This window comes from Apaloderma vittatum, unplaced genomic scaffold, assembly GCF_000703405.1.
Source record: "Apaloderma vittatum isolate BGI_N311 unplaced genomic scaffold, ASM70340v1 scaffold13135, whole genome shotgun sequence".
In the NCBI taxonomy this organism is placed as follows: domain Eukaryota; kingdom Metazoa; phylum Chordata; class Aves; order Trogoniformes; family Trogonidae; genus Apaloderma; species Apaloderma vittatum.
The window spans coordinates 1-63,273 of record NW_009718856.1 but is presented as its reverse complement, the minus strand read 5'-3'; the positions used below and the strand labels follow the sequence as shown (position 1 = coordinate 63,273).

General features: G+C 47.5%; 3 protein-coding genes across 3 annotated transcripts; all 3 read left to right on the top strand.

Annotated features, from left to right (window-relative positions):
* Positions 1-3,736: 3,736 nt before the first annotated feature.
* On the top strand, positions 3,737-33,942 carry RIMBP3C (RIMS binding protein 3C). Its single transcript, XM_009870408.1, has 26 exons — positions 3,737-3,841; positions 4,159-4,242; positions 4,618-4,707; positions 5,202-5,324; positions 5,914-6,018; positions 6,358-6,408; positions 10,727-10,910; positions 11,221-11,441; positions 12,382-12,491; positions 14,045-14,154; positions 15,604-16,419; positions 16,946-17,097; positions 17,800-18,387; positions 19,166-19,468; positions 19,852-20,031; positions 21,599-22,726; positions 23,336-23,465; positions 23,613-23,764; positions 23,947-24,115; positions 25,494-25,565; positions 25,943-25,978; positions 26,738-26,841; positions 27,786-27,857; positions 28,248-28,376; positions 31,156-31,219; positions 32,582-33,942. Exons 5-25 carry the CDS (start codon positions 5,917-5,919, stop codon positions 31,180-31,182), a joined length of 4,836 nt encoding a protein of 1,611 aa, XP_009868710.1. The 5' UTR covers positions 3,737-3,841; positions 4,159-4,242; positions 4,618-4,707; positions 5,202-5,324; positions 5,914-5,916; the 3' UTR covers positions 31,183-31,219; positions 32,582-33,942.
* A 4,474-nt stretch (positions 33,943-38,416) lies between these two features.
* LOC104268383 (myeloperoxidase-like) lies at positions 38,417-52,736 on the top strand. Its single transcript, XM_009870409.1, has 12 exons — positions 38,417-38,489; positions 40,031-40,124; positions 41,021-41,196; positions 42,624-42,747; positions 43,112-43,241; positions 44,357-44,563; positions 45,669-45,984; positions 47,968-48,128; positions 49,260-49,506; positions 49,903-50,073; positions 51,762-51,999; positions 52,418-52,736. The coding sequence occupies exons 1-12, from the start codon at positions 38,417-38,419 to the stop codon at positions 52,734-52,736; spliced, it is 2,256 nt and encodes a 751-aa protein (XP_009868711.1).
* A 3,997-nt stretch (positions 52,737-56,733) lies between these two features.
* Positions 56,734-60,652, top strand: LOC104268420 (1-acyl-sn-glycerol-3-phosphate acyltransferase alpha-like). Its single transcript, XM_009870407.1, has 6 exons — positions 56,734-56,918; positions 57,736-57,869; positions 58,463-58,638; positions 58,906-59,001; positions 59,531-59,603; positions 60,507-60,652. Exons 1-6 carry the CDS (start codon positions 56,734-56,736, stop codon positions 60,650-60,652), a joined length of 810 nt encoding a protein of 269 aa, XP_009868709.1.
* The last annotated feature ends 2,621 nt before the right edge of the window (positions 60,653-63,273 follow it).

Here is a 63,273-nt window from a genome sequence, read left to right as displayed (position 1 = left end):
CCAGGGCCAGCCCGGCTCCTGGAGGGTTTGTCTGGTGCGGGGGGTTCACCCGGTTCCTCAGCGAAGGGTTCGGTTCCTGCAGTGCGGGTCTTCCCTTGGGGCTCCCACCAGCTGCTCATCCACGGCTCCCCAGCTCTTAGCGTTGTCTGTTAATTACTTGTTTGTCTTTTCCAAGTCACTCGTGAGTTTGTAGGCCATGGGTTTTTTGGTTTCTTTCTAGCCTCTTCCATTATTCAGTGTTCATCAGGTTGCTGTCCTTCCCGTGGACATTTTTCTCTGTCATTTTGTGTGTTGGGGGAGCAGCAGTGCTGCACAGCGTCCCGGACACTGTGTCGTTGATGTATGCGGTGGCATAATGAAGTTTTTCTCTCCCTTCCCCAGTAGATCTGTTTGCCTTTTTATCTAAGCGCTGGGTTAGATCAAAACATCGTTTGTCCGAAGGCTCTCTGTAATCGCTCGGTGTCATGAGGCTCTCTTCACCATTTGTCGCTTTGCTGTATCAGTACTTGGGGAGCGTGGTTCCTGCTGCCTCTCTTTCAGTCCTCGGTTTTACTAGATATTTACTCGAGATAAAACCTTTCCTCTCATCCCGTGGTGGCCCAGTGTCAGCAGAAGCCTTTCAGCTGTAGCTGATTGTGTTCAGAGCATCCAGGCAGATTGTACCTACTGGATCTCCCTCACCTGTTTGCTTGCTGACACCTTAGAAAAGCTATTTGTAGGTATGTGAGCGTGTTTGGTCCCTCCCTTCTCCCCCAATATACATATGATTTGGTTTCTTTAGGTATCTGCTTAATCTTTGTTGCAATTTCTGTCAGCTTTCTCTGAACAGGTGTCAAATGTGCTGGCTGGTCTGTGCTTCCACAGATCTCCACTGGAATACTCTTACAGCTTGTCATTTGTCACCTTCCAGTTACTTCATATTAAGCTGGTGCCAGAGAGGTAACGCACTACACGTCTTGATTCATTTTAGTGCTGGAGTGAGAGATACAGTTCATGCTGAAGGGGATTTTTGAACCCTTTGGTGAACATTTTCTGATCTTGGTGATTTATTAGTGTTTATTTTGCTGGCTTCCACAATTGTTTCGTATGGACAGTTCAGTCTGAGAGAGATCCTCAGCTCTATTCCTCATCATTTGAGATTTCTGCCCTGGTGGCTCCACAATCCCTCAGATTCCACCATAATGAAGAGGGATGCGTTATTTTATTTTTTCCCCCTGCCTCTGCTCTGCCCTTGTCTTCCTTGAGCAGCCCTTCCATACCTTGGTTTTCAGCTGGCCCTGCAGATTGTCAGACAAGAAAGCGTGTTACGGTCCATCTCGTGTATTCTACTTATTTCTCTGGTTCAGGAGAGTCTGTCCTCATTATCAGAAGATTTTCTGGCTGATGAGCAAGACAAAGCCTCACAGCAGCAGTGGAGGGGAGCAAGGAGGCTGTTGCCAGTCTCTTAGCCAAAACCTGTAGCACAGAACACCCCAGGCTCGACAAGCTTTATTCACGCGAGTTCAAGTGGTGCCGTGCTGACGACGAAGTCAGCTCTTGGGGCAGTAACCAGGGTTATTTTAATTAAATTGCTTTTTTATCCTGCTCCCCAGCGCAATGTATCAGGGTAGTATTCCCCAGCTGTCAGAGAACTTCCTCAGAGTATAAATGGCAAGCTTTTCCTCTGAGTGTCCTTGGAAAATACCATTTCTCTGTTCTCCTTCTGATTTTTTGACTTCTTTATTTAGGGTTTTGAGGTGATGCTTATTTCTGTGATGACAAATGATAATTTAGCAGGGGTTTCTTTCGGTGGCGGTGCTGGTGTAAACATCCTCCTGTTCACCGCTCCTTGTTCCCATTGCCCCTTCACTTGCATCGGTGCAACTCGTGTTGAGCAGTGACACCTGACGCATCTGAGTTAAAACAACCTAGTAAATCCAGCCTTCTTCTCCCCTGCTCCTGAAACCCACATCTCTTTTCTGGTCCAGCTCTGCCTGACGCTGCACGGAGCTGCCCTGGCGCAGCTGAAGGAATGGCCTGTGCTTAGGCAGAAAAAACCAAAGCAATTATATTTGGTGCAGGATTGTGTTGGTGCTTTCTAGATGCCAAGGGCAGAGCTTTCTAGAAATTCTACAATGTTGTTTATTTACTCTGTTGTGTGCCTTAAGCTTTTAGGTTTTTTTCCATGGTACAGGTGCTGCTGTGCCTGTTGTCAGTTTGAGTTTAGTACAGCCTAGGGGTATTGAGCACTTGTACAGCTTTGCACGCCAGGTGGATGGTGCTGGGGGTGGAAAGCAGCTGATCCGCGGTGATTTTTAACTGTGTGGTCGAACAGATTCCTTGCAGCTGGCTTATTCATTGAGCATCTTCCAGTCCCTGCTGTGAGCGAGGTGGAACAGCTCCAGGTCACAGCTCTCTTCGTGCTGTGTGCCAGTCTCGTTTAGCAGTGGTTCAATACAGTGATGAGTCTGGGTTCTGTGTAAAAATAACAGTGTGTGGCTTGGGGCAGTCTGCTCTTGGGTGGAAATCAGATCCACATAGGCAAATCTAGAATTTTATGATTTTTCTAAGTTGTCTGTAATTAGGAATGTCATAGTTTTGTGTAGCTTTTTGCTGGGAAACAATCACAAACGAGCTGATATGTCTTGTGTATCTATTTGCAGGAGAGCGTGTTTTGTGTCTTGTGCAGCAAGTGTCTTGCCTTAGCTGGCATCCACTGGCATTCCTTCGAACCTAATGTCATTAAAGTTTACTGAAATACAACATTTTCAGTTTGCGAGGAAGCGTAATTTTGAAGGGGAAGTGTGAAGTACAGATTTGAAATGCGCCAGGTGGTTAAAAAAAGAAAAAAAGTCTTATTGACGTTTACACATGGATATTCCGGAGTTAAATACCAGTTTCACAGCACATCTGAAAGCTCCCAAGGGCTGGAGCTTGTAAGGTACAGTGGCTTGGGTGGAGGATCTCAAGGTTTCCAGTGCTGGTATGTCTCAGATTGCCAGACTTCCATGTGAACCTTATTCCACAGGCGATAGGGAATCATCGAACCGCGCTGCGGGATGGCACCTTCAGGATTTTCCTCATAGCAGAAAATCTGAATACCTTGATAGCCTGGATTTGAGTGCAATCTCTTCGAGTTTTCTGGCTTTCAGCAGTGGAGCCATGAATATAAATGTAGTTAAAGTCAGGGTCTAAAATAGGAAAAAGAAATGTTCTTTTAAGGACAATGCTTAGACACTGTCCTACTGGCTGGGACTTAGTAAGGTAGCCCCTTCAGTGCTGTAGGTGTTCCAAGTGAAATGAGAAATTCCTCTTCTGATGAGAGGTCAACAGAAGGATAAAGTCTGACATGGAGTCACAGAATGCTGCTGGTTGCTCGTGGTACAGGTTGGCTTTGATGATCCCAAAGATCTCCTGACCCTGAAATGTATTTATGAAAAAATAGCTTAAAATTTGCTGTTTAAAACATCATAAAACCCCCCTTTCTTCAGTTTACCTCAGACCTTACCCTGCTGTCAGGAGTTACTCTAGGAGGACAATGTCAGGTCAAGTATCAGAGTGAAAATTCAGAGCATCAAAGGTGTGTTTGTAGCCTAAATGAAAAGGCGTTTTGTTGGAAACTTGTGTACGAACTCGTACAGAAGAGTGTCTCCCAGGTGGTGCTGCCAGGAGAGCCCCTTCTCCCTCGGTGTGCGGGGTGTGCTCTGTAGTTGTGGCTCTCCCTGAGCTCTCTGGCATCTCACTTGCTTTCCAGGTAGAACCAGGTGTGCAGCCGCTGGGACCTGCCTCTGAAGGACATGAAAATTTCCCTCCCAAAAATGCAATAACAGACCAACATAGCAGCCAACAGATACAGCAGCTGGTGAGTTGTCAGCCTAGTTTTGAATGAAGGAGAGCTATACTTTTGTGTGGCGTTTTCACCTATACACTCAAGGAAGAGATTTTTGGGGACTTGAAGTCTTTCTAAGTGCAGCTGCTCTGCAAACATTTTTTAGTTTTACTATCTTTGAAAAAAAAAATCTCCTTTAGTTTCTATGTTGTTGGTGTTTGTCACAAAGAGATTTTCTTGAAGAAAATAAAAATAACCAGTACAGCCTTGAATGTGAGAAGCTGGGCTTGAATTTCTTATGTGTTGTAAGAAAGTGTATTTGCTGATCTACTTATGCTTGTTTAATGCAGGAATTTGAGCTCAAGAAGAAGCGCAAAAAATGTGAAAACCTTGAGCATGAAGTGAGGAAAAAGCATAAGAGATGCAAAGAATTGGTAAGTGTTTGTGTTGCCTACTGTTGTGAGCATAATGGTAGAAGAGGAGCTACATCGTTGCATGCCTCCTTTGGATTCTCTTCAGTTTATCTTAACAAGCAATCACCAGCCTTTCTCAAGCAAAGACATGGAAATATCTTGTCTCTTTCTGGGCTTTGAGGCTACATAAATGGGAAAAAAAAGTAAGAAATCTCCTGACGTGAGGCTAGTATGTACTTGAGCAGTGCTGCACGCTATTGCCTTCTACCCCTCAGGCAGCATCGCATTGGCATCCTGCTGCTTCAGCCAAGAAAAGCAGTGAAGCTGCTCCGCAGAATAGTTTGGGGCAGTTAGTCTGAGGGCCTTGGTGTAGTAACGCCTGCTCTGTCTGGACAGGAGATCCAGCTGCAGGAGGTACAAAGTGAAAATGCACGACTGGCCGAAGAGAACTCACAGCTGAACGAGAAGGCCGGATGGGCAGGACAGGTAAAAAGCAATATCCTTGTTTGTCTGGTGGAGCATTAGCTTCTGTCAAGATGGGCTGAGAAGAACTCGCTAGCATGCTGGGTTTTCAAGTTGCCAGCTGAGTAATGGTTGTGTGCCCACCTGAGTTCCTCTCCATCTCCTGTATCCCGTAGCAAGCAGCACAGTTAGCTGCCATGTTCTTATTACAGAATTTGCCAAGACTTGAGTGAGATGCTTTGTCCTTACATAAGTTCATGCTTGGGTTGCCCTGGGTAACCTGTTGATGAGTTTGTAACCCAAAACAGATTGTGGTTCATCACACTGAGGGCTGAGAAAAATGCTAGTGTATTTGTTTCAAAAGCCAGAGGGAGAGGAGCTTCATGATTTTAGTATCACTACAAGTAGAAAGCGGGTCTACAAAACCGCCTATTGAGATACGGAAATAAATTGTCATCCGTTATTTATACAAGGAGTACTGTGACTACCTGTGTTAATTGAAAATCCTTTATCTTCAGGTTGAATCTGAGAATGCTGACCTGAAATTGCAGGTTGTTTTGGTTACTAAGGAACGGGATTCAGTAATTCAGACGAATCAAGGACTCCAAACCAAGCTGGAGAATCTAGAGCAGGTGCTGAAGGTCAGTAGGATCCACATGACTGGTAGGACTGTCCAGACACTTAGAGCTGATTTTGGATGACACATATCCTATCTTGGTTTCCTTTATCTTCAGGTTGAATCTGAGAATGCTGACCTGAAATTGCAGGTTGTTTTGGTTACTAAGGAACGGGATTCAGTAATTCAGACGAATCAAGGACTCCAAACCAAGCTGGAGAATCTAGAGCAGGTGCTGAAGGTCGGTAGGATCCACATGACTGGTAGGATTTTGGATGACACATATCCTGTCTTGGTTTTATTTTTTTTCGTCCATTCTTTTGTCTCTGTGCTTGGAAATTCTGCTTCTGCGGGATCCTGGAACATGGCCTTCCAAAGTGGGCAGAGGTGCTTTAGAAAGGCTATTTCAGGGAGGGGGAATAAGGTGCCCATCACAGATTTTAGGATTTTTCTTTGACTGTGTTGTTCTGGCTTGTGGTAAGAGTTTCTTCCTTTCTCCTCTGTTTAATGATGACATGAAATACAGGCCATGTCTTGATATCATGGCCCGTGGTAGGGCACAGGATGGTATTTCAGTAGTGTCGCCCTTCAGCTGTGTGTGAATTTTTCCACAGCACATGAGAAATGTGGCTGAGCGAAGGCAGCAGCTGGAAGTCGAGCACAAGGAAGCGCTGCTAGTCCTGCAGGAGAAGCAAGAGGAAGTCAGGCGGTTGCAGCAGGTAGGCAGTGTGCGAGAGAAGCGACACTTTACTCTCTAAGTTCTTGGAAAGCGATGGGACTCCTTGCACCTCGTTTCCTTGGAAGTGTGACACGGAGGAGGTGTATGTGAGTTTACAGGATAAAGAGTTTCTGCATTTAAGCAAACTCTGGTACCTGAGTGAAGGACTTTTCTCACGAATGGCAGATCTGATCTCTCACTGCTGTTTGTCCAAACACCAAACACGCCTTCAGTCTGTACAGTGTTTTAAATCTCTAATGGTCTGTCAAGTGGTGATGGCAGTAGAAGTGAACTTAGGTATGCTGCTTCCTTATTTACTCCCTTTCTTTTTTCTTCTTAGGCTCAGGCAGAGGCAAAAAGAGAACATGAAGGAGCAGTACAGCTTCTAGAGGTAAGACAGACGAAAAGATGGATTTGTGGCTGCAGATTTAGTATCTTATATTCTTGATACCAGCTTTCTTGATGCCCTGGGTTTTGTTGGTTCTTTGGCAAAATACTTGAACATCTCCATAGGATGTGACATGTTTCTGCCATGAACAAGTCCAGTGTGGCTTTCTAGAGATGTTTTACAAGTCAGTGACACCAGATGGACCAAAGAGAGATAGTCCTTAAAAACTAGTGTAATGTCATTTCAACAACTGTAATCATAGTCATTCCAGAACAATGATGTAGGGCACAACTAGGGCTTTTAGGGTGCCTGCACTCCATATTGTAATCTTTACATGTGTCTGGATTGCTTTTTGATGTGATATTAATGAAGAATGAGTGTTGTCCATTTCCCCTTGGAAGAGTTCAGTCACGTGGTTGTCATAAGTGGAGTCTCCTTCCTTGGTGATCTTCAAACCTCAGTGACACAGAGCTCTTAGCGATCTGCTTTGAGCTGTGGGAGTTGAACTAGATGGTCTCCAGAGCTGCCTTCCAGCCTCAGCTGTTCTGTAGTTTGGGGATAAGGCAGTGATGGGGGTGAGCAGAGGTGTGGAGTGGTTTCTGTGTGCAGAAATGCTGAGACAGAAGAACCTTGGGGGTTGTCGTCACTGGAATGAAGGAGTTTAGTTGTGGTTCCAAAGTACCCGAGACAAGATTCTTAACTGTGTTTTGCGTTGACTAGATGCAAAAGATGACAGTGACCTGAAATCACGTCAAATCCAGGTTCTGAGCTTGGCCTTGGTCTCGGTTCCCAGTACTCACTGGTCTCAAACCTGGGGGAAGGTTGATTTTATGGGTGGTTGCAATGTGCTGGGAAAAGAGAACTTGAAATTTAACACAGACACTCAAAGCGTGTTGTGATTTGGAGGCCCTCAAGGAGCGCATCGTTCTCTTATTCATGGATTTGGCGTATGGGATTTGGCTTTTGTTTAACAAGCAGATGCTTCTGGGAATGAGACAGGAATCTCGGTGTGGAGCAGGGCAGACACTGTAAGTCGGTGAGAAAACAATTTCATTCAAACTGAAGATTGGATTGGTTTTGGCAGATTGTTGATTTTTTGGCTAGTGTAACTGCTGATGTGGTTTTATTTCTTTTTGCTTTTCTTCGTGCTACCAGAGTACTTTGGATTGCATGCAGGTACTGCTATAATCCTGTCAAACAGGACATTTTTCTCCTCTGTCCTGACTTTGACAGTTGCTTGATGCTGTTGTTTTAACTATACTCTGGAAAAGATTGCAAGAGTGTCACCTCCAAGAAATAAATGTAATTAAAGGAGCTACCACTATGAGTTTGATGGAACAGCTGCTTTTCTGTTTAAACGCTTTGCTTTCTCAGCCAATTAGAATTAGGAGCTTTATTTTATTTTTTTTGGCATTTCCAGATTTTTAGAATTGTCTAGCTGTGCACCTTCTCCATGTGTCACATACATTTAAAGGTCTTTTTAGAACTACCTGTAGTCTAAGAGTGAAGTGTGTCCTTCAAAATCTGAAAGCGGTGATGGTATCATTGCAAATGAAAGTGTCATGGAGAAAAAAGCAGGTCCTGCTGGCTTTGTAGTTGGTTAGAAGATGGGAAGCAGAGATTGTGAATAATATTTTTCACAGAAGAGATAGTAACTAATGTAGTTATATTCTGGAAGCTGTGCTAGCTGGCCTATTCACAAATGATTTGGAGAGAAGGCTTGTATGGAAGTGGTAGGGTTTGTAGCTGATAGAAAACTGCTTTCGAGAGTCACCTTTGGATCTGACTGCAAAAAGCTGTGAGAAGATCTCATGAGTAATGAGGAGATTAAATGACAAGTAACACTGATGGTGCAAAGGAGAAGTAGCCAGGACTAAACGTGTGCAGTGGTGGGCTCTGAATCACCTGTTGTGGCAGGAAATCCAGTGCTTGACGTAGGGTGATTTTTCTTTTTAAATATGTCAACCTAATTCACAGATCTGGTCAAAAAGGCAAGTACAGTGTCAGGAACTTTTAGGCAAGGAATTGGGAACAGCCCAAGGACATCTATTGGTGTATTCCCATGTCCTGTAGAAGTGGCCTGCACACCTGTGTGGAGTTATTGGCTGTTCCTTTATTCCCTTTGGCACTAGCCCTGCTTTGAGCAGGAGTTGTACTGCAGACCTGCAGAGTTCCCTGCTAGCAAAATCATGGTTCTCTGATCCAAAAAAAAACCCCATATAGCAGAAGATACAGAGAAAGGTCACAAGGGCCATCTGGATGTGGAATGCCATCTGTGGGAGAAGGGTAAATAGAGCAGCCAGAAAGGAGAGTGTCTAAGAGGACAAGGCTGAGCCAGTGGGAGTTGAGTCTAGCTTGGTGTGGAAAATCAGAGTAAGTTCCCACAGTGGTGGTTAAACTGACCTCGCCAAGCTCTGCTCCCTGCTCTTGCAGCCTCTTCCGGTAATCACACACTCAGTTGATGTGAGGCTCCTCTTTCTCCCCTTTTTGGATTGAGTGCAGACACAAAAGTCTCCTGTCTCTTCTGTGTCTGAGGCTGGAGTGCTGCTGGTTCCCTAAAGCTCCTCGCTGTGTCCTTCGGCTCCTCTTCCTTATCCCCGTCTCCTACCACTGCCCTGGAAACTTGCTCCTTGCCCAGCTGCTGTGAACCTCTGCAAACAGTCCGCGTTGCGTGTGGTGTGACGGTAGTACTGCAGCACCTTTGTATGTTGTTTTGAATAACACGAGATCGAACAAGACACGTGACGAATTAGGTATCTCAGGATTAAATTGTGGAATATCCAGGCTATTGGCTTGGCCACCAGTATATATGCATTAACCTGTGATCAATAAATTTACAGAACCAAGGTACCGTTATGGTGCTAGTAAACACAATCTCCAGGTGCATCTGCTGGCTCCGGTCTTCATACAAGACAGGAAAACCCTCCTTGGCCCTGCAGGCATTCTGTACCCATCTGTTTTCGTGGGCTGTGGCCCAAGGTGGGATTGGGGACAGATGTTGGTCTGGAGGAAGCCCTACTTTGATCATGTGCAACTGTTCTTACTGTTCATGGTTTCTTTTCTCTCAAATTGTAAGGCGTAGGGGAGAAGCATTTTGTGGAAAATCTTAACTGTAAGTAAATTCAAACACTCACGGTTGCAGAGTAATCCCCTACAATGTGACTTAGTGAACGAGGGGTTAACTCTGAGCAAGTGGAGAATACAGATCCTTCTGGAAGTTGCTCATGGCACCTGATATTTTCTTTCAGTTCAGAGACAGTTACTTCTTGCCAGGCTTCAGAGACTTTACCAGGTTTCCTTTTAGAGAATGAGGGTGCCTATCTAGTTATGAAGGAAGCAAGTGATAAAATGATGTTTATAATAAATACATCACAAATAAAATTGTGTGTACTCTCATCAGTTGGTGGGGAGTGGGCTAGAGAGACCTTGTGCTACTCTGAGACCAAAAAGCTTTTTTCCAGGTCAGATGTGTTATTTTTAGAGCTGCCTAACAACGAGACTTTCAGTCTCATGTAATATTTCAAGGCACGATTTATTTTTTTAAGTTGAAAGGAGAAAAGGACACTTCAAAATTATTTTGTAGAATGGAAAATTTTGAAGTGCACGACGCACTCGTCTATTTTGATGCATCTTACCTATGCAAAATGATGAGTGACTTCAGAGCTTGGAGTGATCTCAGCCCAAAGAGAAAAAAGGGAACAAATGTCATCTCTTGCAGGGCGGAGCCGACACCTCAGCCAGATGCACTAGTGCCAAGTTAAATCTTGTCTACGTTGACTCAGTTGAAAAACTGCTGATTAGATGATCTGTTCCCATCCAGCACTAATACTTTTTGTTTATTTGTTACCTGAAGTGCATGACCGAGGTCTACATTGGGTGTCTGTCTAGGAAGCCCAGAGTAAGCTGTTGCATGGTGGAAAGAGTTGAGAAGAGGGAAAGAAGCAGTTGTGTTCTCCTGGGATTTGATGTGCCTACAACTAGGGAGCATGTGGGGATGTGTAAGGACAGCCAGGACTCACCAGGAAGATCTAGAGATGGTAGAAAGAGAATACCAGAAAACACAAATGGTTTCCTAGCGGGAATGTGCTGTTCCCTCTCTGTAGTATTTCCCCAAGGCTTCCCCGTATCTCATGTTGCTGAGATGTAGCTTTCTTGTAGTCAAAGATACTGTGGGTGCAGAGTTGCCGGTTCCTATCGACCATTCCTGGGCAGCCCACACCATTCCTGGAGTCTGAGACCCACTGCAAAGGTGCAACGAAGGCAAATGGTGTCTGGAGCCTCACTGGTGGGTTTGTGCCTCATCTTGTGTCTCTCCTGCCAGGCCCGAGTGAAAGATCTAGAAGACCAATGTCGCAGTCAAACAGAGCAGTTCAGCCTCCTGTCTCAGGAACTCAAACAATTCCGGCTTCAAACAGGAAAAATTGACCTTCTGACCTCTACGCTGGTGACTTCTGAGCTTCCTCTTGCTCTTTGCAGCTCTACCCCACAGCCCCACTGGGAGAAGGGTAATTGCTGGAGATGCCTGCGAGTGTTTTGACAAATGAATTGTTATTTGTGTAAATGGAAAGCTGTAAAGGAAATAATGCAAATGTTTAGTTAATTTTTGGGATCTCTGCCTCCCTGTCTCTCGTAAATGCCTTTGATTCGTTTTGTAGTCATAAAGAGGCGTTTCACTGACCAAAGAGAGCCCAAGGTGTCGAGTCTGTTGCTACGTTAGATGAGTCACATTTTTTAGAGAACTAAAGGGTAGTTGCTCACTGCTGATCTTGTATTCTGCCTGTGGCTAAAAGTAACAGACAGATTATTTTATTGCAGAATCAACTGTTCCTGGATTGTTCACTCACCAGAATGCAAAGAAGATTCACAATGAAGCGACTGATGAGTTGGAGTCATCACAGCAGGTGCCTGATGCCACTGCTGGCTCCTCAGTTGCTGCTGCCACTTTTCAGAAACAAGCCAAGAAAGTGGAATCTCAGTCAAGCTCTTCAAAATCAGAGTCCATGCAGAACAGTCCAAAATCCTGCCCAACTCCAGAGGTCAGTGTGGGAGTCCCCTCTGCAGCCTATGCTTTCTAGCCACAAGGGAGTAAATGCCTTACCGAGAGCACCAGGAATGTTGTGTTCATTTCCTCTTGGCTGCCTGAGAAAACGAGAAAAACAAGAGAAAAGGTGTGGGAAGAAATTGAAAAGGCCTTGGCTGCCCATGTCTGTGGTGCACCTTTGAACATAGTGCTGTGCTGCAGGAAGGAAATAATCGGCTGGACAGAGTGCTGGGAACTTGGGGGAGCGGGGTGTGGGGATTGCCTGGGGGGAAGTGTGGGAAAGCTCTTGCTAAGCTTCCTTGTGACATCTCAGCTACTGTTAAAACACACAAAGACTACAAACTGTTATTTTTAATATGCTGAGAAACTGTGTCCAGATTATTTTTCGCCTTGAGCTGTGGATGAGTGGCTCAAACTTCTTTGCTGGTGCTTTTAGGTGTTAGAATTTTACTTGGTGAAAGAAACCGTGACAAGATGCTGAGTTTGTGCTTGCAGAGGGATGAAATTAATAAGCTCTGCTGCTTTGTGTCACCAAGATCTCATGGACGGTTGTTGCTTCTCCTCCCCAGGAGCTCTTCCATAGCATTGTAGGGTTCACTTAAGCAGTGTGTCATACTTTCTGTTGTACGTCTATTGATGTGACTATTTAGGGTACAGTAGTGCTGTGAGTGGGGCTGGGTGTGATGGCATGAGAGGCAGCTTTTACTCTTTTGATCCACTGATGTTTCCTGAGTGCTAAAACCTGTGAGGCCAGGTGGAATGCCTCACGGTGCCTTTGGAGGACACTGAAGTCTTGAGCTGTGCCTGAAGTCTAGAGCTACCAAGGCCAGGGTGCTAACGGAGCGATGCTGCTTGTTCACTGATGTTTGAGCCCTTTGAGTGTTTCTTTACTCTGATTCGGGCCATATCATATCCTGCATCTTTTCTATTTTTAGGTGGACACTGCAAGTGAAATGGAAGAGCTGGATGTTGACAGCGTCTCCCTAATGCCAGAGCCAGGCAGCCAAGGCCCTGCGAAGCTCCAGGTGTTCCTAGCTCGATACAGGTACTGGGTCATTTCTTGTGGTCTGTGAAAGGAAACAATTTATCTTATAGTTGCCTACTTTGTACTCTTCTCTAGAATTCACTCCTGCTAGGGGTGGATATCAAGTTAGACCATGTAACTTATTCCTCCATGGTATTTTTGGAGACCTGTTATTTCCTGCAGAAGCAAATGCAGTGTGCTCAGCTTAACAGAAATGTAGTAAGCTCATTGGTTGCTCAGTAAGCAGCACTGTGTGAAACTTTATTTTTTTTAAATATGATATTGGATGGAAAATTGAGTTTGAATTGACACATTCCTTGAAATGTCTGGTTTTTTCAGAATAGTCCAAGAAATTTTCTCCAAGAAATCTTATTCTAACAATTAAGAAAATTTCAGTCCAGATTTTCTGAAGTTTTAGGCCAAAATCTTTCTGGCTGTAATTTTAAAAGGACGATAAACTGCACAGAATAAACCCAGATTTTTCTTAAAACTGTTGCTGTCCACTGAGCAACCATGGTCAACCCCAAATCTCTGTTTACAGTTCAAAGAGTGTTGACATGTCCTTCAGCCTTTATGCTGTGGGTTGGGAGGAAGAGAACAGGGAGGATTCTGTACTTGTGAGGAGCAGATCAAATGTTATCTGTGCCTTCACGTCAGAGTCTTGGATCCATGAGGTCTCACTCAGCTCACAGAGGATAACGTTGCCTTGACGTGTTGAAATCCCTTTAATCTTTAAAAGAGCAAGAATTGGCAGTAGATGCTTGCAAAGATAAAGGATTTTCATGAGGCATTTTCCTGTGATAGGCCTGATTAGGTCGAAGGTCCCTGGGCTGGCAGGTTTTAACTGCCTAGATGCTGAATCCTGTCACCAATGTATTTCTCGTTTTTGGACTGCTGTTTAAAAGATGGAGTTAGAGCACTGAGAGTCTGGATCCCAAGGGCTGGGTGATTATGAAGAAAAAGACTAGAAACCTTTTTTTTATTTGTGTAATGTTCGTGCACAGATCAACTGCTCTTAAGGTCTTAACCATGGGAATTTTGAGATTCTGTGCTGTGCTTGTCCCTGGCAGTTGTATTGCAAGTAAAGCGTACCTTACAAGTTTTGGGCATTTTCGATAGTTTTCTTTTTCTGGTGAAAACTATTAAATGTTTAAAATGTTGAGAGACATCTATATGAAATAGTTAAGGGTGCAAGTGAATTTAAGGGTGTCTATTTTAGAAATGCGGAGTCCTGCAGCTTATCTGCTTGGTACACTCAGAAACACAGCAGGCACTCAGGTAATTCAAATCTTTTCTTAAACACTTTGAGTCACTCTGATCTGTTCCTTCAGACGTCACAAGACATCTGTTTTCCTACTCTGAAAATTAATCCTAGCTGCCATTTGAACATTGAGCAACATGTTATTAGTTATATAAACCCTAAACTAGAGTCTTGATCTTTGTCTGTGGGATTTGCTGCTTGCAAAGAGAGGATGCAGTCCCAGGGAATTGTAAGCTCATCTGACATCACAGCTTGAATGTGTTGGCGGAGAAGTTCCTATACAAAGTAAGTCTTCGTATTGTAAATATTTCAGCTACAATCCTTTTGATGGACCTAATGAAAATCCAGAGGCAGAGCTTCCGCTTACTGCTGGAGAATATATTTACATCTATGGAGACATGGATGAAGATGGCTTCTTTGAAGGTGTGTTTTAGTAGAATGAAATGTGACCAAGCTCTGAGGAGAGTTGATCTCTCTTAAAAAAAAAAAGACGAGAGAAATTTAGTGAATCTCAAAACCTCAAGATAAAGGTTTTCTGCCCAAAGTTAGTTTGTCAAAGGAAACAGCAGATTCTAATGGGAATAGGTTTGTTTATGTCATCATTAAATTAAGTCTAAAACATGAAATCCTGGTCTAGTGATTTCAGTGGGAATTTTGCCATTGCTTTCAGCAGAGCTCCAGGTTCCATCCCCGTATGGTTCCTCCCTAGCTATGGAGGGGAACATGTTCAGCCCCGGGCATCTTCTGCAGATGGTCTGTTTCCCTCTTTCCAGTGACAGCGTAGTGAGCCAGAGACTGTCGACAGTTGATGGTCTCGATTACCTCTTCCTCTTTTGGCAGAATAGGAACAAGATAAGCAGTCCAAACTTGCCCTGTTTGGTGTCCTAGGGTGTGCTTCTCTTTTGGCATCTTTGAAAACACGATCCTGATTGACTAATAGACAGTTGGAATTGAAACCAAGAATTGTGAACTGTAAATTTGTGATGAAGTTTCTGTGTGGAGCTGGCTTACTTAATGGGGTGAAGGATCCTGGTTTACTGAGGTGCTTTGCAAGAGCTGAGGCAAATGCATGCCATGTTGCACTGCTTGCTCTTTGACTGTTCTGGCTCGCTCTTTCTTTCTATTTCTGAGCTTCTCATGTATTAATTTATTTGTTTGTTTGTTTATTGTTTAAAGAATAAAAAAGGTTATTCTTTACTAACATTTTCTGCTTTCCCTGCTTTCAGTTGGTTTGCTGTAGGTAGAGTTTGAAAGGGGAAAGTAAGTGCAATCCCTACGTGCTGCTCGTTTGACTGTGATTTGACGGTTCTTACGTGTACCAAGCGTGTGGTGGTATCAGTCATCCCCGTGGGTCCTTGTGGGACATCTTTTATTACAGAAGCTAGCGTAACAAAGGAGGGAACTAAAAAGAAGGCCAGAGCTGAATACAGAGCTGGAAAGATGGACTTTCTTGAGGAAGTACTACAAAACCCAAATCTGTATGGCTGGGAGAAGACATAAAATCATCAATCTGCCTAGTTTGGGAAGGCTAGAAAAAGGCACAAGTTAGTGAAAGAGCTGTGAGGAGCAACAATGTGATAATGAAGAAAGAAAAGCCCTTAACCTAATTGCACAAAACAACCTTCTAGTTAGTTGGGTCTGGAGCGTATGGAGCAGTGAGTCTCCTCACTGTGGCCGTTAGGATCTAACTAGGGGAGCCCTAGGAAATGCAGGAAGCTTTGCCAGAAATAACCTCCCGGAGCGTTTTTTTTTTTGTTTTTCTCATTCCTGACTGCAGCGCAGTTTTGACCTAGCGTAGGTGTTGTCTTCGCAGATGGGTTGCAAGGCTGAACGGTAGGTGCAGTGGTAACAGGTTTCCTGTTTTTTGTTTAGGGGAGCTGATGGATGGCCGGCGAGGGCTGGTCCCCTCCAATTTTGTTGAGCGAGTTTCAGATGATGACCTCATGACGTTTCTGCCTTCGGAGCTCAATGATCTCACCCATAGTTCTTACCAGGAGAAAAGTTTTGTCAGTGCAAGCACCAGCAGTGGAGATAAGAGTGATTTCTCCATTGAAGAGAGTAGCATCAGTCCGTTGGCTAGTAGAGCAGAAGGAGACCAGGAGCAACCTGTTAGTCACACAGCAGTGCCTTACCCAAGAAAACTGACTTTGATCAAGCAGCTTGCCAGAAGCATAGTTGTAGGCTGGGAACCACCACTTTTGCCAGCTGGCTGCCCAGACATCCAAAGCTACAACATCTATGTGGATGAAGAGCTTCGTCAAAACGTGAAGAGTGGCTTTCAGACGAAAGCGGTGATCGAAAAGCTGGATTTAAAGGCCAAGGCGTACCGCGTGTCTGTGCAGACTGTGACAGAGCGAGGCAGTTCTGACAAATTGCGATGCACTTTCTTTGTGGGGCAAGATTTTTGCGTGGCGCCGACGATGCTGAAAGTCAGGAGCGTCACTGCCACGTCAGCGGAGGTCGTGTGGCTTCCCTGCAACAGCAATTACAACCACGTGGTGTATCTTAATGGGGAGGAGTGTGACATAACAAAACCCGGGGTCTACTGGTACAACTTCCGCAACCTGCAGCCAAGCACTCAGTATGTTGCCAAGCTGGAGGCCCGGCCCTCGAAAACACCTTGGGAAGAGGTCCCAGAGGGGCAGGAGCAGAACTCAGCTGTGATACACTTCACTACCCCGCTAGCAGGTATCCGAGCAGTCGTGCCCATCGCCACGGTGTGCTTGGAGCGGTGCACTCTGTTGTTACTTTGCTATGAAGCCTTGGGGTGAAGGGAAGCAAGGTTTATTAGGTCCTGAAGGCTGAGGTGCTGTACTGTTTTGTCTTAATGTTTTTCTTCCTTTATTTTAAAAATTTACTCTCTCTTTTGGTTTTGTTTGCTCTGGGAAGACATCCCCTTGCTGATCTGAGCAGCATGCCACTCAGGGCATGGAAAATCTGGTTTGCCATGACCTTGCTCTCAGGGTTGCTGCATCTTGGCCTCAGCTACTTTTGCAAAGTTCTGGTTTCTGTGCATTAAAGCTTTCACAGAACAAGAGAACCGTATTTTCTCTGGTTCTGTCTGTCATTTCCCAAGACTAGCCAGGCTATTGTAGTATGGTTCTCAGTGGCAAGTCTGGTGTGGGAGTTTTCTCTTTTCTTCTAACCAGGATTTAGTTTAGCTTTATGCTATGTAGTCAGCTAAGCAAGAGGAAAATCTGTTGGTCTCACACAGGGACACCTGATGCTCCTTTGGATGTCCAGGTGGAAGCTGGTCCCTCGCCGGGTATCCTCGTTATAAGCTGGTTACCTGTCACCATCGATGCTGAAGGATCTTCCAATGGAGTTCGAGTCACCGGTTACGCTGTGTATGCGGATGGACAGAAGGTATCGTGCTGACGTCGGGCAAGGCTGATGTTTGTGCAGGTGGGTGGCTGGTGCAGGGGTAGCAGGCGGTTGCGAAGCCTCAAGATGTGGAAAGCCTAATACATAAACATGCCACGAGGAGGCAGTGACAATTTTGGGCCTGGAAAGGAGTGATACCAGAGACGGGACAATGCTTAGGTTGTTTTGACTGATGCACACCAGAAAAGGACGTCTGTCCAGATTTTTTATGTGTTTTTGGCACAACTAAGCTGGGAAAGTTTCTGTGGCAGGACCCTTCACTAGCAAAACAGAACAATTAGTGTCAGCCTCCTCTGTCTCACCTGAGGCACTGGCTTGAACCTTGGGGAAGCAATGAGCTTGCTGAGCACTGAGTCCACAGGGCATGGACAGAGCACAAGTGCACAACCTTGCCGCCACTTCGGGCCTGTCTCTGGACTATGAAGAGTGAGGTGTAGTTCTCCAGCCCTTTCTTCAGTTAGGGAAAGGTGAAGGGAGATGGGTACAAACACCTCAGGGTCCAGTATGGATACCGATAAGGAACCTGCAAGGATATTCTGTATTAAAAGTGGCCTGTGGTCTTCTGCACACGGGATGTTGTGCCATTGGCCATGGGAGAGGCAAGCCACAGCCGTGTAAAGGAGCATTGCTCTTCGATCATGAGCTGCACACAAGAAATAATTACTCTGTCTTTTTTGCTTGCAGGCAATAGAAGTTACTTCTCCAACAGCTGGGAGTGTCCTGGTGGACTTGTCCCAGCTACAGATGTTCCAGGTGTGCCGGGAGGTCTCTGTGAGAACAATGTCTCTGTATGGGGAGTCGGTGGATTCGGTTCCAGCCCAGATTTCCTCGGTCTTGCTGCGAGCCTCTCGCCCCTCTTCAGATTCTGCTGTTTCTGCCACTTTTACCTCTAGACTGCCCCATGGAGAACCCAGGGGCTCTCTGCCTGCACGCAGCCCCCCCACGCAGCAGACAGCTGCGCTTCTGCTTCGACAAAAAGTTCCTGGTGATAGCTCAGATGCCAAATTGACTGATCTCTCCTCCAGCCACGACGGCTCAGCGCGATCTCTGCCAGAGAAAACCGCTTCACCACCGCACCTCTCCTCTCCCAGTGCTTCCTTGGTACAGGGTTTAGGCACCTCCCAGCAGGGATCTGACGCTGCCCAAGACAAAAAATGCCTGACTGTGCCTCCTCACCAACCTGGCAGCATGGTGCTCCCTGGTGAGGGCACAGAGCCTGTCCCTTTGAAGGAAGCAGAATTGCAAGACGTGGGCGAAGGGACGGAGGTACAGGTAAGTGCTTACATCTCCTGCCCAGTACCACGTGTGCTGGGAAGGAGAATGGATGATTTTGGGAGATGGAACAAAATGCCACCAAGCATCTTTCTCTGGGATGCACTGTTGCCCATAAGCCATCGTCCAGTGGTTGAACGCAGGGAAGTGCTTCAAACTTTTCAATTCAGCCTGACTTTGTTAGTTGTGAGCTTGCAAAGGCTCAGAGTTAGGCAAAAGCAGGGAAGGCTTCTGATGGATGCTGGAACGTCAGCAGCTATGTGGGTCCAAGACCAAAGGCCAGGTAAATCCACAGGGCAACTGAGGTGTTGAGTCCAAAATTTGAAATGACCAGGGGTTGAAGAATGGTGATTGATGTTCAGGTTAATTGTTGTGACTCATTTGCTCACATTTAGATGTCTAGTGGAGATGGCTACACGTGGGTGGGTTGTTTTCATCTCCTTTGTAGTCAGTGGAGCGAAATGAGTGCTTCTAGGATGCAAATCATCCTTCTTGCTTGAGACGTGTGTCTTTCTTGGCTGTTAACAAAGAGAAAAGAGCAGAAGGATTCTAGTTGTCAGATAAAACATGAGATCTAGACCTGTCTGGCTTTTGACTGAGCCCAGGGGACATTTAGAAATGAAGGCACTGCGGTGTCTAAATCTCCCTAGGAGTCTGATCCTGCAAATATTTTCAAAGCGTGCCTAGTGCGTAGGGACCCTTTTGGTGCACAGGTACTGTGTGGTATCTCCCCAGGTTTCACTGTTTGTGATGACCTTTTTTTCCATTTGTTTCCCAGATGGAACAATCTGTAACCAAAACGCCAGAGCTGGAAAACCCATCTGACAGTAGTCTGAAGATAGGTCTGGAGACCTGCCACGCATGCTCTGTGGAAAAGTCACCACAAGGTCTCCATGCTGAAAGAGAGAAAGAGGCAAATGAGAAGAACACAAACCGAGAGCCTCTACCCTCTCCCAGCCAGGCTGAGGGGACAGAGGGCACATTTCGAGACACAAGCATGGGTGGAAGCAGCTGCCAGGAGTTCCTGAGGTTGTCCCCTGGGAAGGAGGTGATGAAAGAAATATCCAGAGTGAAAAGAGAGGTTTGTTTAACCTTGGTTGAATGTCTCTTTCCATGGAGGGATGTGGATTGTATTTGACACCCCAAGGTTTTACGATCTTCTGCAGTGCTGTTCTGCAGGCTATAAAATCTGTCTGCTGGTTTTGTGTAATGTCTGTGTTTTTTTTGTGTGTGTGTGTGTGTGTGTGTGTGTGTGTGTGTGTGTGTGTACACACGTGCCAATTGCTGCGTTATAAAATCTGTCTGCTGGTTTTGTGTGTGTGTGTGTGTGTGTGTGTGTGTGTGTGTGTACACACGTGCCAATTGCTGCGTTTGGTGCTACCAGTTTATCTTCTGCCCCACTTCAGCTGTACATCTGTTGCTGAAAGAGAGTGCCTTAAGGAAATCTGTTTTGCTTTTCAATAGCAAGAAGAAAAAATGTCTGACATGGGAAGACGGCAGCTGACCCTTTTTGCTGAGCACAACCGTAGTTCTGACCTTTCAGATATTTTGGAAGAGGAGGAAGAAGATGAACTGTCTTCAGAAGCTCTGGAAGACAAGAAATGGGACCAGAGTGAGCTGTGTTACCCAGAGAATGGGGAAAAGGTAACTTGTGGCAGCGTAATGCTTGTGGGGAGCACCAGTGCAGCCATCCCATGTCATCAGCTCACAGGAGGGGGTGCTGGTCTGAGCCCAGCGCTCCAAACAGTGCTTGGCTAAGTTCCCACCTTGCTCTGCTTTTACTCCCAGTGTTGTGTTAAGCTAGTAAAAGTGCAAGTTCTGTGTGAGAGGGAGGGGTGTTTATATGTAATGGATGTACCCAGGGTTTAATTAGTTGGAAAAACACACGGTGTAATGTGAGCTTTAGAATCCGCGGTTAAAAATCGATCCTATTGGTAGAGTTCTTAATATAAACAGTGAACATGTAAAAATCTGTGAAGTCTGGACATCTATAGATCCTGTACCAACCCACCTTCCCGCCTAAGGCAAAACAGACATGTAATATTTTGGCCTCAGTCCTGCAAGTATAATAAAACATGTAAGAATAACTTAGTGTAGATTATCTTATTTAAACCTTGGTGCCGTCTGCAGGAATGGATGACTTGTAGGGGCGGAGCCGTGGCTTTTTGCAGTTAAAAGTGTTTCAAGCGAGGAAATACCGATTGAGCTGTCCTGTGGGTGATCATGCCAGTTCATGTCACAAGTTCAGTTAAAGCTAGTTAGCGTGTTACAGTGCATGTCTGACAGATAACCTGCTTAAAACGGCATGACTGGAAAGTGGTCTCTAATCATACAAACGACTGCAGTTGACATGAACATGTGTGAGAGTTATGAAGGTTGAATGACAGAAATCAGGAAGATTTGCAGGAAATGTGGTATGGCTGTATAACAAGAAGGTACCTTTGGGTTCTTTCGCGTGACTGAAGAACGTCTCTGTAGTTTGTTGATGCTGACCTGTGTGGCTGCTGGCCTGCAGCACAGATGGGGTGGGCCTGGTGTGCGTTAAATGGTTGGTAGCAGACAGTGTAATGATTCTGGAGTAAATTGGCTGCTGCTCCATTTCTCCTTCTGAAGGGGTTCCTGCTTCCCAGATAGGGACGTTGGACCTGCAGTGCAGCGCGTCAGGGGCCTGTCCTCTCACAGCAGCAATGTCTCTGAGGGGTGTCTTGCTGCACAGGGAGTCCCTTTCTTCTGTGCCGGTGTGAGGACAGGCAGGCAGGGGAGGACTGTGGAATCCTGCATGAGCACAGGCTCTGAGGCTCAGCCCTACGGAGGGAAGAATCCAGTCAGTTCTAACGTGCAGCGAAGAGCTGTGGAGGAGTTGTGCCTCTGCTGTCCCCTCATCCCAGACTGGGGATACTGAAGCTGTGGGAAATCAAGTGGGCAAGATGAAGCAGATAGCTGTGTGTGTAGAGACTGGGAGGGAGCTCTTCCATGCATTGGGCTTTCTTGCTTTCTGCTGCATTGCTAGTCCATCTGATTGTCTTTTGCCAGAAGACTCATTGCTCTCTTTTGCTTCCTACCCTTGCTTCGCTGCAGACCACAGTCGCCGCTCCATACTGCTGTGCTGGGAGGGAATCAGCTGTAACCTTGTCTCTCTTTTTAATGTTTATTTCCTCTCTTTTTCCCTTTGCTTGTCCTGGCTGTGACTTTTCTCGGGGGCTGGGTACAGATGGATCTTTGTGATACTGACAGCGATGAGGAGATTCTGGAGAGGATACTAGAGCTTCCGCTTCAGACGAACCACAGCAAGAAATTGTTTAGCATCCCTGAAGTGACTGAGGATGAGGATGAAGATGAGGATGAGAAGTGTGTTACAGAAGAAAAGGCAAACACTCAAGACTCCTTGGAAACGCTTACCCACCGTTCAGGAAGGACAGAGAAGCCACTCAATGTCAAGGAGCCGTTTCTAAAGGCAGATGGGAGTGATACTTCCGCAAATCTGTCCTCTCAGGCTCCGCGGGAGGAGCGTGGTGTTAAAGAGAGCAGAGGGGATGCTGATCATGCGAATCCCGCCTTTGTCCAGCTAGCCTGGAGTCAGAAGAAGGCAAACTGGAACTGGGGCTACCAGGAGAACGATCCGAAGTCTGGGAGTGGGTCAAGTCCCGCTTGGAGCAAGAAGAAGGGAAACAATTATCGAGAGAAGACTCGGAGTCGGCCTGAGATGGGTAGGAGGAGACAGAATGATTTAACAGAGCACTGCAGTCGTCTGCTGGGCAGCTGCAGCCAGATGGGAGGTGGGTTATACAGAGCTCCTAGCCTCAGGGAAGAGCTGAACATTGTGAGCAGTGCTGGTGGTAAGGAGGGGTTTGATATGTACAGTCGTGCCAGACAAGGCACCTTACAGAAGAAACACACAAAACCACTGGTTTCAGGGTTTGCAGAACCTACTGGGATGGCAACACGCTGCTCCAACCCCAGGAGCCTGGAAATAGACATTGAATATGACTCCGAAGATGATCAGGATTCGACTTGTGCGTCCCCACCTGAGAGCCGGCTGTGGCCAGAAAGGTCCCAGAGCTGTCAGGGGGACTGGAGTGATTGCTCCAGTCAATCTGAGGTTGCCCACACGGAGGGCAGAAGGGACCTGACCAGACTGGAGATGATGGAAGAGCAGGGTATGGAGTGGGCTGGATCTCCGAGCCAGCGCCTGCGATTCTTCTGCCGGGAGAAGGAAGCACTGAGATTTGAGAGCAGTTCTGAGGAGCAGGGCTGGGAGCTGGACTGTAAGTCACCTGGCTGGAGAAGGAGGCTCGAACATCCTTCGAAGGGGATACGTAGCACCTCCTTGCACAAAAGGGTTGGGTGACTTTTCCTATTCTGGCTTTGAAGCAGCTTGCAGTGGCGTTAGCTTCCCTCTGCTTCCCTGACCTGCCTGTATCTTGCTTTGTTGAGTGTTGTCCAGAAAAAGGACCCTCCTCTAGGATTGTCTGGAAGGATATCTGAGAGATTCTGTAGTTCTGTGCTGCTCCGTGGCTTTTCTTGTATTAGCTGCTTCTGCTTTTCCTGCTAACTGACCAAGTGTCATCGATGCAGTATTCCTTTTCGCACTGGGTCTTCCTCCCCATGGCAGGAGGCTGTGGGACCCAAACGAAAATCCCTGGTGAAATGCGCTGATTTGTGAAAGCTTGGTGCAGATGATGACTGCAATGTCATTGCCTCCCCTCGAAATACCCCTTCCTGCATCCTCACGCTCACCAAGGGGATCGTCACCGGTGCCTGGCAGGGTCCCTGCCTGTATTTAGTTCTGTTTTCCACCTCCCTTGGTATTTTCAGCTCCAGAGTGTCCCTGAAGAGGAATGTTGCATTTGGATGCGCTGCTCTTTGTGGAGTGCGTTTGGGCTGAGCACTGTTCACGTGAGTCGGAAGGCAGAGGCTGCTACTAACTCTCTGGTGGTTCCTGTTGCAGGCATCCAGTAATAAAGATCCTCCTAGGGGCCAGGAGCTGCCCGGCACGGCCGCCTGGCAGGCTCCCAGCAGAAGAGGGAACAAGACTGTAAGAAGAAGTCAAATGCAGAAACCTTTGCTCTCTGGTCCAGGTGAGTGGGCAAGGCGGGGAGAGTTGGGTGGCAGGAGGCTGTTGGAAGTGACAGGAGAGGGGGCAGTAGGCAGCATTAGAGCTGTGCAGGGCTACAGCGGGGGAGTGACGCTGACGTTCTCTCTGGTGTGTCCCTCAGCTGCCACAGGTCCTCCAAAGAGCACCGCTCCAGACACCTCTGTTAAAGATGACAGCGTTAGGATATTTGTGGCTCTCTTTGACTACGATCCTGTTTCTATGTCTCCTAACCCTGATGCAGCAGAAGAGGAGCTCCCGTTTAAGGAGGGACAGATCCTGAAAGTAAGAAAGAGCACACCTTAATGAACAACTCCTGCTCTGTATGGATCCATTTGATATTCCAGAGACAGCATAAACCTTGGGAGGCAGAGCCTCCTTAATCTTGAGTTTCCTTAGCTTCTCTTTCTCTGTGCATCTCAGTCCACGTAGCATAAACAGTCTCTCACCTCTCTGTTCCCTTGCAGGTGTGTGGAGACAAGGACGCCGATGGCTTTTACAGGGGAGAATGTGCAGGAAGGGAGGGCTACATTCCCTGCAACATGGTGTCGGAAGTCCAGGTGGAGAACAATGAAATCAAGAAGCAGCTCCTAAAGCAAGGGTTCCTGCCTGCCGACACACCCATGGAGAGCACAGGTACTGCATCTCCTTTTCGTGCGTGCTCTGCTATTGTCAGTGTGTTTCTTTGCTGAAATGTGGAAGGCTCAAGCTGTGGCCAATGCAACTCACCAGAGTGATCCCTGGGGCTGCTCCGTGGGATCTGGAGACTTGTTCAGTGGCTGTTGCAGCAGCAAGCAAGGAGGTCTCAGGCAAAGGAACTGTATGAGACAGCAAGATCGTACAGTTCAGTGGGGTAAAAAACCAAGTGTGGGTCTGATGGCAGAGGTGAGGCCATGATGTTGATTGAACTCTTCCGCTGCCTCGCAGTGGCCTCTCACTGCCAGCCAACACACTAGGGTAAAAGCAAACAAACAAAAAACAAGAAAAAAAGAAGATCCAACTTGTTTCCATTTCCCCACAGTGGGACCCAGTCTGCAGCCCGAGAGGCTGTGGGGCTGGCAGCACCCAGCTCCTAAATGTGGGTCTCTGGAAGGTTGATCCCAAGGAGCTCAGGGGTCAAAGGAGCCTGTTGTCTTCACTTTATGCCTGTGTGATCTTTTTCATAGGTTTGTGTCCTTTGGCCTCTCTCCCTCTTGTCTAGGGAGAAGAAAGATTTGAGTAAGGCTTTTTTCACACTTAGGACATTGATAATGTTTCTCCTACATGTATCCTGTGGTGCCTTGGGATGGCTAGATGCCTGCGGTGGCCTTTGTCCCTATGTGGGTACACAAGGCTCTCTGTCCCCTGCCCCGCTGTGTACTCTCAGAAGAATAAAAGAACTTAACAGCTCTGAAACCACATGAAACGTAGTGAGTTTGAAAGTTTTCAGGAGGGTGGTGGTAGCCAAAAAGACATACGCTTATGTGTGCATGCAGAGAGCAAACCTTGTGGCCTTCGGCAGTCGGGCTGTCTGTACCTCTGTGTTCTCCTGCTGCCATAAACACGTATTACAGCCTCATAACTAAGAAAGTGCCTTGGGGGGGTTGGTCTGGGAACTCCTTCTGGGGACTCACCCAGCACTGACCCTGCTCAGTGCAGAAGCTTCAGCTAGAGGCCTCCCCACATCCCTTCCTGCCTGAGTGAGCTTTCAAGTGTTAATGGCACAAGGTTTTATTTTATCCTTATGATGCTGCTTCTGAAAAACGAAGCGCGGCAAAGTTTGTCTGGTGTGTACTGTGGTATGGGCCTAAATGCAGTGTGGATTTCTGTGTGCGTTTGGGATGTGGATCGTGCCTCGTCTGAGTCCACACATGAGAAGTGGAGATTTGGGCTTTGCCCCTAGAAATCACGGTGTCTGCTTCCCAGGGGAGGCGTGTCGTGCTACTCTGTTGCCTGTTCACTCTTCAAGATACTTTTCACTTTCCATTCACTGTCTCTCTTGTCAATTTATTTGCTTTTTTGGATTTTTATTAAGGAAATGGCACATTTTCTCCACCTCCACGCCGCCAAACCGTCCCTCCTCCAAAACCCAGACGCTCCAAGAAAGGTCTGTGTCACCCACTGCTTCCTCTTTTGATTTTTGCGATAGGATTACAGGCTGCATTGAATTTTTACTACTTGCTTACAGGACCCTCAGATGTTTGTCTCTGTACGACTGCTAGGAAGTGGAAAGAGAGCCCAACCCTGTGCTGGTGTTAAGTTTTTAACAACAGTGATGTCTTTTATAGTTTTGGAGCTTGACCTCTGCTTCTTGTTACGTCCCTGAGTCATGGTTACTGGTGTAGACTTTGAGTTGCATGAAGAGTTTGCTTCTGTTGTTTGCTGCCTTGGTCTTTGTTCTTTTTTTATTGTTTGTCAGTTGTGTCATGTGGTCACTCTTAAAAGATGAACTTTCACTGATGAGTTTTCTTCTTCCCCCAGCAGGGCTGGATAGACAGGAGAAGTACAAGTCCCATCCAGGTAAGAACTGCTCTTGCTAGTCCATCCAGCGTTGAGCTGAAGCAGGGTTTAAATCTGTGAAATGGACTGGACAGTGTGTATTTTCTCTAACAGCAGACATAGCCTTTGTAGACTCAGAGCACGTCTGTAAGTAATGGGCCTGAGCAGGCAGGTGGTTGTGAAAACAATCCCTGGGTGATGAGGCCTGTGTTTCCCTTTGAGCTCTGCTGCTTTGTGCTGGGCTGCCTGTCGATGCTCTCTGGGGCTCTTGCTGTTCCCCTGGCACTCACAGGACAAATTTTGTAGCTCAATAGCAGATCATTGTGTGGAGGGAGGAGAAATGTCCATTTGAGACACTATAAAGAGACTGCTGTCCTGTGTGTCTATATATATATACACACACATGCACACATACATATGTGTGTATAAATAGAAAACAAAAAATAACACATTCGTGTATATATAGACAGGACACCAGGATGCTGGAATGGGAAGACGTCCTCACTTTTGTGCTTATGAGGTGATACAGGAGATCAGAAAACAGCTTTACCAAACGTCTCTGGGGCCTCTGAGATCTTTCTCCCAGTCAGTTTTCCCCTTGTATTCTTTTTGCTCAGTCCACTCCAATAACAGGGAGGGAGTTGCTATGACTTGGGATTTTGTGATAGAAGTTTTTTTGACTTCATGATCCCAAGAGTCTTTTCCAACCTGAACTGTTCTATGATTGTTCTATGTTCTAAGTTGCAGCTCCCAATATTTTATTTTATTTTTCTCCTACAGAACAGAAACATAAAGACTTTGAAGCTGAACTGCTGACTTCTCGAAGTATGGTGGCTGTCTTTGACTATAACCCTAAGGAGAGCTCTCCAAATGCAGATGTAGAGGTAACCACCAGCTGCTCACTCCTTTCATGGGTGTTTTTTCCCCTCTCTTCTTTTCTTCTATCCCAAGACACTTCGCACTTCAGTCAAAACAGAAACAATGAAAACTTGGCAATGTTACTGCTAAAAAGGGGTTTGCTGAAGTCATAAAATGTAGAGTTTACCGATATGTTCTCCATGCATTCTCTGATAAGTGTTCAGTTCTCTGTGGAGTATATGTAGCAATGTGCCCCTCATGATTTTCAGTCTCTGTGAAACTCTGTGGCCATCTCATGGCCTCGTAGCATCCTCTAGTGATTGGACAGGACTAAGCAGATCTGGAGCAGGAGGAGGCAGCCCCTGCTGTTGGCAACTGATCCAGGGCCTGTTTGGGGACTCCATCTTTTCTGTCTCAGAGCAGCTTTTTTGCTCTAACTGGGAAGTTTCTTCCATTGGAAGAGATTGCTTACACCGCTGTCTTCAGTCTTGTGCTCCCTGGAGATGATGGTGAAGGGTCACGTGTGTGCTGGGCGGTGATGGTCTGCTTCCACATCAAACCTTCCCATTTGTAGGCCTTCCTGCTAGTGACTTAATCCCTGAGAGCTGCACACAGAACAGGCTTGTCCAAGGGAGCAGGATTTAGTACTTGTATTTAAAGAAATGAAAGGTATTTTGTCTGCTTGTTCAGCTTGTTCTCAACGTACCTTACTAGAACGGGTGGTAGGTACAATTTTGAAGCCTTATTAAATTTGCTTTCAGAAACAGGCTTTGCTCTTGTCTTAATTTATTAAATGCTTCCTTAGCACTGAATTCCACACCTCCCCACTTCAGTTGTTCTTCTGCATCCTGGTCCTAGCCTCCCTCCTTCTGGCAGAGATTGTGTAAAAAGCCTGGGGCAACCTTGTGTTTCTGCTGAGAAATGCCAGGCAGTGCTTCTGCTGTGACCGTTGCTCTCTTGCTCTTTGCAGGCTGAACTGACTTTCAGTGCCGGGGACATTATCACTGTGTTTGGGTCCATGGATGATGATGGATTCTATTATGTAAGTAGAGGGGTTGAGATGGTCCTGTGGCTGCATCTGAAATCGTTTGAGTCCATCTAGTGGCAGGAGAGCAGAAATCGGAAAATATTCTGCTTCTGGGACAGCACTGGAAATTCTTTGAGTTTATAGAAGTGACCATGTTGCTGGAATGCAGTTGTCACAGCTTCCATTTCTTCCTTTACTCTCTTCTGTGCCTCTGCACTCTGAATTGTTCCAAAACTGAGAAATAACATGAGCTGTGAAATTTGCTGAGGATCCTTCCAACTTGAGTGTGTTCCTGGCCTCTTCTCAGTCCATAGCCTAGCCTTCTCTGCATGAAGATGCTCCTCTATTTATTATTTTTCTGCCAGCCAGGAAAATGGATGCAAAAACTGAATGTTGATCTTGCAGGGAGAGCTGAACCAACAGAGGGGACTTGTTCCATCTAACTTCTTGGAAGCTGTAGCTTCGGATGGAGACGTGGTCAAGGAACTTCATTCAAAAGATAAAGAAGCTTTTCCGCTGAGTGCTGAGAGCCAGGTAAGGTCGTGTTACTCTGCGTAGTCCCACCTGCGATGTAGCTGGAGATCGGGCGTTGCACGGCATGCGGCATCTGATGGAATCATCTCAATGATTGCATGCGGCTCAGTTCATCCCATCAGCGATGCTCAGAAGTTTAGAAAGGAGTGTTAAGAGCTCCTCTTGAAGACTTACCTGTAGTGCAAAAAGAGGCACAAAGCAACAACATCTACTGGGGCCTGAGTCTCATGATGAGCACGTGATCAAAACGTATCCCAGATCCCACCAGCAAATTCTTTAGATTCACCAGGGTCAGTGGTGAAATCCTGCTGCAAGCAAAGCCGTTCATCCAGCTCCCCAGACATGAAATTCCTCAGATACACAAAAGAGTTTTGGAGTTATTGACACCCAAACACTGGTGCTCTTCTACCCGTCCTGAGTTAGATAAATCTTAATCCAGTCTGAGGTGCTTCCGGATAAATTCAAAGCACACTAGGGAATCTGTGGGATGTGTCCTAAGGGTTTAAAAACATCCCACAGATGTGGGGAATTCAAAGGTTGAGCTAACCCCTTGCATTACGTTGTTGATACTCTTGAAGTAAGTGCTTTAGCGGGAGATTTGGGTCATTTGCTGGATTCAGTCAGTGGTTGAGGGCAAAAGTGTAGCCACCTCCCCGGTCACTTTTGGACCTCATGTACTGCATCATTCTAGAGAGTGGCAGGCGGGAAGGGACACCACTTGGTCCCAGCTCAATGTACTCAGCCCTTAGTTCTTTTTTGGAGGTTATTGGCACTGTCAAGTGGTGCCAGACCCAAGAAAGTGTATAAAAGCAGGCCCAGGTTGGCTGTGAGTCAGTCCTTGAGGAAGTAGGTGGCTCTGAATCCTCCTCTGTTAAACTCTCTACTGGTGTTACCCTGTCTTTCCTGTTCTCTGCAGTGTTCCTTCTATTTTTTATGCTCAGCTCTTCCTCTTCTCTGTATCTGCCTCCAATTTCTATCTTCAAATGCTGCCTGATCCCCGTTAGGCTTCACCTGCAGCCCCAGCTCTTGCTCCCAGGCATTTCAAGCTTTGTGTGTACAGGGTCTGCACTGCAGCCTCGATGCCTTCTTAGGAGGAGCAGATGGCAGGCCTGACTCAGAAATAAGGTTTGTGGGTAGCTTACTGGACTGTATTCTAAACTCAGAAGTTTTCTGGGCCTCTTTTTTTCTGCTTACCTCTTTTGGATACTCAGCCCCTTTACTTGCAGCCCGTGAGTGCTGGCCCATGCTGAGGAAATGTGAGTTAATAAGCTGTTACTACCAGGGTTTAAAAGCCCTGAGGTTACACAGGTCTGACTCGCCTGAGGGGAAATAAGCATTCAGATTGGATTTTCTTCTTTGTTTCCCCCTCAAGATCATTTATTCTTTCCAGATTATTCATCCCATTAACGGTTGGACTCGATGATCTTAAAGGTCTTTTCCAACCTAAATGATTCTGTGAGCCTGTTGGAACACAGGAGGCCAGAATTAAAACAGGCTGAACTCATAATGTAGCTTGTTACAGGTCTAACCCTCCTCCCTCGCATCAGCCAGATGCTGAGGTCATTATTCCAGCCCCAGCCTGGGTTCTCCCAGAAACCATGGGGAAATCGAGGTAACCTTCAGGGCTCGGAGAGCTGATCTGCCACTTGCAGATGTGAGGGCTTTGGTTTAGCTAATATTATATTAAGGGTGAGTAAGAAAGAGGAACTTGGCTGATAAACAGTGCAACATATACAGTAAATCTACCCTTACCCAAGTGTTATTTGCATCCGTCTCTTCTGTTTTACTGGTGAGTAAACTGGCACCAGTTTGATGTGCCATGTCTCAGGCTTTGTCACGGGCCTTTCAGGGTAACAAGGTCCCATCTGCTGTGCTGCTGAGCCGGCAGCACGAGCTGGAATGAACTCTCACAGTGATAGAGCCACGCGTGGGGCTTTCCAAACTCCAGCGACACGGTCACTCTATAGAGTTAAAGAATTTGCTTGTTAAGGAATGTTGTTGGCAGATACGACACAAACAGAAGAGCCTTTGCTGCTGGTGTTTGGGACAGGGGGAGCAGGGAGTATGTAAGAAATCACCAAAGGCAAAAGACGCACGGCAGCCCCTGGAGAAGCATTGTTTGAGTCTTCCAAAAGACAGCCTGGCAAAACAGGCTCCCGCCAGGTTCGCCAGCTTGAGACCTAAATCATCAGGGGGCATGTGTATGCGCCACAGTTTCACGGCAGAGCTTTGGACTTGTCTTAAAGCTAGTTCTAATCTTAACAGAAGCTTCTCCAGCGTGATCAAGAGTGATTTTTAAATTGCTTGTAACTTCTTGGATTTGCTGTTTTCACCCCGTCTGTCCTTCCCACTTCCCTTCTCCCTGCTGCTATGCCAAAGGCCTAAGAATAAGGACAATTTACTTTCCAAATTGAACTGGGGAAGATGGATCGTTTGGAAGTTTTTCTGAGTAAATCTTAAAACGCTGGCAACTGAAAAGGGTGTAGCAGTTTAACTTTCAAACTGATGTTTGGGGGTTAGATTAATCAATAAAAAAAACACTGCGCAAAGAGTATCCAAGAAGCTACAGTCACAAGTTAGGGCCCTGAAACGCTCATACTCACCAACATAGTGTAGTTGCTTCAATGCTGTGGCTGTAGAATGAGTATTTTTGCATTGATAACATGCAGTTTCTGTCAAAGACTGATTGTAAAGCACCTTCAGAAAGTGTTTGATTCTAATTGATTTCATGTATTTATTTCTGCCTGTGTTACGCACCCGTGACGGTTCTTTTCTTCAGAGAATGAGGAAGAGAAGAGTCCAGTGATAGATATGAATGATACATAGAGAGAGAGAGCAACCATGTAAGTTTGTATGAGAAGACCTCTTCAATCTCCCACCCAGCCTAGCGTATTAAAGGGCCCTTCGCCTGTAGCTTACTCCTTTTTCTTGCTTGTAGTTTGACAGACTGGGTTGTGGCTCTCCTGGCAAGTCCATCTTCAGATATTGTGGTGGCAGACCTTTACCTGCCTGACTGGCAGAGAAGCTGTGATCTGTTCAGTACACAAAGTGCAGTTGTTTGGAACAATTATCTGGTGGTTTTGGGGACTGTGATGGGACTGTGGAGGATATTGACATTTAGAAAAGACCTGCTTTGTAATTCAGCCAGGCTGTTCTACCACTGTTCAGGCATGTCAAGGGCCAGAGCTTTGTTTTGCCCTTGCAAGATCCTGCTCAGACTGAGCACACCCCATATTCAGCCTGTTTTGTTTTGGTTTCTTTTTGGTTTTCCCCTTTCCTGAATACAGTCCTGAGGAAAGCTTAAGAAAGTAGTAACCTTCAGTCCTCAAACCCAACCTTATGTAGATAATTGTTCTTTCTGATAACACCTAAACAAACAATTTGGGGACTTGGGGGGTGAGACCCCTGGTGTTGAGGAGCAGTGGGAGCAGATCTGTGTTTTTTCTTAGTTTTAGACATTGTTTTCTTGAAATTATGCAAATCAGTAATACCTGAGACAGCATGGAAAACTGTCCCCTGAAAACGAAGATAAGTCTTTGATTTATCAACCCTAATAGCTTTTAGCAGGATCTTGTCAGAGCAATTTTTTCTTTAGGTTTCTCTTAAAGGAGAAACCCTAATTTTAGTTGCAGAAGCCTCCCAGCTTAGCCAGCCTCCTGGGACTTCTGAAGGTCTTGCAGAAGCCTTGTTCTTATTAAATTAGGTTTTTTTCTTAACGTCCTACCTTCTGTCGCAGAGCGTGCTGAAACCCCTCCAGGCTCCCCTGGCCCCGGCAGCCAGCAGACGTACGTGGATGCATCAGTATTTATCCGTCTGTGCTCTCAGGAGGTGCTTCACTTACAGCGTCTCCAGCTGTGAAGCAGCATCTTTCACCATGTGGGGTTTTTCTGTTGTCATAGTCTTAGGCCAGAGTTAAGGAATTACAGAATGTCTGAGCTCAGGCAGCATCTGGGTACCAGGTATGAGAAGGTTTAAATGCACTAAGTGATGGATGAGATGACCTTCAGAGGTCCCTTCCAACCCCTACTGCTGGAAACTTCCCAACTGGATCTGGAGCTGCATGGAGGAGCTGAGCCTTGTGGGGTGAGGGACAGACTGGCAGGGAGAAAACAGGGTTCTCTGGCTGAGGTTCATGTTGGCATGATGTCCTTTATCAGCTCTAACTTACACTTTTTTTTCTTTTCTATTCTCTTTTTCCCACTCAGTTAAATCCAGATGGGTCTGTTGATCAGAGCGACTCCTCACCAACTCCTACTCTACCACCTTCCTGCCTTGTCATGGGTGAGCAGTGTCCAGAGCAGGCATCGCTGGCCGTTCTCACATGCAGTGATGTACCTGGTCAGAGTAAAAAGAGAGGCTTCTTCTTCAAAGGAAAAAAGCTCTTCAAAAAACTTGGGTCCAGTAAGAAAAATTAACGAGGGATTTATTGTTCTGTAAAGACTGCCTGTGCAGTCCACACAGGGACTGAAAATTCAGGAGAAGTCCTCTGCAATAAGCAGATGTAGAGTATTTTCATAGGGGAAAAAAAGCATATGTTGAATAGAGAGAGCTCTTCAGTGGGTCTGTGAGCTGTGGCCTCTGCCGAGAGCTCAGCCGGGGCTGCCCACGCCGGGTGGGCAGTGGCTCTGAACAGTGTCGTGGCACTGGGGGCTGTGAGGCCTCAGCTCCAGGATACAGCTACCTCCACAAGTAGTGTGTCCTGCTCCGTGCAGCCCTCAACGCACCGGTTCCCTGTAAATATTTTAATTTAAAAATTATATTCTGGTTGTAAGTTAGTTAAATGGCTTTTCCCAGCAAAGCACCGGCCCCTTAGAAACTGAGATCCCTTGTACTACACACCCTGGTATTTCTCTGGTCCAAAGGAGGTTGTGTCAACGCCTTCGCTTCCTGCAAAGAAAATTTGCACTTTTCCATTCCCATGAATCCCCTTCGCTGTCTCTGGGCTGACAAGTGAGTTATTTGTACTGTAAACCTGTAAATATGCAGCTGTGCCTAGGAGCATCCCACACTGCCTCCGTCATATTTCAGCACGAGGATTCCCGTGGAGGAAGGAGCGAAACCCTAAGAGGGGATCGATACTTCTGCCTACAGAGTGGGCTGCTGTAAGCTGCTCTTGGCTGGTTCACCTTGACCACACACTGGCTGGGGACTCCGCCTTATTTATTTATTTATCTGTCTATCTATCTATTTATTTATTTATTCTTCATCTGCCTCTTTTCGCAGTTTTATTTGGCTGTTTCAGTGGGCTGCTCCTGAGATTGGAGCGTTTGGAGAGCAGAGCTGGGGATGGAGAGTTTGCAGCTATTTTCATATGAGATGATGTGTTCCTTGAGTTAAGACACATCCCTTTCTAAGCCACGGAGAGTTTTGTACTACATAGTTTCTATCCTTTCCAGTGTTTCTTTCTTTGCATGTTTCAGTGAGATACTTGTTTTGAGAAGGACAGTTATGTGAGGTATGTGAATGGTGCCAGCACAGTGTCCACGAGTGTTGGTGATACGGTATGTTTTTATTTAATATCAAATTTTATTATAATAAAGTCTATTTTCACAAAAATGCATTTTCCTTAAAAAAAGCAAAAGATTCAGTGATCCTTCTTCTGGATGGGGTGGGGAGGCAGGGGGGGAAATGCTACCAATCACTCACACCTTGGGGATGCTCCGCAGCACTTTGTATAGGAGCCCACCTTTCCTGTGAGCACGGGGTGAGCTACTCTCTCCGGGGGTGAAAAGTCTTCACTTCTCCTGTTTTAGAGACCTAATCCTGGAGGAGAAAGCTCTGTGGTCTCTCCGATTTGGAAAGAGAGGGGTGGAGATACTGGAGACACACTGAGCTTTCCTCCAGTCGTGCTAGGAGTTGCAGTTTTTCTGTCCTTTTGCCTAGATGTTGTCTGGAACTGAGCAAAGCTGCTCAGTCTGTGGCATCTGACTCCAAGAAAGAAGAAAAGACGTGGTTTTTTCCTCTCATCCACTGGAACAGTCCGGCTGGTCGATATTCTTTATATGCTCCAACACTGTTTAGCTATTAGAGGGAAATATAAGGAAATCCCAAAAGCTCTGAGGCCAGACCGCAGGTCTTGGCTCTGTACCTTGTTCATCTGACTCATTGAGTGATTGATGTCCCACAGTCCCACCAGCGGAACCGTGAGCACTCGAAGCTGTGATCTGCACGGTTACGTGGGGCTTTGCGCAGGCCACTGGTGTGCAGTTGTCAAGTCAGTTGTGTGAAGTTGCAGTTCTGTTCCTTGGCCCTCTGGAAGATCAGCCAAGGTGGCAAAAGTCGCTGTGGGTTTTTCTGGGGATTTTGCAGGATTCCTCTGGCAGGAGGGACTCGGTTGGGGAGCTCCTGTAACTTAGGAATGTTTCAGGAGGATCCTGATGTTGCAGTGAACCACCGTCTGCTGTGGTGGACAGGAGTTGGGGCAAGGACAGACTGAAAGTTTTGAAGTAATAAAGTTGTTGTAGCTATGAACGCTGGAAGGAATTTCCATGACTTCTGAAACAAACTTGAGCGATGGGAGTCATCAGTGACCCAGTAATTTATCCTCAGCTTGCCCTGCTACGGACAAAGTTGGTTGTGGTTCTAACTGAATTTGCCAGCTGGAGTTTCCTAAGCGAGTTGTTTAAGGTGTTTTGAAAGAAACTGTTGTTGCTTTTATCTTTTCATCAGGAGATGAACTGAAGAACAAAACCCTTAGCAAGAAAAGCAGGAGCTGTAACGTTTTGGGGTCTGCCCAGAGCTGGAGGCTCTGTCTGCAGCTGGTGCCTGCAGGATGCTCCCTTGCTCCTGGTTCCCTCCTCCCTCCGTGGCTCAGCCCTTGTCTCTCTGGTGTGCGCTGTCTCTGCTCCCCAGGCACATGCTGGGCAAATTTTGCTGTGATAGGCACAGACTCATCGTTGAGCAAAGTCACCCTAATTCGGTTGGTTGCCCAACTCCAGGCAGGCTTTACAGCAAAGCTGGGAGAAGTCTTCTTGAGAAGACTGATGATAAGATCATCAGGCTTTGGTACCTAAACGCAAAAATCTACAAGAAACAAAAAAAAAAGGGTAAAATGCAAACGTAGTCTAGATATTCTGCTTTGCACCCTGTGCTTTTAATTGCAGTGCTGTGCCCCAGGTGTTGACAGCAAGCCTCTGCTCTGAGGCTTGCAGGGACATACTCTTGTTTCCTTACTCTAGAGGAGTAGCGTGTGGTCTCTCCTTTGCTGCTGAAGGTGATGAGCACGAGGGCTTGGCACTTGTGCTGATGCTCAACAGAAGACTCGCACCTAGGGGACCTTTCCCCTACACTGTTACCTGGGAGCAGGGTGATGGTCTCTGGAGAAAGTGAACAGTCAAGAGACCAAGAATCTCTCAAAGCCTCGCGCTTTCGTGGTTTCTGAAGAAGTTTTCAGAGCAATTAAGTAAGTTCCTGATTGTGAAATGCAGTTATTGGCACAGATAGGCACTAACTGTCTCGCTAGCCTGTGACGATTCCCTGTCCTTTTCTAACGGGTGAGCTGCATGATACAGCAGATGATACAGCAGATTATGGCTTTGAAATTCAGGGGGCTCTACCCCTTTGCACAAGAGCAGCGCTGCACTCGCCGTTATGCAAGCAGCCAGAGATGGTGGTGGCAGCTCCGGCAGCTCCTCTGCTCCCGTCTCCAACATGCTGAGCTCACAGCATCACAGTGTGGGGTGGGGAGGGGGTACCCCCTGAGGCTCTGGTCCCCCCCGGCCTGCATCAGGGCTACCTCGAAGGCCAGGGGAGGTTGCTCAGGGTCTTGTTCAAGTGAGCGCTGTCTCCAAGAATGCAGATCTCACCTTTTCCAGACCCTGTCCCGGCACTGCACCACTCTCCTGGGTGCTTTTATGTCTGATAGGAGTTTTCTTTGCAGCACCACATGTCCGTTGCCTCGTCCTTTCACTGTCCACTTAGGCAAAGACTAGCTCTCTGCTCTGTAACCCTACCATGAAGCAGTTGAAGCCGACAGTGAGACTCCCCTAGTCCTTCTCCCCTCCAGGCTGACCAAACCCAGCTTTTTCCCATGTCCTGTGCTGTAGGTGATTCCCTCCAGCCTGTCAAAACCCATCTTGGACTAAGGGTCTGCAAATAGGACCTGTGATTCAGCCTTGCCTGTGACTCGCTGTGAGATTTACACTTTGCAGATTTTCTTTAACGCACCGAAGGACCCAGACAGTGCATCAAAACCTACAGCTCCACCAGCGAGTGGCCCACCTTGGGGCACAGGGACACCTGCAGGGTCGCTGCCAGAAGCGCTGTGCAACATGGAGGAGTTCAGCTGACAGATAATCATTTAACCTGCCCTGTGGAACACCAGCAGAGGAACTGAGTGCTGTCAGTCTGTGCTGCTAAAGCAAGGAGTTTCTGTTACAGAGGGAAATCACGATGGCAACGTGCAATTGGTCAGGAGGGAGCTGAGGTGCAGTCCTGGTGAGCAGCTCCTGTGCTTTTCTGTCCATCAGGTTGTTCAAACACATCATTCACTTGATCCAGCAGGGGTTTGTCCATCAGCCAAGTTTGCACCCGGGGCAGGGGCTTTGGCCAAGGGGAGAGATGGTGCTTTGCCAGATGAGCTCCTGGTAAAATGACATTTTAGGTGGGGTTGAGACCCTGCCTGAGCTGCCCTGCACTCCAGAGCAGCAACTGGAGGTCGGTGAAGCCAGTTTAAACCATCATCCGGGTGCCTCATCCTGCTGCTCCTGTCTGCACAGGGAAGTCCACAAGGAGCAGAATTCATGGACCCTTCCAGACCACAACGGGGACACGGGACAGAGTGGGTTAGGGAGGTGGAAGAGATGTGCTGAGCTTTAGAGCTGGTGCCTCCATAGGTGAGTACAGAGAATCTCTTTTGACCTTTAAGAGGAGCAAAGGATGAAGAGCATTACGGGGGGAAGGAACTGTGTCCCTGTAACACATCCACAGAAGGAGCCAAGATTCTCAAACCACAGCAAAGTGCTGCCTTACATCTTCCCCCCAACCCCCTAAAAAAAGAAAAGAAAAAGAGAGAGCTCTGCTTGAGCATCGGGCTGTGTCTCCAGGTGGGTGCACAGGAGCGTCCCTGCTCAGGAGCTGGGGTGGGAGGTGGGTGCTGCGCTGTCTCGGCCTCATGCACCCAGGGGGGAGTTTCCAAGCTCTGTGGGTCAGCCCTGCTGCAGATAACGCCCCGCTGCTGATAAAAACGCAGGCGCAGAGTGGGCCGTGGTGAGGAGACGAGAAGATCGCAGGTGAGAGCCTGGCCTGTTGCACACTCGCTTTTGCTTTTGCTGGGCACTTGTTTCTGTACCGTGGGTGAGGGGGCTGGAGCTGTGTTTGGAGCATCCAGCTGAGATCTACGCTTCCCATTGCTTGCTCCGGGGCTGGCAGAGCCATTTTCCTGGCAACAAGCACAGCTGGAGCACAACAACGATGTGGTTGGACCACATTGCTGCTGTTGCCCGTGGCTCCTCCACAGGGAATGGGTTTAGCTTGGCATTCTAGGGTGGACTTTGGGCTGCCTTCACCATCAGTTGCACAGTAGGTGCTCAGTAACACGCAGCAGGTGCAGTCCACAGCTCCTGCTCATTCTTGTAGAGCTTTGGAGTAGCCTTGGTAGGTGAGTGGGTCAGCTTTGGGCAAAACCATTCTAAGCGACTGTGTGTGGAGGACCTCCCTGGCTGATCCCTCTTCCCCTCTGTCTATTCTAACCCCTCCCTGCCCGCTCAGTGTTGCTGCCCAGGCTCCCCAGCAAGCTGCCTGCCTGCAGCACTGGCAGCGTGTCCTGTGTCCTGCTCCCTTTTGTGTTGTCCCCATAGCCCCAAAGCAGCGTATTCCCACCATCACCTGTGGTCCCTGAGACAGGAGGCAGCTCCTTTTCCATGTACCACTGGCAAGGACCTCCCAGCAGCACACTGGCTGTTGGGGTGCATTGCATTGGGAAGGGGGCACCTCATGAGCTCCTCTAAAACACCATCAGCAGCGAGGGCACTGACCTTTCCAGTGCATGGTGAGATCCATGGATTCTTGGGTTTCTTCACTTCTTGTTTTTCTTTGCAGGGATGAAGGCAGAAATCTTCCTGGGGTTGCTGGTGATCCTCAGCCTGTTCCAGGCATCTGTATCTTCTTCTTATGGTATTGCCATTTTCTCAGGTTTTGCAGCTCAGGGGCTTTTTCTGAGTAGGAAAGATAAAGTTAAGTCTGAAAGAGCCTGAATTATTCTACTGCAGGCAGCAAAGTCCTGAAGAGGTGTCATAAGGAGTGTAGTGGGTTTGTATCTACTGTGGCAGCAATCCTGGCTGTGTCATATTTTTATCAGTTAACATCCTGTCTGATTTCTTACATTCCTGTTAAAGCAGAGCTCAGTTCTCGGAACCGCTCCATCCCCACGGTACAAACGGTCTCCCACCCCTACCACGTGCTGTGCAGAGCTCAGCTCCCTTGCTGCATTCGTGCTGTCTTTGACAAAGGCTGAAAAGTCAACTCCCCTCTTCTCGGGAGGGCTGGCTCCTGCTCTCAAAGTGAGGAATGAATTATTATCTCTTTTTAAAGTGAACTCGCTCCAGCTGCTGCAGTGTTTGGTGAATTTGAGCTGCCAGGGGCTGTGGATGCTGGGGATGGGGCAGTCACTCAGCTCTCATCCAGCCCTGAATCACTGCTCCAAAGCATATAGAGACCTCTGCCTGTTAATTTACAATGTAAGATCTTTATGAAGGGCACATACCTGACCTATTGTTTGTTTCAAATGGTGGTCCAGGCAATAATTTTTCTCACCAAGTTTAAGGTGACTTCTAGGTTGATCAGGGAAGGTATTTTAAAGAATTTGTGGAGAAATTTGGTATATTTATCCCCTTTGTGCAGATTTCTGAAGTTTTCTTCTTCCCTAGATGCTGCAGGAAGATGCTCCCACTCTGAGAAGCCCACCAGGGGCAGTCTCCTCCTGCGCTGTAACCTGCAGCCAGCAGATGATGGGGATGCGATTCGTTTTGGGGAGCTCCCCAGGGCAGCAGGGAGGGTGGCAGGAGGTTGCAGGATGGACTGGAGAAAGCAGGGGGGCTAATCAGGCTGTGTCCCCTTCTGCTTTGAGGTGCAAGGGGATATACATGGGGTTTGGCCATTCAGTGCCACGGGGAAGGACCCAAATTCACTATATGTGTATTTGCAATGTGGCTCTAACAAACCTAGGATAAAAACTGGAGGAGAAAAGGCAGTGATGAGAAAAACATCAGACGAGAACTCTTAATGCTGGGCTCTTCCTACTTGTCACAGCAGCCAGCAGTATCCATGCAGGCTGTCTGAGTGCAACCATGGGTGGAGGCATAGAAATAAGATGAATCACATTAATTGGGGTTGCAAAATGTCTTGAAGAAATAACAACTGCTTTCCTGCGAGACAGCAGGAGGGATGATGCCTACATGTCTTACGGTGGCTAGTTGAAGACTCCACTGATGGAGATACCCTTACCATACCCAGGAGTGACTCTCTCAGACTCCCCTGAGGAACGTTTGTATATACAGATACCTTAAGAGAGAGAGAAGCAGCAGCAATTAATTCCAGCGCTGCCGTGCCCATATCCCTGGGCGCTGGAAGCACGAAGCAACCTCCATTGCAGCGCAGGCATGTTCCCAGGTGGGAGACAGCGCTCTCACCTCTGCTCTTTTCTTTCCCTCACCCAGATCTGCTGGAGGAGCTGTCGGACACATCCCTCCTGAGCACCGTGGACCAAGCCAAGCAGCTGGTGGATGCAGCCTACAAGCGCACACGCGACCGGTGAGAGCCAGGGCTGGGCTGGGCTGCTGGCACGCGCTGCACGCCCTGCGTCACGCTGCACCCGTCGCCGGCTTTTCCTCCTCCCTCTGGCAGAGCAGGCGAGGGCAGGAGGTCCTCCGGGAGCACAGTGGGCTGTAACCCGGAGCTTTGCCTGCCTTCACCCTGTTTTTACACCCCGTCTCTGGTTTGTTGGGTGACTAAGAACCTTAACTCTGTTCTCCTCTACACATGACGCTTGTTCCGGCTCAGTATTGCCTGGCTCTGCTTCATCCCTCAGGGATGCTCTAGGGAGGACTGGAGGCAGCACAGGCTCCTGCTCATTTCTAGTGGTTCTCTCCTACAGAGGCAGCAAACCCCTGTAGGCTGCAGTGGGGATGTTTTTTGGGATCTAACGGAAGAGCCTAGCTTTTTACACCATGATTTGGGAGCATACAGCTCCTTACCAGCCCATACACATCCTTCTTCAGTAGCCATCCTCTGAAACCCTTCTGGCTGAGGGATGCGTCTGTCAGAGAGGAGGCTCCAGCAGCATTACGACAGGGTGACTTGGAGGTGTTTGGGATCTCTGGATGGAGACAGGCACCTGCAGACATTGGCGAGCTGGGTAACAGCTGAGTGAGGTTTGATTGCCTCGAAGTTGTAAAGACCTAAGATTTGTCTTCTGGCTGGTGGAGCTGGGCAATTTAAGAGAATCCCTTCCTGCAACTCACTCTGCTCCTCTGCCAAGACTGACAGGAGCAGCCCAGGTCTCTTTCAGAGGAGGTGGGTGACTCTGCAGTTCGGAATAGAAGTACACAAGGAGAGCTGGGGTGCCCAAGGCTCAGGTCTGTAACCTGCAGGACTCCAGGCTTTGCCCCGTTTCAGACTTGCAGATTTTGTTTTATTCTACCTTGCAGCATAAAGGAACGCCTGCAGGCTGGTGCCGTGACCCCAACAGAACTTCTAGGATATTTCAAACAGCCGGTGGCGGGGACTCGGGCTGCTGCTCGGGCTGCAGATTACATGGGAACCACCCTGACCCTGCTCAAGGAGAAGCTGCGAGGGACTGTGAGGGGAGACTTCAATGTCACAGGTAGGGATCCTGCTTTGCTGGGAGGAAGGCAGGAGAAGGAGGAGGAAGACACAGGGCTTGGTCACTGGGGCTTCATGGGGCTTGGGAGGAGGGAATGAAAGGGGGTTGTGAGGGGCTATGGCTCAAATCCCTTCCACACGACTGCAGTGAGGTAAAACTGAGTTATTTTTCTGTGCTCTCTCTCAACGTCAAAAAATTGTTTGGGGGGGTTATCAGTTAATGAAAGTGCTTTGTCTGCTCCCGTGGTTCTTTCTGCAATATAGCCCTTAATGGACCAGTGGGGCAAAGCTTGTAAGACTCTGTCTGAAAGTGTTCTTCTGCCTGAATAGGGCAGGAGCAGACAGAGAGGATGTGACTCGCAGTAGCTCAGCCCCAAGGTAGGTAGTTTTTCTGCCAGGCTTCAGTCAGCAATAGTCAAAGTCGCTGCCAGATGGTTCTGCATTGGGAACAGGATGGTGTGAGGAAGGCACAAGCAGGGAATGAGAGAACAGAGCAGTGTGAAAGGACGCTCCAGCATGTGTCCTGAAGGAGCCATGTCCTCCATGAGGTGGCAGTCCTGGCCTCCCGGCAAGAGCAGGAGGCAAATGAGGGGCAATAAAACATTTCAGGGAGGCTTAAGGAGGGCTCCTGCTGTAGAAGGATGGACGTATGGGGGTCCCCAGCAACACAGCAAAGCACTGGCAGGTCAAGACACACCTCATGGGCTGCTCCTGCGTCGCTCCAGCACGGGGTGAGGGGGAAGAGGGAGGCGAGGCTGACTCCCAGCTCCAGCCTCCCCATCCAGGAGCGAAGTTCCTGCCAGACCACCCAGCTGCCCCCTCTCATCCCTGCCCAGGAGGCAGCAGCGGCTTCTTCAACCGTGCTGTGACCTGAACTGGAGGTGGCAGCAGCGACAAGGAAACCTCCAAAGGACGCGGGTTGTGCAGTGCTGGCAGCAACAGCCAAGAGGGCTTTGCCAGCTGAACTTCGGCCACTCACCTGCCGTCCGTGGGGAAACCTTGCAAGGTGGAAATGTGAAGGCAGCATCCCCTTGTGCCGCCCAGATTCCTGATGGTTTCTTCTCCAGGCGGCTCTGAACAGCGGTGATACGCACTGGCGGCTGCTTCCCAGCGGGAGAAACTTGTAATGTGTCTCTAGGGTGGCTGTAGCTGTTAGCAATTTATGGTGGAGATAAAAAAAGGCACACATAGGAAGGAAAAAAGATTGTTAATGCTAGAAAATCATTCTGCTGCTGCACAGGGCTCACGTGTAGTTGTAACTAAGATTTCACCACAACTTTGTTGGCTTTAATGCATTCCACACCAGAAACAGAAATCTGCTGCTCTACGGAGCACCATCAGAAAAAGAAAACTTATTCCTGGGAGGGACCACAAACCCAGCAGGACCAGTATGTTCCTGCACGTTTCTTCTTTGTTATTACCTGGCAGACCTGCTGACGCCGGCTCAGCTGGGGGTGATTTTCAAGGCCAGCGGATGTGACCAGCAAGATAAGAAAATAAATTGTGGCATTTCTCACAGCTACCGAACGATCACTGGCGAGTGCAACAACAGGTGAGGGGGCTGTGTCAGCAGGAGGATGGATGGATGGATGGATCCTCCATCAGTAGAACCAGACCCGCATCTCCCAGCATGATCCATGTGGGATGCCTTCTTTAGGATTTTACACCCTACAGTGTTGTTTTCTAGATGTGTGAAGCTTTTAATTACAGTCTTTCTTCAAGGGTTCTTTCTGTTATACAGGACATAGCTCTTTGGCCAAATAGCTCTGTGATGGGGCCTGGATCTCCAGCCCAGAGTCTCTGTCATCAAGCTGCATCTTCCTACTTTTTCCTGAGTTTTGTCTGGCTCTGCCCCTTTGTGCAAGGCCCTGCCATGATCCTAACGACATTTGCTGTTCTGCCGTTCACACCAACAGGAGAAAGCCATCACTAGGAGCTTCAAACAGAGCCCTGGTCAGATGGCTGCCAGCGGAATACGAGGACGGTGTGTCACTGCCCCGCGGGTGGACAGAAGGGAAGCGTTTCTCAGGATTCCCCTTTCCACTGGTAATGTTTCTAACACTTGTCTGAAAATGCAGTATCAGGGCTTAGGGACTGCCTGCCCTTTGATAAATCCCAGGTGTCAAAATGCACGAGCACCAACTGGCATGGTGGTGATCAGGAGGAGTTGATTAAATTCCCCAACTGTGGGCTGATGACATGAGAATCTGCAGGATGGTCTAACAGTAATGACTTTGCACTCCTGTGCTTTCACAAATATCAAAGGAAAATTAAGCTGATTGCTGCAGAAGCGTGAGAGAAAGAAAGAATTACACAATATGTTCTTTTAAATGAAGCCCAAGTAATTTACTCACCTTTTCTGATTTGACTGGTGGAAGCTGGTTGTCTCCCTAAAAGAAATACACCAAAGGATAGAATGAACAAGTGAATCCCCAGAATACAGCTGGACATTCTGTGGGGGGATCCGTGGGTGGGGTGATCTGTGGGGGCATGTGTGGTTCTGGAGACACCTGGATGGGAGCTGGGACACTGCGATGGGGTCTCTGGCCATTTGGACTTGGTGCGACAGCAGCACTGCTGAGGAGCAATGCAATTTTCTGGGTTTCTGCGTGCCTTACACTTGTGCTTTCATTGTACTTCCCAACTCCACTGTACAGCACACTGTCAGGGCTCGAGCAGAGTTTTGATCACATTTTCTGTAGTAATATGTGAATGAAGAACTGGTGAGGAAATCATGATGGATGGAGAAGGGATGAGAAGGGAAAAGGGGTTTGGGAATGTGTCCTGCTAGAAGGAGTTTACTGAGATAACTTTCAGAAATTCCCAGAGACAATTTTTTTTCACACTTCTATTTCAAAGTGGTCTTTCAAAATCTCTTGCCTCTCTTTACCAGGCTATTTGGTATGGATCTTGTTTAGCCTCTTCCATATATCCATCAAGGGATACTCTTGGCCTAGAGGCTCTGAAATTTGGCCAGAGCCAGAACAATGCAATGCTCAGAAACGGGGACACTCAGCAATGCCTTCCACTTCACATGGAGACTCTTTTTTCTTTGCAGTATAAGCAATGCCTTGTGAATTTTTGCTGATGACCCTGTGAACAGATGCACCCATTCATACAACTCATTTCCCAATGCCTGTGTCCTGCCTTCATCCCTCCAGGTTCGAAAAGTCTCAAACGAGATTGTCCGCTTCCCCCCGGAGCAGCTGAGGATGGACCAGCAGAGATCACTCATGTTCATGCAGTGGGGCCAGTTTATTGACCACGACCTGGATTTCAGTCCAGACACCCCGACCAGAGTCACCTTCAGTGGCGAGACGGACTGTGAGACCAGCTGTGCCAAGCAGCCCCCTTGCTTTCCCATCCAGGTACAGCCAGCCGCCTCCTGGCAGGGAAGAGGGGGAGAGGGAATCCATCTTCCAACCAGGAGATGTTGATGGTTCTCCCAGTCCTTGGCCACAGAGGGATGTCCTCCCAGAGAAGGCTGAGAGGGTCGAACAACTCTCTGTAAGGTGGCTGTGCTGAGTCCCAGGGGCTGTCCCCAGATGTCAGGCACAGCCACTGCCTCTCTTTGCCCCATTTCCAACCATTTACCCACCTCCCACCGTGATACGGCTTTGCTTTGGGACTATGGTGCTAAGGCAGCATGGGTTGTGCCTGGATTATTGTAAACGTGTCAGAGAGAGGAGCTGATGGGTGTTAATACCCTAGCAAATCCGTGCTTGTTTGATGGTTAAGTGGTGCGTGGGGAGAGGAGGTGATGAGCATTAGCGCGATGGCCACATTGCAATCTCCGCTCCAGCAAATTCCTAGCGATGTATGTGGCCACCCTGCAGCCCTGCTCTCTGCCTGTGCAGATGTACTGCAGCTCTGGCTCTCTGTGTACCTGAATTTCCTTCCAAGGAAAACTGTGAAGGGATGGAATGTCACTGTTTGCCCAATCTGCCTTTGAGGGTGCAGGCAGGGTCGCAAGTTCTAGATGACAAATGTCCACCATGTAGATACGGACACTAGACTCCAAAATGAGATAGAAACACCTGTACTTTAAAGATTCAGTCTGATGCAGGAAGATAGATAGATAGATAGATAGAGAGATAGAGATAGATATAGACATAGACATAGATTAGATATAGATGATATAGATATAGATATAGATATACACATAGATGTAGATGTAGATGTAGATGTATGTAGATATAGATGTAGATATAGATATATTCTGGGGAAAATTTTAGATATCCATAGGACAGTTTTGAAATTTAGACATCTCCAGGCTTTCTTGTGTATCTGGGACTTGGACCCCTAAAACAGCATCTCCGCTGTCAATCTGACCCCCTCATATCTGGGATTTATGACCGATTTCCATGCTGTCTAGCATGGGGACTGTCTTTGAAATGGCTCCTGCCTAGCTTTTCTTAGAGCTGTGGTACCACAGGGCAGTTCCTGATGAATTCCTCTTCTATCTTTCTGCAGATCCCACCCAATGACCCACGAATTAAGAACACAAAAGATTGCCTTCCTTTCTTCCGCTCAGCTGCTGTCTGCACCAGTGGCAGAGCAATCCGAGACCAGATCAACGCGCTCACCTCCTTTCTGGACGGCAGCGTGGTGTACGGCAGCGAAGTGCCTTTGGCCCACAAACTGAGGGATCACAGCAACCAGCTGGGCTTGCTGGCTGTTAACCAGTATTTCACTGACAGGGGAAAGGAGTACATGCCCTTCATCAGCATGCCGAAGGACCCCTGTCTTATAGTCAGCAAGGGAGCTAAAATCCCTTGCTTTCTTGCAGGTAAGTTGGGTGCTGGCATCCCTAACCCTGAAATCCAGAGCAGACGGTTCCACCAGCCGTGGTTCATTTCTTCGATTGTTTTCTTGTTTAAGTAGAAAATGGAGCATAGAAAAGTATCATGAGGGACTGAGGTAGGCTGTGCTAGGTAGGAGAAAGGTCTTCACCACCTTCAGCTCTTCTTTGTGACTTTATGCCTGGAGTGAAGCTGTCCTGTCTGTGCTCAAGCAGCTCTGGTGTAACGTGTGAGTCTCCTGGAGCATTGCTCCCTTCTCCCTGGCCCCTCCTGATGGGCACCAGGATGATGCCACAAGCTTGCAGGACCCTAGAGAGGGTCCTTTCTAGTACAGCTTGTGAGTTAGTGTACCACTGCCTAGTCCTTTCCTTTTGGCAAACAGGACCACCTGGCCAACTCCGGCTTGCTCTGGCCACACCGGGTTGCTCACGGTACTGCCAGAGGAAGGTTGAGGGCACAACAGATCTCATCAGCTGTGGAGCTGATTTCTACTCCCTTGGCCTCCTACATTTCTGGTCCAAGCTCCTCTGGGCAATGTCCTCATGGTCCTTGGATCCCATCAGGACCTGCTGGTGGGACCAGCAGGAGAGCTGTGCTTGGTGCCATCCTCCAGCAATTTGCTTTTAAGCTCTTGTGGTGGTTTATGTTTCCTTCATGCCCTCACACCTCCTCATCTGTCCCATTTATTGTGCCATGTCTTCAGCTGCTTCCCCAGGTCCATGCAGGTCTCTTCTTGGTGAGAACCACGCAGGATCCACAGCCGAAGGCAGATGCATGTGAGGAGCAGAACAAGCAGGCATCTCAGATGCTTCCCTGGGTGGGCTCCCAGCCCCCAGGGCTCTGCAGCCAGGGGCTGCTGGAGCGGTTGCTGTTCCCTACCTGGGTACACGGCCATCAATGGACTGATAGTGAACTGTTCGGGCTGGCTCAGAAGCTCCTTCGAAAATTCAGTGTCTTATTTGTGACTTTTCCGGTCCCTGAGAACTGGGGAAATTCTACGTGTCTAACAGGGCTCAGCCATTTCCTACTGAAGCTCTGTTGGGAGCCCTGGGTGGATGCATTCTGCTCAAGGGAACCTCACAGTGCTGCTTTTGTTCCCTCTTCCGCAGTCTCTCACAGGCAGCCTTTGACAGTAGATGAAAAGGGCTCTGTGCTGAGTGCGAGAGCAAATCCTTCTGTTTACTACGGGACTTGGGGAATAAATAAGACAGATTTACTTTTCTCTGAGTGCCTCTTTATACTCTCATCACCTGCTTGCTCTTCAGATTCCTGCTCTGGAATTTGAAGGATTTCGTATTTCATTGTGATGCAGTTTGTAATTTATTCCTTCAAGTTGTGACTCATTTTGCTTTTGCTTTTCCCCACCAGAGAGCTCGATTGTGACTGTCATCTCGCTTTGGCCGTAGTTTCAGCTGGTTTGAAGGACACTTTCTGCCTTTCAGAGCTCCCTTGGCCATCCTGACTCCTCTCTGCCCATCTTCATCTACTCTTGAACTGTGCGACTGTCTCTCTGATATGGGAGCCTGGAGAGTACCTACTTGTATTTAGCTTCTTAAGGGCTAGGAATATTAGCTTATTTGAAAAATAAAAAAAACCACAAACCAAAAATCTCCCCAGTGTCTCTCTGATACGGGAGCCTGAAGAGTACCTACCTGTATTTAGCTTCCTAAGGGCTAGGAATATTAGCTTATTTGAAGAATAAAAAAAGCACAAACCAAAGATCTCTCCAATTTCTATGATGCTGAGCACAACCACAATGACACCTTGGCTTTTGCTGCCTCAGCAGATATTTGGCTTTTCACCAATGCTCTCCAACCCTTGGGACCCACACCCTGGTTTCCTTCTCCTCCTGTATGTTCCTTACCCATCTTCTTCACAATGCAGATATTGAGAGGCATCTAACAACTTTTTGTGACAGGTCACTGGCAGCACTCGCTTGTGACATTCCTGGGTATCTGTGACACTCCTAGGTGACTCTCGAGCAAGCGAGATGCTGGAGCTGGCGTGTATGCACACGCTCTTTGTGCGGGAGCACAACCGCCTGGCGAGGGAGCTGAAGACACTAAATCCCCACTGGAATGGAGAGAAGATCTACCAGGAGGCACGAAAGATCCTGGGCGCCATGATCCAGGTACCAGTCACTGTGTTGTGTGACCTGGCCCTGCTGCCTTGTCGCACTCAGAATTAATGTGATGGGTGCAGTGATTTGGGGTGCAAGTCACCAAATTCTTTCCGCCGGCCTCTATTGTCAAAAGTAAATCACACAGAGACACCTGAAAGAGCTAGCACCGAGGGGTCCCCCTGAATCTTTGATGTCCCTCCACTGTTCAATTTCCAAATTGCTTGGTGGGTTTTGAACTGCACATTTTTGTTTGGGAAACATCGGGACGGAAAAGTCAGAGGAAAAGTTTCTCTAACCAGTATTTGGTACAGGATAAAAAAGGTAGTGGAGATTTAGATTAAAATTCCCCTGGGTTGTGAGTCTCCTTCTCTTAAGAAGCCCCGTGTGCTGGTGGGTGCAACCAGCCATGGAATTCCTCTGTCCTTACTGCTTTGGGGCAAAGAGCCCCTTGGGACTGTGCTGCACCACAGACTTTGCCCAGAATGAGATCCTAGGCACACAGAAATATTTCTGTGCTTGGAAGGGACCTCTCAAGGTCTCTTGTCCAGCTCTGGTTTGCAGCAGGACCAGCTTCAAAGCCAGATGAGGATTCGTAGGCAACAGAAAACACCAGCTCTTAGGAGAGAAGAAGATGAGGGTTGTCCAAAGGCAGTGTTTAGTCATACCTAGTTGGAAACCTGTCTTCTGAGCTGGCTCAACAAACAAACAAACAAAAGACAAGAATATCAAAAGATTTAAATGTTTGAAACTGGCAATTTAAATATTATAGTATTATTGCATAAACATGTTGCGTAAGCCAATGTGGAGAGAATCAAGCAATTTCACTAAAAGCACTGTCTCCATCGCTGTGTTTAGATCGATAGTTTTATCTTCTTGCAATTTTCAAATGTTTAAGACATTTCCACCTTTTTAATCATATTGTGCAGCCTCCTCAATATCCCAAAGAGATATGAGATCAGGGTTGGAAATCTCTAGCATGGGAGGACTAACACAGCTGCCTGTGGGTGGTGATACCATCTGTGCCAACACTGTTGACTTTTTCTTTCTTTTCTGCTGCTTAATATGTGAACAATAACTTTGTTTTCAAAGAAACTGATGGTCAAGCAATGAACTATTCACATTCCCTGTGTTCCCCCCTAGATTATAACTTACAGGGACTACCTGCCTCTTCTCTTGGGAACCCACTTCAGGAGGCTGATTCCTCCCTACCAAGGCTACAGTGAGGCCATGGATCCTCGAATATCCAATGTCTTCACCCTGGCTTTTCGGTTTGCTCATGCTTCAGTTCCCCCAACTGTTGACCGCTTAGATCGAAATTTCAAGACCATCGGTCCCAAAATTCAACTCAGAAACAGCTTCTTTGCTGTCTGGAGGATTCTTAAAGAAGGTAAAGCCTTTCTTGCACCTCTGTGATGTAATTTCATTTCATTCAGCCTTTTCTGCCCTCTCTGCATGACCTCCTGCTTCAGCCCAACTTAAAAGCAGTCTGCAGTAAATATATTAAATGGCCTTTCCTACCAGCCAGACTTTTTCCTCGCGTGGCTGTTCTGCAGCCAAATGCAGCCCATCTCCCTGCGAAGCATGCAGTCTGACTGCTTGATTGCTGTAGAGTCTAAGAATGTTATCTAGAGTGTTTTCTTTTTAATTCTTTAAGTGCAGGAAAATTGATTCTCTTGTAGTAGAAGCTTACACTCAAATGTAAGCTGCGTTCCGCTCTCCCGTGGCTCCTACATGCACCCTTGCCACCCTGCACTGCTCCCAAATCCCTGTGTGACCGTTGCAGGTGGCATCGACCCCTTCCTCCGGAGCCTGATGGCCAATCAGGCCAAGCTGATGACACAGCAGCAAATGGTCGTGGATGAGCTCCGGGATCGGATGTTTGAGCAGATCGAAAGGATTGGGTTCGATTTGCCCGCACTCAACATGCAGCGTGGCAGAGATCACGGCCTCGCGGGTGAGTTGGCTGTGGGAGCAGAGCTTCTGAAGAAAACCAGGTGGGAATCAGGCACTCTTGTGCTGGAACCTTGAGAAACATCTCCAGCTCGTGCTTGGCTGAAATTATTCCTTCCCAAAACTTTTCGTCGTTTCCGTGCAACTATAGGTAAGTGGATGGGAGGTTGAGCAATGAAGTCGGAGCCTGGGTGGAGCTGGAGCAGACACATGGAGGCACGTGGCCAGAAGAGCATGGGGCATTGCACAGACCAGAGTCAAGTGTTCAGTAACTGGCTCATTTGTATTGCTGTTCAAATGGCAAAAGTCGGGGAACTAGTTCAGTGACAAGCTTGCAGGAGTGGAATTAGGGCCAGAAATCCCCCACGGTTTCTCCCCAAGCATCTGTAGTGGTCCAGCCCAGCCACACGGGACTGGAAGAGTGTGTTGCAATATGTTGTAATTTCTCTATAAAGACGGTGTCCCAAAACAAAAAAGCAAGCATGTCAGAACTCTCGGGGCTCTGCAAGAAGCAAAACCAGTGTAATTGGTTTACATTGCAAGAGGGTCTTGAGAAACAGGTTGTTGATAGGACTCTGCAGCAGGCTTATGGGTGTGTCGTTGCCCAACAGTGTTATGAGGCTGACGCAAGTGCCTGGAGCTGCTGTCTCAGTAACATCCTGGGAGATTATGGTGAAACTGTGATGAAAATTGTGCTGGATTCACAGGTTTTAACCCAGGCAGAGTCTTTGCAATACAGCCAGGTGTTTGGTCACGTCACAGGATTGCTCTGCCTTTGCTGCAACAGAAGGTTTGGATCCTTCTGTGCTTTATCTAGGAATGCTACTGTGCAGAACCTGATCTGAACCCCAAATCCTGAATTTATAGATTTGACTTCTGGTCTGTTGCAGTGGAACTGACATGTATTTCTAGTATGAATTTGTGTTTAGCTCCCTGCCTTTGGTTCTCAGCCCACCCCTGAGTGCTACTCTTCTCCTTGATGTTAGACAACCTATGAAGGTGATGGCAGTATAGCAAGATCAAAAAAACTCCGATTCTTTTTCTGATAAAGCAAATTCCTTGAATTGTTTGATAGTGGTGTCATCCAGGCACCATACGCTGTATCTTTTTCTCTGAATTCTCCCTAGTTTTGAGACATCTCACAGCAGAGGAATGTGCTGCAGCATCATCTCTGCACTGTATAGTTCACTGAAGATGCCATTAGGCACACCCAGACCCTTCATCTGAGCACCCACAGTCCAGGGTAGGAGCAGTCACAGCATATGTGGGATGGGGTGCCTCAACTCAGGTCCCCTTTGCTATTTGAAATGCCCCAGGGTCGCTTCTTTGACTCTCTGCTGTAGCTTCAGCAGGGCGTGGGTCTCCCGTAGGTCCTCGGTCACATCGCCAGGAGGTTGGTTCAAGCACACGATGGCTCTGAAGCCCATACACAGGGACCTGCCTCTCCACAGCAAAAGGTGGTGGAGCAACTCCCACGGGCCGAGATGACTTGCAAAGACACAGCCCTTCCAGAAATAGCACTGAAATGCCAGCTGGGATAAACTGGCTCCAGACGAGTGGAACGTCAATGGCATTAACAGAAATAGAGAAAATACGCTTTAAACATATTGGGATCCTCCCTTTTGGAAAGAGAGGAAAAAATTCTTTCCAGGAGGGCGAAACACATTGCTGATCTGTTTGTTCTACCTGCAGGTTATAACTCCTGGAGAAAATTCTGTGGGCTCTCACAACCCTCCGGATTAAATGAACTTGCTGAGGTGCTGAAGAATCACGGTCTGGCGAAGAAGTTCATAGAGCTGTACGGGACACCGAAAAATATCGACATTTGGATTGGGGCACTTGCAGAGCCCTTTGTGGAGGGAGGCAGAGTTGGACCTCTCATGGCTTGTCTCATTGGCACCCAGTTCAGGAACATTCGTGATGGGGACAGGTAAGAGAGGAGCTGGGTGTTCAGCCTGTTCTTATGGCAGGATACAAGAACCCTTTTTTTTTTTAAAAAAAAAAAAAAGAAAGAGAATAATTACAAGGCTGATTCCAGCATGTCTATCGTATCTGTGTACAGTGTGTGCAGATTTTTCTACCTGAGAGAGGGTACCTGTGCCTCATTTGAGGGAACACAGGGCAAGGCTTTAATTCAATTACATGTTTATTATATGTCCGTGGCAGATAAGCAGGTTAAATTCTCCAGCTGGTGAGTCAGGGCTCTTGGTTTAAGTAACAGCAATCTAAATTTGTTCTTGGCAAAAGAAACGCGTTATTGGTATTAATGGGAAATAAAGTTGCAGGAGTCTTGAATGTGAAGAAGTCAGAAAGCAAAAATCTGTTGTGTCTTCTGCTTTCTTCTGCAGGTTTTGGTGGGAGAACAAAGATGTTTTCACTCCTCAGCAGCGCTTTGCCCTGGCTAAAATCTCCTTGTCGCGAATAATATGTGACAACACCCACATCTCTAAAGTTTCAAGACATATCTTCCACGCTAACAGGTACCCTTATGGCTTTGTGAGATGCAACTACATCCCAAAGCTGGACCTCAGAGCCTGGAGGACAAAGAGCACCGAGGACGTTACAGAGCAAGGTATAAGCTTCCAAGAGCAGACAGTGCCTGCCTGCAAACCCGTGAGACAACCAGACCCTGCAGCTCTCAGGCAGAGCTGCCTCACGCAGGTCTGAACACACGTGCCAGCTACATACTTGGCACATGTTCAGATACTCCCTTTCACCAGGTCCACTGCGGGGAGCTCCTGCAGATTTTCCTGCATCAGCACCCCAAGACCAAGCTAAGTGCATTGCTCTGGGATTTTTCTGGTTAAATGGACTTTTCAGTTTAGCTCTCTGCTCTTTATGCCCCTGCTTTTCTGCATCAGAAGTGATGCCTGGCTCAGGGAGGCTGGTCCCTCTGTCTAGGTGGTTTGTTTGTCTTTTGCACAGCTCCGAGCAAGCTGTCAGCACGTCCCAGTCAGGCCAGAAGCAGCTCCACACTTTGAATAGAGATTTACGCTTCATGGAAGGAATTGCAGTGTTTGATTTCTTCTAGGAAAGAACACAGCCATAAATGCCATTTTCATGGTGCCAGAGAAAGGGAGACCTGTAGTACCTTGTAATCAAGGAGGGATCCCAGAGGTCTTTAGAGCAGTTGAAACTGATACCAGAGTTATCAGTCCCTGCTTTTCCAGTTTAAGCTGTGGAAATAAATCACACAAGATAACAGTTGTTATCTTAATGTATTTTTTTCTCTTTTATTAACATGTTGCTTTTTATGTTCTGTAGAAGCATCTTTTGGTGACTTTTAATCATCTCCTCCTTTAATGCTGAAGATTGAGGAGCATCCAGAAGACCCGACGTGGGAAGCTGCTGAGATAGATGATTATTTTTCACTGTGTCTCTGCTTTTACTGCCTGAAATGTCTGCCCATGGTCACTGTTATTTGCTTGATCTAGTTTGCATGAAGCTTTTTCAGTGAGATGGAGACCAGTGATAAAAGAACTTCATGAAAAGATGTCCCAGATCTGTGCAAATCAATCAATATCCCAAAGCGAACTGACTTATCCAGAGACTGAATCATGGTCAAACCAGCTGCTCGCTGAGGCAATTTCACATGCCCCCTGTTTCAGTAAGGTTTATTGTCAAAAACGTAGTTTGGACCCTCCTTTCAAAGTTTCCAACCCACATAGAAATATATTAGGGCATTGGAATGACCACATATTCTTGCTCTCCAATCGCTTTTCTTCTAAAACAGTAAATACTTCTGTTTCTAGAGAAAATCTACTAATTTCCCAGGGTATTTCAGTGGAGCAGAACTAGCTGTCAGGCTCCCGGCATAGACTTGATTAAAATGTCCTGTTTCAGGTTTTGCTTGAATATGGAATGAAGGAATTGACCACATGGAGAAAAGATGTTTTCTCAGCATTTTTTGCCCTTATATATGAATGCTTAAGGAATCATATAGTGTGACAGAAATCTGTTAACAAGTTATTCCTGCAGCCTGGCATTAGCTAGACTGGCTTACCCCTTGGCTGTGGAGCAGAGAGTATGTGTCCTAGTGAAGATAAGTGAAGGTTAATCTAGTTTTACTCCATATCTTTTCTGGAAAGATAGGAAAGAAATCTTTCTTGAAAGAGACCACTTTCTCCTTCCTCTGAAATCTGCTATGTTATTGTTAGTGATCAATAAATCGCAATTTTGAGCTGAGGCAAAAACGTTCCTCACACTTTGTAAAAGGTGAACGACGGGAATATTGGACAAAGTCAACTCAGGAACTTGCATATTTTTAATGAAAGAAGATGTTTCTTCCTGTAATCTCTCATCCATGCTCCTGTGCCACACGACACTCTAACGTACTCCTCAGAGGAAGGGCCAGCATAGGATGTGGTCCCACCACTTCACAGTCATCTCCTCCTTATCACCCCCAAAATGGGAAGAGGCTCTGTGAGATCCTTGGAGAAAAAGACGAGGCGCAGACACTGACTTCTGCCAGCACCAGGGCTGCGTAACGCCCCGAGTGTGTGGGCTGGTAAACACGAGCCCAGGCATGTTTTTGAAGGCACAAAATGTGCAAACATGCCCTGGAGTGGGCTAAAGCCCACTGTTTCTCAATTAAAATCCCTGTGCCGAGAGCTGCAAGGGAGTCAATGGGTGTGAGATGCCTGACGACAGAGGGGACGTCTCAGTGTCTCTAGCTTTCTGTTTCTAGTGCTAGTTGTCCTCTGAAACCTGCACCTCCAGCATCTGTTCAGCCCCTTGGCCACAGAGAAGGTCTCACTCATCACCTTTTGATTTCAGCAATTAACTTAAGGGGGAAGGAAGGAACTGGCTTAAAACCACCCACGATCTTTCTGTGTGCGCTAAGCCTGCTTTTCCAATTTCAGCCAAGGACAAGGCTGAAAGTTAGAAAATTTAATCTAGCTTATCAACTTGATCAAACAGCCCAATCAAACCCATGAAACGCACATACAGTGGGATGGAGGCAGTCGCAGTAGGACTGACCGGACCGTGCCTGCCCTGGCTGGTGGAGACACTGAGATGGGGAACATGGTCCATGCTTGTGCCAGCATTTTCCCATGGGAGTTGCTCACATTTTGGAAGCCAATCTTCTTATTTCTTCCTGATATCACTGCTTTTGCATTTAGAACTCAATTGCTGTCTTTACCTCAAGCAATTCCTCTCTTCTCTAGCGCTGCTGTATTGACAACAGTCTGTTCTCTTCCGAGCCTTCATCTTACTGTGAGCAAAACAATTTTCTTAGATTTTCCCACTAGATTGGACCACCTTCCCTGCCTCCACCTCTCTTTTCTGGCCAACGTGTGGCTCAGTGAGTCACCAACATGTTGGTGAGTAGGAGAGTCTTTAAAGCTGCAAGATGAAAGCTCATGATATGAGAAAGTCCCTCCTTTCTCTAAGATTCATTCAAACTGAGCCAGGCTCCGAAACCAGAGCCAGGGGCAAAAGGGAGTCAACTGAGCATGGATACACTTAGTCTGGAAACCAGGCGCTTCCTCAGAGCTGTAGCTTCTGCAAACACCTTGCAGGTTGGGCAAGACCTTCCCGATTTTGAAAGAGAAGCATGTTGGATCTAAGTGCTAGGGATCCTTGCAACAGAAGAAAATTATAGCTGAGGATTTCAGAATCCGTGGGTTTGAAATATTACTGAGGCTTGTCCATTTTCGTGTTCTCAGAGACTTAATTTTATTCTTTATGTTGCAGGAGACAGTCGATATAGTTTCATGAGTCCTCGGACTATTCCTTTCTCAGTCTTGGCTGGAATTTAATATTGTCACTCCTCTTAAGTGACAGCAGCTTCAGTGAGACCCGTCGTGCAGACGATGCATGATTAAGCTTTCAGTTTTCATCCCAGTCATTGTGCTTATTGTGAAGATCCTTTCCTTGTAGTGGTTTCAGATGATGAAATACAGCTGGAGCACTCCCAGCTTATACTTACACTTCCTTGATTTACTTCTGATATATGCGGATGCTGTCTACTGCCCCTGGCCATGAAAACAACAGGAATAACTGCTCTTGCTTTGTTTGTCTTTTTGTCTAACCATATGATGCTTCTGCCACTTTCCCCACTCTACTTGAGGAATGTCCGCTTGCTCAGTTTGGTTCCCCCCATGCCTAGATGCGTGGGGCAGGAGCTGGCTCCTAGCATCACTAGTTTTCTCTTTCTTTCCTCCATCATAGTAATTCCTGATTTCCTGGATGTCTTACAGTGAGCTTACACCTCGGGGAAGTTCAGTTCTTGCACAGAGAGCAAGACAGCTTGGTGTCTGCTGTACAACACATCCTGCTCCCTCTCATTAAGGACTTTCTCAAAAGTGTTTCAATGCACCGAGACCCGCACAAGGAGAGGGCTGTCTTCCCAAGCAGTCATTGCTCCACCAGCCCAGAGCCACACACCTGCTGTGCACCGGCAGCCTCGCTAGCCCGTGTTTGCCCCAGCTTGCCAGCCAGCTCCCGCATGCGTTGCTGCTGGAGTGCCCTTGCTAAACCGGCTCTCCCGAGCTGGTTCAGCTCCGAGCAGCTGAAGCGTCGCTCCCGAGTCTCATTCCAGCTTTGCGCCACCCACGTGCAGCTGATCAAGGGAATCTCAACTCTGCTCCACAACGCCGGGCACTCGTGAATCATTCGCTGCTCCGTGCAACACTCCTCTGGTTGACTCTGGGCTGGAAGGATGAAGCTTTTGCCCCTTCACTACCTGTTTACTTTTCTGTTCATCGTGTTTCTAGTCTTCTACCAGATGAACCCTGCATTTAGATACTTCTGCAAGAAGACCTTCTATAAGTTGTGGCTCTTTACCATGAGCGCTCTGGTTATTATAATCAGTATTCCTCGTGGACGCAACATGGAAAATGCAAAGTAAGTCACTGTGGCTTCTTTTTGCTCTGTGCATTGTTAGAGTCAACTCATGCTCTGTTTTGGAGGGTCCTGGTTGTTGCTGCATGGAGCCGGGTTAGCCGGTGGGTTAGTGACTTGGGGTGTGGTTTGAGGTGAGGGGAGAAGCTGGCTCTGTGACACGGCAGCATAGCGCCTGTAGCAGCCTCCCGAAGTGGTGTAGAGGCAGGATTTTGCTACTTCATTGTTGTAGGCTGCAGCAGGAGTTGGTATCTCTAAGCCTTTTGCTTTCATCAGCCTTTTGCTTTCAGAAATTTTCTTTGGTTCTTGACTTTTGTGCCTGACATATTATTTTATTTATTTTTCCACTATCTGTTAAAATATGACATCCAGATTTGCAGGCTAATGTCACCTATAGACAAATCCACCACTCTTCCCACAGCCTGGGCAAGAGCAGAGGTACGTGTGTGTTTACTGCAGCCCGCACTGATGATTCAGCCAGGTCTGCAGTGGAGCAGAGTACAAACAGGTGCAATATGAGATCAGGCATTATCTAATACTTGTCTGATCCACAGAACTGTTGCAGCTGTAGTTGCTGGGCTGTTGGTCTATTGTGGTCTTAAGAAAACCTGATAGGTGTATGGGTCTTCTCTAATGAATTGGTGAGCTGAAGAGACACACTAGTTCTTCTTCCCCAAGTCATGGGTCAAACCTGTGTCTGCAGAGAAAGAGGCTGCTCTGCAAGAGCAGTCTATGGTATGGGCTGGTTTGGAAGAATTGTGTTTGGTCCCTTTACCCAACTTCAACGTCTCTTTGGCTAATATCCTCTCCCTTTTTCCAGGTTTTTGCGCATGTCACTCCTGCCACTCAAATACATCTTCGGTCTCAAGATAGTGGTGAAGGGCAAGGAGATCCTCAGGACTAAGAAACCTTTCGTCCTCGTGATGAATCACCAGACCTCCCTTGACGTTATGGGTATGTGGTAAGCCTGCCTCCTGCTTCTGGCCCCTCTTGTCTGTAGGGCAGGGTAGTACAAAATCCCACGTAACACTGGCAGAGGGGCAGGAGTGGCTGCTACGTAGTCCACTACCAGCTAACCCCAAGCTAGGGATCTACGCTATTAGAGACAAGGTTCTTTCTTCAGGGTATTACAGGTATTTTCAGGCTAAATTAACATCATCCTTTCCAAGAGAATCATAGACTCATGCAATCATTTGGGTTGGAAAAGACCTTTAAGGTCACTGAGTCCAACTCTAAACCAAGCAATGTCAGATCCACCACTAAACCCTGTCACTAAGCATCCCATCTACATGTGGGATGGGGTGAGAGTGTCAGGTGACCACAGCCATGTCATTGCTGCTCTTATTCATTGTTGGCAATAGTCGTCCTCTAAGTGAGTGTTTGGTCTGGAGACACGCAGAATCCCTTTCCCAACTTGTTTCTGATGCTGTGACGCTGGATGGGTGCTGCAGGCACGGCATCCCCCAGAGCAGAGGGCTGTAGCCCAGAATCTAGAGGAAACCTCTGTTCAGATGGCAACTTGTTCTGTCCTTGTTCTCCCTTTCCAGTGATAATGGAGATATTACAAGGTCGCTGTGTGCCTATTGCAAAGAAGGAAATTCTATACATGGGCACTTTTGGCCCGGCATGCTGGCTTTCAGGATACATTTTCATTGACCGCAAGAAGAGGGAAGAGTCCATTGCTACGTTGACAGAAGTGGCACATTCTCTGCACAAAGAAAATGTGAGTAGGGAGGACTGTGGTGAGGAGCCACTGTAGAACATGAACCTTACTGTGGTTGGAAAGGGATCCTTGGCTCTGGGCTGGGCACTGGGCAGAGCAGAGTAAAATCATCTCCGGTGGGTTTGGTGTGTCCTTAAAGTGCTTGAAGTGGAGGAAGAGGATGTCTCTGCATGATCAGGAGTGGACAGATTAGTCCCAGGGGAGTATGCAACAGCTTAGGATAGTAACTGGAGGTGCTTTCATCTCATTGTCTTCTCCCTCCTGCAGTTCAGCGTCTTGATCTTCCCTGAAGGAACTCGCAATCATGGCGGCTCCATGTTGCCCTTTAAATATGGAGCCTTCCATCTGGCAGTGAAAGCTCAGGTAAGAGCCACCTCTCTCCCGCCCCTTGGAGGGGGGTGTTGCCTACCATGGCCCACCAGCAGCCAGGGCTACTGTGGCTCCTGCTCCCTGGCTTTCCTGTGGATTGAGCAGGCATCCAGGAGACTACAAGAAGCTTGCAGGTGACACAGCAGGGTGCTGTTTCTAGGACGAGTAGAAAACTTGCATGACTCATCTTGCAAAAAAAAAAGAAGAGTAGGGGGACCTTGATAAGACCCCTGGAACTGCCCAGGGGGAGTTTCCTCTGGACAGGGCTCTGTACACTAATAATTGGGCAACCCATGCATTTTTGGCCTACCTATAGAGATGAAAATGCAAAAAACCAGCAGTGAGGACATTGGGTGATACAGTTAGATGATCTAAATATCCCAATACCTCTCTGAGCATCTACTATGAAGCTGACTGGGATAATTATCAGCAAGGTGCAGGATTCACCCGACGGAACACCAGTTCTGTTTTGGGGAAGGAATGGAGAAATTTGTAGATTCACTGTAAACTGCCTCCCCTCCAGGTCCCCATTATCCCGGCAGTGATCTCTTCCTACAGCAATTTCTACAGCCAGAAGGAGAAGAGATTTACAACAGGTGAGCATGACTTGGGGCAAAAAATGGGCTGGGTGTTGGTGCAAGCTCAGTCATTGGAGGGAGCCGTGAGGTGGGTGGGCAGAGGACCGCGTGTGATGTGGAGGTAGCAGCCAGACAACAGCGGTTTCTGTCTTCTCAGGAGGTGAAGGAATGGGGGATTTCAGGCATCACTTTTGCCTCTCCCCTTGGATTTCTCCCAGCTTACCTCATACCCCTATGAGGGAACCTGGAGAAGCTTTCTAGGGAAGGCTATACCGTTCATCTCCATGCTTGTACCCCTCAGGTGTCTGTGCAGGCAGTGTCTTGTGTCCATACCAAGGGGCACTGGGTGCAAAAGCAGAAGAGTATGATGACAGGTCCCCAGTACACTGTCCCCTTTTGCACCAGGCCATTGCTTCGGCACTTCCCAAGAGGAGCATGACCCACCTTGGCCAAACAGGGGGTCCTGGGTGCAATTTCTGTCATCCCAAAGTGTGTTTCTGGAATGAGGGACTCTGCTGAATTTGGTATTCGTAGATGAGAGCACGGCCGGTTTGGATGTGTTGTGTTACAGGCATCTCAGTCTCTTTGCTGTGCTCCAGACAGACAATGAGGTCTTTCCACTCTGAAAACTTATTCTGCATGAATCATTGCACTGAATGTATCTGGGAAAAGAGTAACCCTTTTCACTGTTTATGATTTCTTTGTGGTCTCTGTGGATGGGAAAAGCCTGATCTGTTTTCTTTTCTGTGTGCATGTGGGACATGACTGGGTTGCTACACCACCGCTGGTACGTGAAAGGGGATTTCCCTTCATTGCTGGCTTGTTCCTTGCACTGATCCTTCTGCTACATCTCTTCTTGCTCTTCTACACCAGTCACATACTTTCTTCCCTCTCTCTGACCCTCCTATCTCACTTTTCCAGGCAAACTCATCATCCAGATCCTGCCAGAAGTGGAGACTCTTGGCCTGGGCCCAGATGATGTTCCCAAGCTCACCACGCAGGTTCGTGATTCCATGCTCACCACCTATCAAGAGATCTCAGGACTGGTGAACGGGGCTTCCCATTAGTGACCCCATCTTCCAGCTCCAGCCCTGTGTTTATCAACTGAGAGTGAGAGCATGGCAACCATGAGAGGGTCTGACTGCAGAGACAACTGTGGATTGCCACTTTGACATGCCAGAGACAGGCAAAATATCTGTGGATGGTGAAGAACTTGTGAGTGGAGGTGTTGAAACGGTTGCCATGGTCCTTCTAGAGAACCGTGCCACCTATGTGGACAGCACGCGGCAGGTAGCTGGGCATTTCTTTGTAATCATAACCCTGAGAACTCTTCTCCAGCTAGACCCCAGGCAGAGCTGGACCCTTCCTGTGATCATTGCTGGGTGCTTATAATCACCTTTTCCTGTTCAAAACCAACAAGGTGGAGGCATTTATCCCGAATCTGTGACCATCCTGCCTGGGGAAGTGACTGTCTTGGGGTTTGAGAGCTACCACCTTCCCCTGGAAGCACAATCAGGAGAAGACACTGTCTCCTACCTCCTTCTGTGGGGACAACTTGGGAGGCACCTCTGCCGTGAGAGGGAAAAGCCAGGGCAACTTTGGGAGGGGGGGAATTAAAGACTTTAAATATATCCACAGGAGTTGCTGTTTGTTTTTCTTGGCCTTCCTTTTAAGCAAAGCAAGATTTTGCTTTCAGTAATCGGGTAGACCTTGAACGTGTGAGAGGAACGTAGAAGCCCTAATGCTTGTGGTTTACATATCACCCAGCTTATAGTTCAGCTTTTTTATGCTGATGTGTTTAGCTATGAACCAGAGCCACAGACTGACTTGGATGTGTTTGACGTAGCAGAACTGATACCAAATGTAGATGAGCGCATATACTGTACTTTATTATTACCCTGCACACCCAAACACCCACATGTTCACTATAGGATTTAAATAAAAGCTGTCTCTAGGCTTCAAGACGCAGCTGCCATTCTCCAGTGCTTTCAGAGACTGAAAGCTCACTGCTAGTTAACAACAGCCTAAATAGTTTATGCTGTGGTGCAAAGCAAGAAGGAGATAAGGAAAGCTTTGATAAAGATTACATGAACTGACTAATTTCTGAGCAGGTGCAAAGGAGAATGAGTTTTCTCATGTTGCTAGAAGATTTTATGAATAAATGATGTAAAAAAAAATAATCACAGTTCAGCAAATAACCCAGTAGACATAGTCTTGAGAAATCACTGACAGCAGCCAGCTGAGCGGGATGTACAGGCAGCAGTTTCCCAAGAGCAGGTTGGTGCCATCGTTAGGAGGTTCCTGTGCTGGTCTGATGAGCAGAATTAGAAACTGTCAGCGAAGGAAAAATAAAAAGCTACTGAGAAGCAGAAAGTCTTCCTAGGACACAGTATTTCTCTCCACTTTTTTGTTTGACCTCGTAGCTTAAAATAGTCACTGGTGAATGAGTAACTGAGCACCAGGTCACCCCTCTATCCTTGTACCTCTGAGACACCACTGTGTTTCTAGCTTTGTCAAAAGGTCCCTCAGGCGAGCTTAACATCAGGCAGCACTTTGGGCAAGTGGTTTTGGGACAATGTCTTGGCACTTGAAAAGGTTAAACTTCTAGCAGTTGCTTTTTAGTGTCCTGGAATTTCACTGTCTCTAGGTTATGCAAAATACAGTTCAGCTTCCTCCCAGCTGGTGATAAAAGAGCCACAGGAAGTGGCTCAGTAAATTTTAGTGACCATAAGACCAAGTTATTAAAAGAAATCAGGAAGCCTCTATTGGTTAGAGAGAAGGCAAGCAGCAGCTGGGCTCAGTTCCCAGAGAATAGGGATTGAATCACTGTAGTTTGGCCTTTACATCAAGTACAAATGTTTTTCTCCAACAACAGTGTCTTTCTAACAGATTTCTGCATGGAGGCCCTTCCTATGAAGTATGAAGTTGTCTTGGAATAAGGTGTTTAGAGAAGGAATATATACAAGGGTCAGAACAAGCTGGATTTTCAGGAATTTCTCCTCAAGTTGAAGAGGAAGAGGCAGGCAGTTGAAGATTACAAAGGTGATGGGTTGCAAGGAGGCTAGGCTAAGTGCACCCCTGCCTCCAGCAGTGCCCCTTTCACTGGGGAGTGAATAGATCTCAAGGTCTTTTCAGGAGCAGAGTCATTGTGATGACTTTATTTCTTTTAATTTTTTTAATTATTTTTTAATTCTTTTACTTCTTTAAGCACAGAGGAGTCTGACTTTGTAGGAAATTTATTACTTTTGACAGACCTCAGGCAACTGCCTACCTTTCGTGCAGACATTCGCGCAGAAAATCAGCGGAGCTCGTGGGAAAAGCGGGAATTTCGCGGGAAAACCCGCGCATTTCGCGGCAAAACCGGCGAATCCCGGCGGCGAACAGCACATTCGCGCAGAAAAACAGCGGAGCTCGCGGGAAAAGCGGGAATTTCGCGGCAAACCCCGCGCATTCCGCGGCAAAACCGGCGAATCCCGGCGGCGAACAGCACATTCGCGCAGAAAAACAGCGGAGCTCGCGGGAAAAGCGGGAAGCCCCCCCCCTCGCGCGAATGGCCGCGGGGGGGCAGCCGTGAGGCAGTTGTGGGTCTGCCCCCTCCCAGGGGTCGCGGCAGCCACGGGAGCTCGGTCCGGCTCTATATGATGCTCTACATGATCTACGTGATGCTCTACAGCATCGCCCACGTCCT

Coding starts and splice junctions, on each gene's coding strand:
- RIMBP3C (XM_009870408.1), top strand. CDS start 5,917: ATGAGAAATGTGGCTGAGCGAAGGCAGCAGCTGGAAGTCGAGCACAAG. Junction 12,492..14,044: donor GTGTTCCTAGCTCGATACAG/GTACTGGGTCAT, acceptor TAAATATTTCAG/CTACAATCCTTTTGATGGAC. Junction 23,765..23,946: donor AGGAGGGACAGATCCTGAAA/GTAAGAAAGAGC, acceptor GTTCCCTTGCAG/GTGTGTGGAGACAAGGACGC.
- LOC104268383 (XM_009870409.1), top strand. CDS start 38,417: ATGAAGGCAGAAATCTTCCTGGGGTTGCTGGTGATCCTCAGCCTGTTC. Junction 41,197..42,623: donor GGGAGACTTCAATGTCACAG/GTAGGGATCCTG, acceptor ATTACCTGGCAG/ACCTGCTGACGCCGGCTCAG. Junction 44,564..45,668: donor CCCCTTGCTTTCCCATCCAG/GTACAGCCAGCC, acceptor ATCTTTCTGCAG/ATCCCACCCAATGACCCACG.
- LOC104268420 (XM_009870407.1), top strand. CDS start 56,734: ATGAAGCTTTTGCCCCTTCACTACCTGTTTACTTTTCTGTTCATCGTG. Junction 57,870..58,462: donor GACCTCCCTTGACGTTATGG/GTATGTGGTAAG, acceptor CTCCCTTTCCAG/TGATAATGGAGATATTACAA. Junction 58,639..58,905: donor ATTCTCTGCACAAAGAAAAT/GTGAGTAGGGAG, acceptor TCCCTCCTGCAG/TTCAGCGTCTTGATCTTCCC.